At 37.8% G+C, this 72089-nt stretch overlaps 1 protein-coding gene across 1 annotated transcript; it reads left to right on the forward strand.

Annotated features, from left to right (window-relative positions):
- Positions 1 to 20535: 20535 nt before the first annotated feature.
- On the forward strand, positions 20536 to 34123 carry tmem168a (transmembrane protein 168a). Its single transcript, XM_079263350.1, has 6 exons — positions 20536 to 20566; positions 21623 to 22569; positions 22653 to 22928; positions 25705 to 25847; positions 30722 to 30999; positions 33065 to 34123. Exons 2-6 carry the CDS (start codon positions 21736 to 21738, stop codon positions 33613 to 33615), a joined length of 2082 nt encoding a protein of 693 aa, XP_079119476.1. The 5' UTR covers positions 20536 to 20566; positions 21623 to 21735; the 3' UTR covers positions 33616 to 34123.
- The last annotated feature ends 37966 nt before the right edge of the window (positions 34124 to 72089 follow it).

Consider the following 72089-nt stretch of genomic DNA (forward strand, 5'->3'; position numbering starts at 1 on the left):
TCACATTTGGCAGTCGAATCCAAGCAGAGGGAAAAAAAATGTATTTAAACAGTTACTTTTCCCATTTAATGGTGCCTTTAGGGATACAGATAAAACTAATAAGTCCAAGCAGCTAAGACAGTAACTTCTCCAACTTGTATGTAGGTGTAGGTCTGATGATGTAGGTCTGTAGATAGGACAGCAGTACAATAATATACATAGTTCGTCCAACTTGAGCTTATAAACTAAAGGGTAGGGTATATTTTGTGATTGAACTCTGTGATAAACAGTATTAAATACATAATAAGCACCGTGAAGATGTGTGCATGAAGATGATATCTCTATAATCCAGCACATGGCAACAATTATTTTAATCTCAAGGGCAAAAATGTGATTTAGGTTTATTTATTTTAGATATAATTCTTTGGTATTTATTCTTCTAAATTGACTCAGACTAAGGTTTCTTAAACACCAAACCAAGAGGAGTTAGAGGATCATTGATATTGGCTGTAGAAGAAGAAAGACAGAGGTAGAGACAAAGAATAAGAGAATATGCCTAAGCAGACTTAAAACACATTGGAGAGACTGCATATCCATTCTGGCATGTGACTGCCTAAGTACCAACCAGGAAGAGCCAGAGAGTGTCAGTGGAGAGAAGTATGTCTGAATTTCCCCCCTCCTCGGCCTTAGATAAGTGAATAAATGAATGAATGAATGAATGAATGAATGAATGAACGGCATATTTGCAGAATAAACGGTGCCTTGTTCATAATTCAAAAGCTTTAAAATCAACAAGCAGATGCTTGTTGTTTCACCACATCACAGGATCTGACTATGCAGACTGTGCACTGCACACCTAAGAGACATATATGTTTAAATATGCCCCAGATGTTTTGGACAGCTGGTTTCTTGGCACATAAAAGCTTTAAAAGCCCCTTAGAAAGAAATTAGTGTTGTTATATATTATAATATAGATATTTAAAAAATTGAGACAAGTCAACATCTTCAAGTGGCAACTCAAAAGTTTTAGATCTAATGACAGTCAGATTGCAGTTCCTGTTCCTTGTTCATTGAAACAAGCAGAGCAAATAAACTCTGCTTGTTTATTTGCTCTGACTCTGGCAGACAGATGTTCATCCAAACACCTGACAGAAACTTTCTGAATGTGACAGGCAAAATATAAGACTTGCCACATGGTTGTATGAAACAAACCAATAGCTTGCAATGAAAGTTCATTTGTATTCAATGCTGCTCATCAACAGACACAGACACAGCATCCTCAAGCTCATCAGAACAATCTGCCACTGCTGTTCCCTAATGATACCGAAACACAATGGGGAATAAATTTTCACAACTGCAAGACACACTGCTTGCTAACACAAGGCTGATAATACACAAATTGCTTGACATTGAGGCACTTGCACTCGTGTAAATCTACAAAAACACACACATGCAAAACACATTACAGACCAGGATCTACAATCTCATTAGATTAATTGCTTTCAGTGGAGGAATTAATTTAGGTATCAGTAATGATGACTTCTACTTGGAAAACAAATCAAACAGGTGGCAGGCAGAGAGGAAATTAACACATTTTTACTGCTACCAGCACATTAAGCACTTCCATTTACACATGCAAATCAAATTGTTTTGTTAACGTATTTGAACTTCCAGTATCTGGAAGGATGTTTTGTATATCATGTCAGCACAGATAAGCGCATAACCATTCTTGTAGATTATATATAAAATTAAAGAAGAAAAAATGAGAAAGAAAAATTGTCAGAATTTCCGTCATGTTCTCCACGTGACTTTTACTGATACAGAACATTACTGAGTTTGGTGGACCTGTGTCCTCCAGTGCTCTCTGAGTAGATGCTGTCCAAAGCCATTATTTAGATTTCTGGAAATGAACCATCTGTGGACTGCATTGCCGACGGACAGAAAAGCGGTTTCAAAGCTTTTAAGGAGACTCCACCTTCCCACACTTTCCTCTCTCCTTTCAGAAAAAAAGGGCTGGCCTTGACCTACGAGCTGCTAGCCTCGTAGTTTTTGGTGATGCTGCAATACTGCAGAACTAATAGAATTTCACTATGTCGCCTTAACCTGAATGTTTGGGGTTTTTTTTGTTCTGTTGATCTCCGCCAGAGTTATTTCCTTTCTCTCAGCCCCCAGGGCACAAGTCAGCACAAAAGCAAATAGAATGTCTAAAACTAGATGTGACTGAGATGGTAATCCACTGCAGGCATGGGTGGAAATTGAAAGTCCACTTCCTCCATGCAACCATGTAAATTCTTTTGTTCTTTTGAAGCAGTACGAGTGTACTTTAATTTTGGTATTGATTCAGTACCAAGCAAATGCAATGTAATATCACACCAGGTCTTTACTTTCATATATCTAGCACTGTGCCATAAGCTAAATGAATCATCAATATACTAAATCAAGTCCTCATTAAGACAGTTCTTGGGTCTTTGCATTGACTTCCTGCCTGTTAAAGAATTGACTTTAAAATCCCATTGTTAATTTACAAAGTACTGAATGGTTAAGGGCCAAAATACATTCATGATCTTCTGGTTTGTTATTAATCAACCAGATCTCTCAGGTTGTCAGGGTTGAGTTCACTTTCCATTCTCGGAGTCATAACTAACTGTGGAAAAGCAGCCTTCAGTTTTTACACTCCACAAATGTGGAATGAACTCAGAGAAAATTGCAGGTCTGCTGAAATTCTCAGCTGTTTTAACTCAAGGTTAAAAATCTTTCCATTTGCTGCCTTGCACCAAAACAACCATTCATTTCTCATGTTATAACTTTGATTTCTTGCATTTTATCTCATTCTATTTTATCCAAACATGCGTTGCCTTACATGAATATGTTTATATTTTGAGAACAACTAAATTATCTCTTTTATTATCCCTCTTTAACCTTGTCTTAGATTCCTATTACAGGCTGCTTATTCTCACTAAACTACCAGCGATAGAAAAGGGTTTCTGTCACAGAATTCCAGTGGAATATTTTGTGAAATCTTCACTGGTGCTCAGCCTTGGTAACAAGGTAGGGAGCTTTAGGAAAAGGAGGATGCTTGGAGAAGAGCTGCTGTTCCTCTTTATCAAATGGAGACTGCTGATATGGCTCGATGATCTGATAAGGCGGCCTCCTCATTGCCTCCTTTTGGAGGTTTTTCAGGCATGTCCAACTGAAAGGATATGCCAGGGCAGACCCTGAACACACTGGAGAGATTATAAATCCCCTCTGGCCTGGGAACGCCTCAGGTTCTCCCAGGTGGAGCTGAAGAGTGTTGCTGGAGAAATAGATGTCTGGGTTTTCGTTTTGGACTTTTTGTCCCTGCAACAAGACCTCAATGGACAGACGGATGGATGGATGGATGGATAGATGGATGGATGGACGGACGGATGGATGGATGGATGGATGGACGGATGGACGGTTGGATTGAAATTCTGCTGAATAAATTGTATTTACCACAACTGAAAGCCTTAAAAACCAAAACTTGTTACAATTAACATGTAGCCTGTCTCTATAATGTAATTTGGTATTGGGAGGATGTGTGTATTTCACATATTTCAGAGCAGTCTACATTATTTCTTTAAAAACAAATAAACAAACAAAAAAACCAAACAGAAAAAGCAGTGCATGTTCTGGGGGAAAACTACCAGGTCATTTTATTGTTAACTGACATTTTTGTTGATCCAAAAATGGAAAGTTCTGTTCTTCCACAGTGTAACATACATAGAACAAATACCCCACTAAACATTAAAAGAAATTGTTTGGACCTAATTGAAATATTTACCTGCAATAGCATTAGGGGATCATATATAAACATAGCCAAGATCTGTTATTATCCAGCACCATTATTCCCATTGAAACACATGGATTCTACTTCTTGGGTTCTTCTTCCAGAACACAAAACTTTACATATTTTAGATTGTGAAGAATCTGACATGGAAAAGGTCCAAGCTGACAGTCCACACCTTAAGCAAAGAAAAAATAAACTTTTACACAAAGTAATTTTAAATAAGATACTTATTTTCTTGCAAATAATTTTGTTTGAGCAAAATAATTGGACACTTGCAACAGCTCAGTGAGTGGAAACGCTGTTTACTTCAGTGGTAGCTTCTTTTTGACAGCTTGTTTCTGCACCTATGCCTGCAGTCTATAATTTTATCTGATTTATGCATTATGTCACCTGGTGTTCAGTGCAAAGAAATGCATTTCTTTTCGGATGGATGAAAACCTAACTATTGTGATGGGGAAGGTTTAATTTTGTTTTCCCGCCCTATTTTAAGGAATATGTGATTACTTTAAAAATAGAGTATAATTTCATAGGAGAAGCAAGTTCTAAGTTTTCATTGGTTCATTTTTGGTTGGTCTTTTTTCCTTTCTTTTGAAGAGCTCTTGTTCTAGTTTAGTTAACAATCTAGTTAATCTTGCTTCCTATTTTGTGTTTCATAGCTTGTCTTCTTGTGTGTCTCCCATCTCACAAATTGGATATCACCTGTATTTTTCGTCCAGTTTCTGTTTTCATTTAGTTGCTTTTTATCAGTTCAAGTTATACTACGTACAAGTTGATTTTGTGTTTGTGCTGCCGCGGCATACCTTTCACTTTGCTTTAAGATAATGTTTATTTTTATCCTCACCTGCTGCCTCTGGGTCCAACACATTCACCACTCCCCCGACAAGATGGACTATGACTCAGTATGGTGTTTGCTGCTTGATGCACTAATTAACCGCTAACAAAAAGTAAAATTATATTTTAAAAAAACTAATAAATAAATGCACTTGAAACCACATTTTTGTAAAAGGTACACAGTGTAGTCATTCAGCCTATTTCATTCCCCACAAATATAATTTTTATTTGACTATGATGAAAAAAATCCCAAGCTCTCTCCTTTGTGTTTAGCTGTTTTCATTTGGCTCTGAGGTCCTCCCAATGCTTATCACAGTCAACAGACAGAAAAAAAAAGTGACACATGCTGTTGTCTCAACCCACGCTCACCACTCCTACCCTTTCTCTCTTTCCATTCCTTACCCCCCCCCTCTCTTGAGCACTCTTCTATTGTCACGGACGTTTCCAGTACAAACAAGCGGGTATCCACCAATTAGTGTTGTCAGCCTGTGCCCTCTGTGAACCCTTCTGTTTGCTAGAAAATATCAGCTCTTAATGTGCTACATGAAAGGGCTGCTTTACAGGAGCTGTGTGAAGCCCAAAGCTAAATGCAGCATTGATGGAAGGATTTCAGGCTGTCAAAGCTAAGAGGTCTGGTTTACAAACTCAGGGATTCATTAGTTAGTTTGCCTGCTACAGTCTGCTCTAGTGCATTACGGCAGAGTGCTTGCCCCAAGCTAAACTTAATGCAGCCTTTTGCGGTCTAAAGCATGTAGAAGACTTTTAGAGCCAGATTTGCTAAAGGTTTGCTGATACTAAAATGTGTGCAAACTCACTGTGCATGCAAATAAAAGTGCAAACTGATTTACTAATAGCACGCTCTGAGGGTTTCATCTTTCAAAGGTGCAAAGTAGTGCGTCTCCATCCAGTATACGTCGGCCACAATGAATATGCAATATGGGGAATTCACAAGCTATTCTGTGTGTGTTGGATTGAGAAAATGGAACTACACCCTATTGCAGTTTTTCTCAGTCATGTTGGTGCATTTCTCACAAAAGAAGTAACATTTGCACTAAACAGTACAAACTGCAGAACCAAATGAACAACCTGCGAAGAATGTCAGTTGTTCATTCCTCAAACACAAGTATAGTTGAGTTGAGTTGAGTTTATTTCAGTCAGTCAACCAGTCAATATCATAACTTAGACATAAATAAAAACATGAAACAATGACTGAAAAGGGATTTGGCTAAAGTGAAACATTTATTAAAGCCAAACCCTATTACAACTTTGTGACAACTTAAAGCAGGAAGCTTGTAGCTATTTTGGCAAGAACAAAATAGTTTGAAAGTGTTTTACAAAGTAAATTTCCAGTCGTCATACATGCTTTTCTTCCATTAATTCCACTCAATTGACTTAACTGAAGAAATGAAATAAAACAAAACAAAAAAATTCTATGTTGTTAAATTCTAAGACTGTATATTTGATTATTCTTTTATATTTGAACATGGTTTTAAATACTTTAACTGATGTGAAGCTTTTCAATGTATTGTCCAGGCTATTCCATACATCAGTACAGTAAAGTTACATGTTACTGTTTTTGTAGAGTAACTGGATGCATGATACAGAATGCATTTGATTCATATTTGTGACGGCCCCACCATTCTTCTGACTTTGTTTAATTGTTTGTCTCTCTGATTATTTGCAGGTGCCGTCATATTCAGTGGCATGAGCCACACCATGGCCCGGTGTGCTCTGCCACAAGTTAAAAGCTCCACCAAGCCTGGGCTCAGTGTGTCTTCCGGGCTTGGGCTGGGAGACCCTGACTGTGTGCAGGCGTGGCACTTGGTTTTACTTTTGCTTTGGTTTAGGTTGCTTTGGTTGGTTTTGTTTATGTTAAGTGTCTATTTTACTTATGTTTCTCAAATAAAGTTTATTTTTGTAACACCCATTCTGGGCCTGCCTCCCTTCTTGGATATGACCTTTGAGCTGGGCTGTAACATGTTTTACTTCATATACTCTTTGTCATATTATAGTAATTTACTGACAGTACTATGTTGAACAACAACAACACACACACACATATCAGGCATTTCAACAAGCCTAAAGTATTAACCCTGTATCACAACTATAAACAGCATACTACATGCATTTTACTGTAACTACAAATGTAACAGAACATACTATACAAATCACTCCTGTATAAAAAAAAAAAAAATGTATATATCTTTATGTACAATATCTGAAATTAGTTTTGATCAGCCATGATGTTCCTCTCAGTGCTGTACTGATACTACAAATGAAGCTGTCATGAAAATTTGACGCATGAGCTGAAGATTTGGAGAAATTACTGTCTAAGAGCAAAGTTCACCATATCATCCACCAATGCATGGCAAAGCTTTATCATCCAAAGACGAAGCCATTTGTGAACATTTGCCTTTTTCTTTGGAGGATGGAAGGAGAAGTTACGTATGAACATGATCTAGAAAGCACTGCTGTCCTCTCTGGGCTAAAGGGCTGAAGAAATATTATTCTGCAGATTGCATGCATCAAAATTCGATGATGAAAAATATCCTCAGTTCTGAAGTGTTTATGGACTGCCATTGTGAGTGGGTAAACATGGTCCTAGCCAATATTTTTTTTAAACTGTTGTTGCCGTCAGTATTTTCTATAATACAATGAAATGTCTCGCTTTAAGCATTTGTTGTTTATGTCTTCTTTTCTCTTAGAATAAATAAGGCCAGAAATTTTCTGATGAAAGAATTGATTGATGTTGAATATGTGTGTGCTCAATAAATTCTTTTTTGTACGACCATGAAAGTGTGGTGTGTGACAAAAATGAATTTATCAAATCTTTCTGTCATCCACCTGAATAAAAATGGAATTAATGGAATTAAAGGCTGGTTAGAATCCCGATCAGATTGCTTCCATCTCACACATCAAGAAGACAAACTAGCTGTCTCCCAACCCTTCACTTCTTTCTGAGAAACAGATTTTTAAAATACTGATGCTTTTTTGTTTTGTTTGACACTGATAACTCAGACTGATGTTCTTATCCTAAAACATGGACATTAAATGCACTCATGTAGGTCTATCTTTTTACTGGCTTCCACCCAAACATGTTGATTGACGACTTCTGAGCCAGATCCTGCATTGTCGCTGACATGAAGTATTGCCTCATGTATGTGGCCTGAGTTGTTTATGACTACGCCAGCTCGTCCATCTGCACTGAAGCAACTGTTTATCACAGTTTGCATGCACACAGAACAGAAAGGAAGTGGTTAATCATGTCATAGTGGAAGGTACAAACTGCAAGAAACATACAAGAGCATCATAAAAATCTTAAAGGTGTTGGTACTAAAAGCTATTTACTTATGATAGCTTGGGGGATTCCAAGGCAAAGTGTACATTTTTAAGCTGTAAGAGTGAGCTGATCGGGTAGGTAAACAATCTGAGGCATTTTGAGGTCATTAAAATGCATTTGGTACCATAATAATCTGGTGACATTGTAGAGGGCAGCAGCTCTGTAAAACAAAAAAAAAGACAGGAAAAATGAGAATCATTAGCAGCTGTCAATTCAAATTTAGAAAAGCCATCCATCCATTTTCAGCTCATCCAGGGTCAGATTGTAGATGTATCATGCTGAAAAGTTTGGAATAATGAGCTATGTCTTTGTCTACCTGCATATCCTTCCTACTTACTAATGCTCAACCTTAAAAATAAAACCCTAGGTATGAAAGTCTATACTGATGCAAGAAATAATAAAGTGTTTTATGTGTCCATATTGGTTCCTATACCAGCAATAAGAATAGAGACGAGGAAAAGTCATTAGCTTTTTATTACAGTGAAAAAAATTCTGACACACGTAGCATATGGAGAAAAATCTATTCTAACATTCCAATCAACGCATACCATGGTTTCCACTTCTTACATTGTAATGTATCATCAGGAAACCCAACATCCACCATGTTTCCATGTGCTTCTGCGGGGCACTGCATTTAATCATATCTCAAGCCCCGAGTTTGAAATTAAGGGTTAAAATTGCCATCAACCCAGGCGCCCTGCTCCACAGAATCTAAATCATCCAATTTCACTATCGCAGCACAGAAAGCGTACCGTTTGACTGCCTCGGACACTTCGGCAGTAACTGGGGCACTGCAAGCGCAGAAAAGTGTATTTCTCCAAGCCATCTGTGGGTGAGTCATGACTGGAGTACATTACAGATTGATATGTTATTATCAAACACTGGGCCTTGTAGCTGTGGAAAAAAAAGGAAAAAAAGAAAAGAGGGATGGAAGGATGGAGAGGGAGACAATGAGTTTAAGCTTGGATGATGGTGGAGAAGGTGAAGGAAGATCATAAAAAAAAAGGCAAAGAAAGAGAGAGGAGAACATGCTGCTTGGTTGAATGTTGCGATGCTGTAACAGCTCAGGTTGTGGTGTCAAACGCAAGTAATAGGGTGTTTTATTCATTTATTTATTGTTTTACATTAGTTTCAGTGTCTTTCAACAGCACACAAACTTTTCAAAGGTTTAAACAATTTCTCATAAAGAGGCTTCAGCTTTTGCAGCCAGTGAGCCAGGGCCAGTTGATAATTGGGGATAAAAACTTACTGTATCACATTCTGTTGCTGTCCTGTTTATTTAGGACTTTTTGTTTCTCTTGGGATTTGGTAATCAATAGAAAGAAAAAAAACTGGTTGGAATATAACAGCAGACATGGAAAAGTCTAAGTCCTAAAGCAATCATGGGATGGGTATCATGACCTAAGTTTGATTTATTTGTGTATTATTAAAATACATTATTTCTTTAATTTGCTCCACTAAGCCAGGGACCAGCTCTGGACCTCACAACCACGGTCCTTTATGCTTTATTTATTTCCAGCTTCAACAAACCTGATTGAAATGTACAGGTCACTAACAAACTTGGGCTAAATTTGACAACAGGCTGTGAAAAAATATTAATCGAGCAGACCGGAGAAGAGAAACAACTAAATTCTGCAGCATGGCAGTCAAGCCCTGCTAATGCACAACCCTGCTCTGAGCACAACCTTTGATTTATTGTGCTTTATTGGAACCTGCATTCTATTTTGTGTTGAGCATCACCGACCATTAAAAGTGTGTTTAAACCACCTGTTTAAACCTTAACCAAGGTTTTTTTTCCCCTATATTTTAACACTTAACCAACTGAGAGTGAAGATAAAATGAATATTTATAGATAGTATGATGTCGAATGGAGCTACTATAGTTCTCTGGTATGACAGTGTCTTCCAAACTCTTCCACCCAGGTGTGAGTAGGTGTTTGCATTTTACATTATTGAGCAATGTTGCAAATGTAACCATTAGCATTTTTATAGTTTTCAAAGGTGACATGTAATGGTTTTGATGTTTTTTTTTTAAATGTAAACCGAGTAAATTTACAATTTGCAATGATGTGTAATGCAAGTACTGTAAATAATGACAAATGGAGCCCAAGAAGTATTGCAAAAATCCCCTTAGGGCTTTCTCTCCTGCATAATATAAAAATACCTTGTCATTGGTATTTCATTACATGTCTTGGTGTTCTTGTCTATTGTTTTCTGGAAACAAATCAATAGTTTGTTTTCACAAACTTCAGTTACACTGCAAGGTATATTCACATACCTACATCCATGCCGTGATACCATTTATCTGTAAAAGTCAACTCCAAGTTAAGGTTTTGTTTAAAGACAAATCATTATCTTTTAAAGGGAATAATCAGAATTTAGCTTAAAATACATTTATACATACATAAAAAATAAAAAAAAATCTGAAAAGTTGCTACGTTGACAAGGAGATTCAGCAATTTCTGTAGTAAATTCCCGGATAACAGACTGATTTTATTCCACTGCTCTCTATTCATCAGTGTCATCTGCCAATGAAGCAGCATAGTCGAGTTCTACTGTGTGGCCCTTTTTTTTGGCTAGTGTGAGGGAGTTGCAAACTTGTGTGTCCTGCTGTTGCTGGTTCATTACACGGAATGGTACCCCCCACATAAAAAACTGAGAAAACATCGCCTGACTAAACAAATTTCACAACAGAGAACCTGGCAGCAGATGAGCCATGCTGGTAGACACCGCTGCATTGGAAAGGGGAAATAAAAGGGGAGACATTGTTGAATAATAGGTGCGCTTGATTTAACTGCTTCACCTTCTAACCTTTCCAGAAAAGACTTTTCACAATGGGCTGTTAATGCCACCTCTCTTTTTTTTAAAGCCCTCCCAGCAATTTTTATAGACACATATTTCCTTTGTGCCTTTTTTTTTTTTTTTTTTTTTGCCAAACACTCCGACTCAGCAATATAGTAGAATGTAATATTCAAAGTACCTTGAGTATATGAGGTAATACACCCGGCATTCTATTTGAAATGCACTTTCTTATTTGCACACCGGGGTTGGACTTTGTAATAAATCTTCACACAGCTGCAGGGTTTGTCATATATTTTTCTTTCATTTCTTTGCTTTTCATTTCTTTCAGACACCCGCATCCCTATAACTCTGTCTCCCTCAGACCTTTGCAAAATCCTGCTTCTCTTTCAAGTGTTCTCCTAATCTAGTCTAAGAAAAGTGATCTCTGAATTGACACACACACACACACGGACGTGTACAATCTTCACACTCCATCCTCCTCCTTACCTCTTCCTCCGACTCTTTTTTTCATTCCTTCCACCTCTTGTTGTAAGGCTGAGAGCTCACGATGACTAAAACACATGCTTCATCACACATGATCAGAACAACTGTTCCAGGAAGGTTTTCTGATGGAGGGTTGCCGTGGTGACAGCTCGACATGTTAGATTCCCTTTCTCTCCTCTGTGCATCTCTCTGGTGATTGGCATCCCTTTTCTAATGCCACTCAAAGCTCGGAGTAGAGAATGACTCAGGACAATTTTGTGTGTCACTCCAAATGGCTCTGAAAGCACATCTGTGTGTTTTTATAACGTCCCAGTGACTCATAAAAGTCCAGAGAAATGAGGTTTCGCAAAGCTTTTCTTGGGCTGCCTGTTTCACAAACATTGCGTTTGTAACTGCACGAATGTGTTGCAGCTTGACATATATGAGTTTAGGAATTATGACAGTAGCCCTGACAGCTCAACTAGAGCACAAGTACATGTTCTTTCACAAACACAAACGTTGATTTACTGCCATAAAATTGCAGGAGGAACTTGAAAAACTTAGTAAAATCTTGCCACTTCTTCACAAAATATTCATGGCTTTCTGCAAATGATAGCTGTCTAGTAAGTGAGTCTCATAATGTGGTAATTTCGCTGTTGTGACACATGAGCTCTCTTGTGAAATTATCACACTCGGTAGCTCTTTGCCAAGCCTAATTACCTCATTTAGCATTCCTTCTGAATCTCCATGATGTAAAGGCCGCCTATAAGCATTTTGGTCCACAAAAAGTGGAGAATTATGCACCATATGCATGTGATAGAATTCTTAGACTCAGCAAAGCCAACTGAATTCCCTTTGAAAAAGTCAACTGGCATTAATCTTGTTGCTAAAAGTAACTGCTTGCTGGCTTGTCAGCTGCAAGGTTGAAGCAAAGCATATGTTTGGAGTACCGAGCCCTTTAAAAGCTAATTTTCTGTAATACTAATGTCAGGCGAATTCTAATGGAAAAGCCAGTGTTTGTACATTAATCAACCATTTAGAATTTTTTATGTTTATACTTGTATGCGTCCTAAAAATTCAGCAAATGTCAACGCAGATGATGACAATATTGGGAAAGGTTATTCATTTGTCAAGACTGGTTATGATTTAGCTAAATAGGTTATTGGCTGATTTAAATTTGTGGTTTTGATATTGCAGCACTATGATCTTTCTTTTCGGATCAGTCATCTGCCTTACTATGAAAAAATGGAAAATGTGAACAATATGGAGAAATGAAGCAGCTGCACATCAGTAGAAGGCTTTCACTGGTTTAGTTGGATTGGGTGGTCCATACCTACAGCAGATATGATCTTTGTTTTTGGTTACACAGGATACACAGCTGCTGGTTTTAGCCTGTGTTTGTGCATACAGTGCCGGTTTCCTTCTGTAGTTCATGTCTTTAAATATAATCGCACAGCAAAGATCAGTTTAAGGGAAAAAAAACAATCTGTCTCACTGAATAAAGAATTCTGATTTAATATGTAATCATAGTTTGGCCTTACTTCACAAGTGTGTGAAGAGGAGAGCATCATCAGACAGCACAACAGTTGACTGGGCAGCCTCTGGGCTTGTGGCTTCTTTACTGTGTGGTCTTTGGGCTCTGAGCTGTATTTGACAGTTGGGAGAGAAACATGTTATATCTGCATACTTACATAGTACTGTGAGACATATCCACGAAGGGACGATTTGGACCTTTGGTGACCAATGACACCTTGCCCAAAGACATTTGGAATAAAATATACACAGTGTGACTGCAGTTATATCTACAAACCAACCAGTAAGGATACAGTGTGAGAATAAATAGAACAAAACCATCTGCTGCATAGTGTGTAGAACATTTTAATAAAAGGTTTTTTTGGGTGGTTTTTTTTTTTTTTTTGCCTTTTACAATTTCTGTCTGTGCAGTATTTTAGGATAAATACAAATTAAATGGGTCATTAATATCAGAAGTTGCACGAGTTGTGTATATAAGATGTATCTATCTATCTATCTATCTATCTATCTATCTATCTATCTATCTATCTATCTATCTTTCTATCTATCTATATATGTATATAAGTAATATGTATTTATATATATCTATATCTATATCTATATCTATATATATATATACTTGCATTACTTGCATTACACATATATTTGAGTAAATTCATTTTCTTCTTGAAATCCTATTGTATATTCTGTTGTTCAGTGTTCTTAAAGTGGTGAATTTACTATTTGGGAGAGTTTTAAATGCTTAGAAGTTGCCTTGGGTTTCTTTGTGACCTTGTAGATTTTTAAATATGTTGCTCTTTTACTGTTCTTTATTGATCAACCAAGTCTGGGTAAAATATTCTTTAATTTCTTCTTTTTAAATTCAATCTTTTCACCTCTGAACTAAAATGAAGCATCAGTACTATTTTCTTTAGTCCTTAGAGATTTCATCTCCCTACTATGTGAATGGAGTTGATGAAAAGAAAAAAATAACATAATTTGGTTCAAAAACAAAGCAACAAGACTGATTAAATGAAAAACGGTTAATAACTCATTTGATCTTTTTTTTTTATAGACTGTATCAGTTAGACCACTATATCAGTTAAAAGAAGCCCCTTGAGGCTTTTATACTATGTTACTACAAATGATAATATATGAAGCCACACTGACTCAGTCACTTGTTCTCAAATCTCAAATGAGGTGTGTATTCACATAGACACCAATGTAACTTTTACTTAGTAATAATCCATTAAAGTAAATGTATTTTAGAAGCCATTTTCACACCAATCAGCCATCTTTATAGACAAGGGTTCTGGGCAGTTATCACTGCTCTAATGATGCATGAAAGTGCTTAACTCACTTGACTTTGTGTGAGCATTTGAGCATTGTGTGAGTTATATCAAAGATGGAGAAGGAGAGAGAGCGTGAGAGCAAATTATGTGAAATGTTAAAAGCAAGTGGGAGGGGGAGTGACACAAAAATGGCATGAGTGACACGATGAAGGATAGAGAATATGATAGGAAAAGACAGCGAGATGATGACGTGTGAAGCAAGTATCCTCTGTGAAGCTGCACTCTGAGCGATGAATCACCCCCAAGAGCACAGAAGGTGTCCTAATACCCATGATTTCACATGGTGTGGATGACAAATTCACTGCATCACATTCAAAACCAACAATGTGTTCTGTCTTAAGCAGTAAATATTCATTCTTTGGTCGCTTGCTTGGACATTATGTGTTCCACTGCTGTGGTCATGTTCACTGACAGTCCTGAAAATGACACCCGCCTCTTCACACCGTGGCGAATCCTCCATGTCTGCTGACACTCGTCAATCTTGTGTCTCTGAACTTGAGTCACTCATTGCTCAGTTATCACGCTTCAGATAATTAGGCAAGATGCATTTGCTGTAAAGTTTAGTTGGGGAAAATGAGAACAACCACAAAAGAATGTGGCTTTTGACCTGTTGACCCATTAAAATGTCCATTGTTTATTTCACATCAAAATAGTGATTGAAAAAAAATGATCAGCAATATTTGCAGCTCTACTACAGACAAGGCATCAGGAACACATCATAATAAAACGGAGGTTAATGGCTGCATTGTACATTGTATAAACAGGCACATCTAATTGATCATTAATCTGATAAATATGCAGCAAAGTGGACAAAGAACTATGCCATACTGTCATATTCATGTACTAGATTTTAGAAAATAAGTGTGACATAAAAAAAAGCATGCTCACCATGGTTTATTAATGAGACAGTTTATGGGAATGAGACATCTAAGAAAATCACTTGAACATTAAAACAGTCATTATTAATGCCTAGCTGTGTATTTTCTTTGCTACCTTTTGATGTTTGCATTTTTAAACATAATGTGCTTTTGAAATTAATGCAAAACAAAATGAGAAACCAAAGTAGTGAAAGGCAGCAAGAGTGCTTAACATTGACTAAAACTGCCACACCGAATGCAAAATAAACAGAGGTTGGATAAATAGAAGCCAATGTACGACCTTATCCACAATCCCAGCAATCTTGTTTGTTTGTTTGTTTGTTGTTGATAGGACTGGTAGACCTATGTATAAGGTAGGTCTTAAGTGCATTTATAAAAGAAGAAACAAAAGACAAAAGAAAAGCTGAGGCATAATAACAAAGTGATTTCCGCTTCCCAGAAGCAGGCAAAGTGTTTTCCTGCCAATTTGTTTTGGAGATAAATGTGTTGTGTGTAGCATGTTACTGTAGAGTGCAATTACTGCTAATTCACTCCCTGGTTTATTTTTCTCTTCCCATACAGGTGGTATAATAATGGTACCAAAGCAAATCCTTTTTTTTTTTAATTTGAAGCAGCACAGTTGGTTAAATGCAGGTGTTAGCATGCTAATGTGTCAGGATGATAATTCAAACAAATACCTGATGACCTGATCAGTGACTAAATATACTGCTCTGTTTAAATGTTTCTAAATTTAATTTATCTTTTTAGTATTTAAACCAAAAATGTAAAATGGCTTCATGTTAAATCTGTTTCAACCTTCTCTGTTGTAAAGATTTCTGTTCGCCTTTAATCTAAATTACACAGTTGAAGCACACACTTTCAGAGTATTATAGTTTTATGTGAATATATGTCCTCCTCTTTGGACAATTGAGTTTCAGTAAAATGTGTAAAATTCAAATTTATAACCAATAAAAAAAAAAAACATCCTTTGAGAGATGCAAGATGGCTATTCTTTCACCTGTATCGACTGGCTTTTATTTAAAAATGTGTTTTCTTTGGGATGTCTACCACATGAAAGCAAACAACATTACTGCACTGTGATGACTCTCTCTGTTAGGTTGGAGGAATCAGCAGGTTTTTGGCCGGCAGAGTGGCAAACAGATGCTGATTTGTTAAACCTGAGAAAGCACAGCAAGACTCTTTAATGCTGCCCCTTTCCTTCCCGTATTTTCCTCTACAAACCTGGTGTGGGTATAAAGACAAAAGGAAATAAAGTGACCACATTTTTGTCCCTGACGCATTTGTTGAGGACACGGCTGCAACTGGACTAAGCTCACACTTGACAAACTCCTGACAAATACAGGCCAATTACAAGACAAGCGCATTAGAGCTCAGTGATGGAGATAGAAATCAAATTCCTCATTTGTGAAACAGTGTGTGTGTTTAATGAACAATGCCATTATCATCAACTCAGTCAATCATGGTATGAAAACCATTTTGTGGAGGTGCAATGTAGACTTTTAAAGGCATGCACAACATTTCTCACAATGGCACAAACAGATTAATTATTTGAAGCATAATTTTCCCCCTGTTGGTGCAATTAATGAATCAGACTTTTCATCGTCACAGCTCAGTGGGACTGAACAGGTCGGGTTATTAAAAAGCCATTGCCGCTTCACTGGGTGATCTCAGGCAAGGCCTAAATTAGATTGGTAATGTATGATTGCTCTCCGTCGGCAGTTATATTCAGAGTTTATGTTCACAGAGAAGCCGAAGATCTCTGCACTTTCTAGGTAAAAGCTAATATCTAGCTGAGAAATGTCAATAGACCTACTTTTGTTCTTTTTTTTTTAAAATATCATCCCTTATAAAATCCCTTATTAAAGAACCCTTTTACATTTGAAATCTCATTTCATCTGTTCAGTCACACATATTGTGACTGGGACATGAAGGACATCTTCTTTGCATGTTTCATCTTTGGTGCTGGACTCATTTCTGTGATGTTGACAGGCAGGTTTGAAGTAATCCCAGAGAAATGACACAGTGTCTAAGCAGATGAGATATTGTCCTTCTCCTGTTAAAATGGCTTGCTTTTCCAGCAGAAATGACTGTGAGTGGTGAATTTAGCTTGCTTGCAGCATTAATCAGGACAGTTGGATTTATTTTTATGTCCTCTCTTTTCAGTCTTAGTCTCACAAGGAAAAATACAACATGCTCATATGTGTATCGCTAACAGGAATTAAGAAGTAGAGCGTAGAGATTGCTATTCAATAAGATTTAATCAAAGAGGCAATTTCTCAAGTCCAAAAGCTCAACTGAAACATTTGCATTATTATCCCACAAACCATCAGAAATAGAATAGTTGGGGTTTCCAAACCTTTCTCCGACATGCACTTTACATGCAACACACCATCACACTGATTTGTCTGTTGCCCAAACTCTGGTTGAACAGGCCTGTCCTGATAGCTGTGAGGCCCATAGGTGTGTTTCTTGCAGCGCTTCATTATGAAGACCTGAATAATTCTATGATGCCAGTGAAGCAGCACACCTCGTGTTGCTAATTCTGAGATCAGTCTTTTATGTAAAATTAGCTGTGCGTCAGTTTCTTACGACCAGGCTGTTATGCTGAAATGAAAGACAGAAAAAGGTAGTCTGTAATTAAATGCCAACTTCTAAGACATTTGCACAATGATCCTCACAGAGCCTGATAGATAAAATCCCCAGAGAGCCAGCAAGTTGATTTTTTTTTTCTCCCTCAGCCCTACAAGCTTTTGAAGCCTCAGATCAGAGCTCAGATTTTCACTCAGATATCTCTGTACTTGAATGATGAATGATTTTCAAGCAATGCTAATGTTGACGACCTACCTTTTTATGCAAAATTTTAAAAAGTAAATAAATCAAATCACCTGAAAAAGGACATCCCATTTCAGGTCAAAGACAAATGCTATTTCAAAACATTTCAAATCAAATCCCTTTATCCTCAAATAAGTAAAATTATCAATATGGTAAAAGCAAACAGCTTTTAAGTTCTGATTTCTCTTCAAAATACTCTTATTTATTAATATGCATATGGTCCATCCCGGCTTCAGTGTGTATGTGCCAGAGACTTGTGCAGTTGTGCACATGAAGGTGATGTTGAGGTGTGTTTGACATGAGAATGAAAGTGTCCTCTACATTATTTAGATGAATCTTTCTCCTTTAGCGTCCTATATCTCTCTGCATTTTATACACCTTCAAGCCTTCTCTTACTGAACTATTTTCATGAATATTATGATTTATTTTTTCTTACCACTTGCACCCATTTTCTAAGGTATTTGATTCTCTGTTATGCAGCGTATGCTAAGTGCCTCAACAGAAGGCAACTCAGCTTTTTTAATTAGTTTTTTAGGATTGGGGGGTTGAAAATGTTTCTTGTTCTAGGCATGGAACCAAGGAGGAATATTTAATTCCTCTTGACTATCCATCATGTTAAATGCTATAAAATGCAATTGATTCTTAAACAATTTTACATTTGAAATCTCTAAGGCTGAATTGTATGTGTTTTATTCATGATCTAACCTTTGTGTTTAAGGTGATTTTATTTTCCAGTTTACCATAGATAGCTTCTTTTGTTTTTGTATTAACTTCCCCCTAAACCTTTCAATCTTATATGTCTAAAATGCAGATGGAACTGAGATCAGAGACCTGGTACAATGCATATTTTCATCTGCAATCAGTGCTGCTGAACATGGTCCCTGTTAAATAAACTAAATAAACAAACAACAAACAATAAAATGGGAATATTTCAATCCTTAAAAAAACTGTTCTCCATATTGTAAATCCATTGGGATCCTTGATTTGTTTTTCTTTTCCTTTTGGGTAGGCTATTGTATCTTTAAAACCCAACCTCCATCATTCATTAGAGAGCTTGGTGATGTTCCCCTTCCCGTTGGCTCATTATACCTGCACATGTTCAAATTTTAGATTTTTTTTGTCTGACAGGATTCTTCAATTATGCATGAACATAGGGTTTTAATTAAATAAATGTAGTGACTCCTTCATCACTTAGTATTTATCAAGAAATAGGAGGAATTAGTTGAAGCTCTCATCATTTCCTGGTCATTATCTAATTAATCTTTCTGTTTGTGGCTGATTTATTTACTTGCAAGCATCTCATTGCACAATGTATTGTTTAAGTCCTCAAAGGACTTTAAATTGCACATGTATACCTGGTCTTCCGGTGTGCATGCTTGTCTTTAGTTGCACCACCAGCACACCTCTCAGGCCTGTCATTCTTGGCATCTCCAGTAATCTGTTTTCAATCTTAAAAAGGCTGTTGGTGAATCTACAATGTTATAAAATGGATTTGATTAACCTCAAATTGGTTTCCTTTCTCAGACATCAGTAGAATAGTTTTTCTAATATACTAATTAGCATTGTCCAATGCAGTGGAGGCAGCAGCTATAGTTGAGTGTATATGGGTGTGCTCTGTCTGCTGTCATGTTTAAATGGATGATGTGAGAACGAAGCAAGAAATTGCAACATCCAAGTGATGCTGTACACTATATCTATGTCTGATTTCAATTTGGTGGCAGACTAGTATATATTCTTCAAGCTCTGTTGGCATCATTTAGAGATAATCCACAATTCAAATTGGATTTCTATTTAATTTTTTTAGGTCAGCTGAATTTTAAAAATGCTTGAGTAGATCAACATTTAGCTGCCTGTATCTTATGCACAGCCATAAATATTTAGAAAATAGAGCTATGTGTGTATTTTGAGGGCGCTTAAGCAGTCTCTGTTCCCAGTTGTGCCTTCTGTCAACTTTTGATCAAAGCCAGAACATACGCATCCACACATACACACTGTTCCACATAAGCATTGAATAAAGCACACACATATGTGTTATGTTGCTTCAGAATTTCCTGAGGGTATTGAGTAAGCTTGCATCGTGATGTTCCACTGATCAGTCTATGACACTGCATCAGAAGAATAACCTAAATAAATCTTAAAACTGGCTTCTCATTCTTGTTGCAGCAAATAACATTTTATCCTAGAATTTGGTCTTCTTATGTTTTATTGTACAATTCAGTGGAAACATACAAACAAGTTACATGAAAGAGGCAAGTAAAATGTTGTGTGCCTAAGTTTTCTCATTTTTCTTAGACAGACGGATAGATAGATAGATAGATAGATAGATAGATAGACAGACAGATAGATAGATAGATAGATAGATAGATAGATAGATAGATAGATAGATAGATAGATAGATAGATAGATAGATAGATAGATAGATAGAAAGATAGATAGATAGATAGATAGATAGATAGATAGATAGATAGATAGATAGATAGATAGATAGATAGATAGATAGATAGATGCCTAATTAAAAATCCAGTAAATGGCTAAACTTGTAATATGTCTTGATTTTCTTTATTTAAAACGTGTAAATTCTCTGCAGCCATTAGCCTCTCTGGTAGGCTGTTCCAGCTCTCATGGCTAATCATAACAGGAAAAATGGATTTGGGATTCCTCTTCTCATGTTCAAACTGCACTCTGGAAAGCGAAAACTTTGACTATTTTGTCCCTCGCGACTTGCTGTTGTATGGAATCCGGAAGCCCAGCAGCTGACAGCCAAACAACATGTAAGCAACATTTGACGATTAAAATTTTGCATTAAATCATACTTTAAATTGACATTTACAGCGTTCGATTTAACGGTGTTGCAACGAGTGCTGTTTTATTTATTTTGTCAGTGAATGTCTGCCAAACCGAAGAGTTAGCAGGGAGGGCTAATAAAGTTAGCAAACTTCTAAACATTACTGCCACATCGTCATAAACAGACTGCAGAGCTGCAGCATTATGTTTTATTTCTAACTTGTTTTGTGTGTCTTGACTGCTGTACTACTTGTTACTGTGCAGCACGTACAGAAAAGTACACTTAATACTCTTAATAACCAAAGTTATGTCGTATTTAGACCGAGGATCCGAAACGAAAAATAAAGTTGGCATTTAACAAAATAATGAAACTCAAAATTATAAGCGTGACGTAAAGATAGTGTGTGTCTTCCAGATGTGAATAAGTAAATGTATGGCAAAACAACAGCACTGAAAGAAATTGATAACTTTGCTTCATTATAACTAGTGGGGCTTTGACGACATGCTTTAGTTTCGATTCGATTCCAATTTTTTGGATGTACGATTTAAATTGTGATTCTGACAATTCTCAGATATTGCTGATTTAGATTTAAAAACGAAAAAAAAAAAGTATGAAACTTTTTTTTGCTCGTCATTTTTCTTCATTTCAATGAGGAAAAAAAAAACGCATAAGTCAGATCATCATTCTGCTGCTATGCCTAAGAAGACTAGTAAAAAGGTCAATAAAAACAATAAAAATGACAACAATTTTATAGTGGATTAATTTTATTTATTTCAATAAAAAAAAAAAATCACATTTTTAACCAAATAAAAAAATCTCTTAAAATTGTGAAGAAAAAAATCCCGATTTCCGATTTTTCAATTAGATTTTCCCACCCCTAATAACTAGTTGTATTACATCGTGTTTTGCTGTAGCAGAATAGATTTCGGACGAACCAGATGCTTTTATGTCAGAACAGAGTAATGTATTAAAATATTAACATTTCAAGCAGTTTCCCTTTTCTTGATAACCCAAGTAACTATGCTCTCTGAATTGTTCACAGGGGTTGACTTTTAAAGATCATCTAGAGGCACAGTCCTCCATTTTCAAGCTCTCGAGAGGATGAGTGAAGTAAAGTGAAAGGCTTCCACTTTATTTGGATAAGTTCAATCAGCCATGGAGCGAGGCGAGGAGGAAGAGGAGCTGTCAGCCAAAGGACAAAAAGGGGTGGACATGTTTACATCTGTGTGCTGCCTGGGCTACCTGTCCAGCATTAATCTTCTTGTGGCAATATGCGTTGGCATGTATGTCCGCTGGGAGGTGACAGATGAGCCAATGATTCTGGTCATCTTCATCTTAGGACTCTTCGTCCTGGGAATTGCAAGTATTCTCCATTATTACTTTGCTATAGAGAAAGCCAGCCTAAGCTTATTCCATTTGTGGTGTGGCTTTCTGCTTGGACTGCTCTGCTTCCTCAACAACCCCAGTTTAAGTTCAAATGTCAAAGAACTGGTCACAAACTATCTCTTAGTAGCCAGTGTGATCATGAAAGCAGTATGGGCCATAACGGAGCGCATATGCACCTCCATCCACCACAAACCCATCTTGCTGATATCAACTGAATGGTTGGAGCTCCTGGGATTTGGAATTGCCAGTACAGCTATGCTTTTCAATAAGTCAGTAGCCATAATAGGGTTAGTTGTGGGATTGGGGGCTCTAATCGTCGACTTGAGGATGAAATCCCTCCTCGCTTTACCCAACCTGATCAGTTTTGCCTTGATTACCTCACTTGCATTTTTCCAGGCCTTAAACATCCCGGCCAACCCATGTGCCTTAGGTTGCTATCTCGGCAGGCTGCTGTGTGAGCCTGTGCTGGATGTGTATTTTAGTGGGCTGGGGCCCAGCGAGCGCTGGATGCCAGTCCTTTCTTTAGGCAAGGTGTGGAGAAGGTTATCCCTGTTTCCTCTGTGTTTGACTGAGCTGGCATACTTCGTCCTTGCTGCCTTGAAGGTACTGACAAAATTCTACATACAAGAAATTTGTTTGTAAAAAATGTTAAAAATTTTTAGTAATTTTTCTCATGTTTCGCACAGCTTGGCCACTTGGAGTTGTGGTATCTGGTCATCCCAGGATTCTGCCTGTTTGGTCTGTTCTGGGCCATCTGCCACATCATTTTACTGATTACAATTTGGGGCTTCCATACCAAGTTGAGTGAGTGCCAGAAGGCTTGGCGAGCTCATCAGTCAAGTAGCCGGAGTTTGGACCAAGTCATGGCTTCCCGTGGCATCCGACACTTCTGCCTCATTTCAGAGCGTCTGTCATTCTTTAGTCTCCTCTCCACAGTAATACTGGGGGCCGTGTCCTGGCAGGTAGGATATATTACATAATTCTGCTGCCTTAACTGATGGTAGAATTATTCACATCACTCAAACTTATTTACATTTTAAGAGCAACTTAGGATCTGAGGAATCTCATTCATTGTCCAGTGCATGCTGTGAACATCATCACATTTCTCATAGCCTTGCAAGCATTATTACTGTCTTGTCTTGTTCCAGAGAAACCTCTTGGCCGCAATTAGTGAGTCAAGAATGTCCAGGAACACCTCATAAATCCCTTGGAGGGTCAAAATCGAAATGATCTTCTTCAGCTTTAGCACATCAGTGTCATGGCAGTGCCTCCATTAATGCATGTTTCATGTACAGATTAAACTCTGTAGAGAGATGCTAGTAGCTGTGTGCCTTTTAGTGTTTGCTACCAAATCTAAAGCACTTCTGCTCTCAAGTGAAACAAATTTAATTAGCACTTTAATATCCCCATCTTCCTGCATAAAGAGCAGCGATAACTTATTTAGCCTTATTAGGCATTTACCTTGTAAGAGTCTCATGGGCTTGAGCCCTAATTTAAGATGTGCACATTGTTGATGCCAAATGCAAATTTGCCCAAGGCAGAAGGAGCTGTGTGGTTTTTGGTCTTTTTTTTTTTTTTAAGCAATTTTTTATTTTTTGCCAGTGCTGTTGAAATTTAGTAAATGTAATATACTGTAACTATATCTAATAGACGTGCACAAAAAACAAAAGCAGTGTTGGCACACGTGGATGCTGTGACTTCAATCCTTTGTTCAATCAAGTAATTAGAGAAGCATTTATTCAATACAGTGCAAATGTTAAGGTGTGTGGCCATACGCTGGATTCACTGCTTTTATATATATATATATGTGTGTGTTTATATATGTGTATATTTTACTTGGAAGACTTAAAAGGTTTGCCTCTTCATGTGTGTTATTTTTTATTCTTTAAGCAATATGTCTACCTTTAGTTTTTAAAGTCGGTGTGGAAATGCATTTGAAAGTATGGATTGATTAAACAGCTTAATATTGATTTTTTTTTTTTTTTTTTTTTTTTTTTTTTTTGTGAGATTGCACCGAAGTGGCTCCTCTGTTTAGAAGTCAGCTTCTAAATACATTACTGTTAAGTGCAGAGATACTCACGAGCAGAGCTTTGTACTGACTATAGCAAATCATCTCTTAGCCTTTGAAAACCACCAGTGGATTACATTTTATGATAAAAGGTACTCTTAAACTGTGTTGATTTTATCTTCTTTTAGCGGCATTCTTCAGGTACTTGGAGAGTAAAGCATTGTATATTTGAGAGGAAATAACTTAGTTTAAGTTGCGTAAACATTTACACCTGCTTTAACTTTAGCTGAAAAGGATGTCATGCAATTCATTTACAATAATGAATTTACAAATTAGTATTTTTAGGTACAGTGCTGGGTTTTTATTGTGAGGTGGCTTGTTGGAGTGGCATAAAAGTGGTTTTGCATCAGAAGTAAGACTGTTCCTTATGGTGATATTTTGAGGATGAGCACTAATCTGACAACATGGGATCATCCAGGTACATTTCCTAATAACATGTTAAAGCTTATCACACTCATTAGAAAACTAGGACTTTTCCGGAGACATTGTGGTAGCTAATCTGATGATGGTTTAATATGTAAACATGAAAAAATAAAATGTTCCAAAGCAAGCCAGTTCTTGAATAGAAGATTTCACTTGACCAAAAACCTACCAGTTTTAGTCATGTGTATAAATTGTACTGAGGAGGTGTTGGTCACTATGAAAACACATGGAAATAAGGTATTTGTCTTAAAAATAACCTTAACAGTTAATGATGCTGCTGGGGAAAAAAAAAAAAAAACAGTTTAATATATGCTTAAAATTTTCAAAATATGTAGTCAACATTAAAGTAAATCAGGCCGTCATGAAGTCTCAGTTGAGACATATCTGAGTTTAGACTTGATTGTATTTTTCAGTTCTCGCCCCTTAGGAGAGAATTTCAGTCTATTATCAGTGACTGAATATCCTATTCGTCTCACAACTACAGATGTGGTGCGTGCCCACAATTCAATTTTTTACTTTTTAAAACCCTCAAGTTTAATCGCCCATGAACAGAAAATCCTCTCATTATATCCTAAAATAGTATTTGTTTAAACGTCCGTGAGGGGCTGGCTTGCACAGTGAGACCATCTTGGACTAAATAAATGTCCGTTTACATAAATATTTCTTTTCTTCAGTACACAAGTACTTCCCTAGTTTAGCCTTTTTATGTGTGCAGGACACTAATCATATAAGAGAGGGGTATTTGGATCTATAGTCAACAACAGGTCCAATAGGGCTAAATGAGGACTTTGACTTGTTTTTCACGTGACTTTATTGATTTTCGATGGTGCTTCTTTTTTTTACAGCCAAATCGCTTAAATTGTGAGGGTTAGCGAGTACTATTGCGGGCATAGATACATTTGATGTCACTGTGCTGTTGCCTTGAAGTCTGTATTTCGGTTTTCCATTGTGTGTGGATGCTTCTTTGTAACTGAAAAATGAGCATTCAGTTTTATATTTTTTTTACTTTTGTGCAGACTCAGATATTTTTTTGCTATTATAATTCATGTCTGTCTTCTGGCTAACACAACATTGGTTCTTCATTTAGTTAGATCTTGTCATGTTTTGTCCTGCGATAATAGCACACTGTCAATCTCACGATGCGTAGCTGTCTCACCAAGCGCTAACATCAATTAAGTTAGGCAGATTGTCTCGGAACGAGTTGTAAGGGTAAGTGAACGTGACCGTGATTGTTTGGATCTTTGCAGCCCTCCAACGGTCTCTTTCTCAGTGCTCTGCTGGTAGTGCTGCCCTTGGAGTCTCTGGCTCTCGGCCTGTTCCACGAGCTCGGCAGCTGCCTGGGAGGCACCTGCGTTGGTTATGCGCTGGTCATCCCCACCTCTTACGCCAGGTACTGCTGTTTTCTCTGCTGAACCTTTTTAAAAAGAGAGATGTGAGACATTTTTAAACTGCTTACTTTCATTTCCTCTCCTTCATTTCACGTTAATTTTGCTTGTAATGAAAAAAGAAAAATGCCAAAATCAATCTGAATCATGAGCTCAAGAAATAGAATAGAAATACAGGAAATATTTCAAAAACTGAAGCAAAAAGTGTGACAAAGACCAGTGGTGATATAATATTAATTGAGTTTTTCCATGTGCTCAGTGGTCATTAAAGTTTAAAATAACATCTCATTGGTGTTTTTCAGGTACCATTTTAAAGAAAGAGCTTCTGTTTAAAGGAGCCCTAAAAATGGCTGCTTTTTAAAAACATACACAATGTGTGTAATGGTTTATTGAAACAAAATCAGACACACACACAGTTAACAAAACTACAAGAATAAACATGGATGACTTTCACCATCACTTCCCTCAGCATGGCGCAGTAAATCTATGGAGAGAGGGACAGTAAAGGGAGGGGTAGACAACCAAGAGGTTCAGAAGAAAACAGATATAGAGGGGGATAAAATGGGACAAAAAAAATATCTTAAATATCTTCTCTTGCCCTCCACAGCAATTTAATTTTCCTTCTATAAAACCTAATAGCCAGTGGCAACGGATGAGATGTCAGGTGTGATGCTTGTGACAGCCTGTCACGTTTTGTTCGACTGTTTCACAGGTGCTTCAGGCTGACTCTGACGGCCATGTGCCTGTGTCGGGAAATATTATCCTTAAAAATGTGTTCTACCAGTCTAGGTTGTCCCTTGACTTTCCAAAACTTTTTTTTTTTTTTGGTAATTTTCATCCTCAACCACTGAGTTAACTTCAAGTAACTATCAGCACCGCCAAGACCCTTTCATGTCCCAAAGTCTTTAATGTATTGGTAAATGGTTTAGTATTTCAGGCTGGAAGCTGTGACCAAATCCATATCAAATTCTCTCCAAAAGATAAATGCAGATGGTGCTACTTGAAAAATCGGACTTTTCTTTTTAATGAACCCATCAGAAAACCAAAAACTGTTTTCTGTTCTTATAATTTGAAACAAATTCGTCATTACTTCAAAACCGTCAGGGATACCAGCAGCTCTCACCTATTCTTTTCTGTAAGTAAAGCTTCTATGTACATATTTTTTGATTTTGGGATTTCAAAATACAGCGACTCTTCTTTAGTATTGAATAATTCATCACTTGAAACCACAGGAACTTTTAAGTCATGGCCACAGGTTACATGAGGTAGCTGGAGTCTTTGTTGCAAAGAAGTAGCGACCGCTTATTCTCCCCATACACACGAAGATGGATGTAAATTAGCTTGTTCAGAACTGATGAATCAAGTTGTTTTGTTTGTTTTTTTGTTTTTTTTAAATGAGGACATGTTGATTGTATGTGTCACTGTTAATGTTTCTGAGGGTAAAAAATGTGACACATAAACTGAAACTGTACTTTACAAAGTACGTTCCTCGTGACGATAACAAATGTAGAGAAGATGAAAGTCAGATAGGAGGGAAAACATTGTGTAAAGTTTTTTCGTGTGTGTGTTATTGTGATGAGGAAAGGATGTGGTAAACCATATCTGTGGTCTGGTCCTGCTTGCTAGTCAGTCGTCACCACACAGTAGTCATCTACAGGCATCTGACACCAAACAGTTTAGAGATCATTTCTTTTGTGTTCCAATATCTGTTACTGAATTCCAGTAACACTTGAATATAATTATTTCAGGTGAAAAAAATTCAATTTTTCGCCTTCAAATGAGGTCAAATTGAGCATTTACTCTATACAGTTCTCCATTTAATTTGGGTATGACCTAGGTAGGTATTTTAAGATCATTTTACTGTTGAGGAGTAAGTTTAAACACCGGAACAATTGATCAGTTTTGCATGGTTACAACTACGGGTGGGAAAATCGAATCAAAAAATTGAAAATTGGAATTTTTTTGCTTCACAATTTTAAAAGATTTTTTTTGTTAAAAAAAGGAGCAAATAAATAAAATTAATCCACTATAAAATGTAGGGGTAGGAAAATCGAATCAAAAAATTGAAAATTGGGATTTTTTTTTGCTTCACAATTTTAAAATCGATTTTTTTTTTTTTTTTTTTTTTTTTTTTTTTTTGTTAAAAAATCATTTTTTTTCAAACAAATAAAAAATAATCCATTATAAAAAATTTGTCATTTTTATTGTTTTTATTGATCTTTACTTGTCTTCTGGGGCATCATAGCGGAAAAATGATGACCTGGCTACTGTTTCGTTTTTTGGAAATCAAGAAATATTGCCAGCAAAAAAATACTTTTTATATATTTATTTTGTTTTTAATGTACAAAAATCAGCAATATCAAAGAATTGTGAGAATCGCAATTTAAATCGAATCGGCATCCAAAAAATCGGAATTGAATCGAATCGGGACAAAAGCGTATCGTCACAGCCTTAATAAAATGTTTGTAATTTCGATTGTTTTTATTGATATTTTTACTTGTCTTACTGGGCATTATAGCAGCAGAATGATGGTCTGGCTACTGCGTTGTTTTTTCCTCATTGAAATCAAGAAAAATGACAAGTATAAAAAAAAGTTTTATACATTTTTTTTTGTTTTTAATCTACAAAAATTAGCAATATTGAAGAATTGTGAGAATCGCAATCTAAATCGAATTGGCGCCCAAAAAAATCGGAATCGAATCGGGACAAAGGCATATTGTCACAGCCCTAGTTACAACTGTAGGTACAATAATTGACTAAATTATGATTATTTCAACAGTGTCTGTAAGTGATTGTTTATTTTAGATTTTTATCACAATAACTTGCTCTTCTCCTGTTATAAGTTGCACTTCTTCCCTTCCAGTTCGACTAATCATATGCAGCAGCAACATGCAGTATTTATAGATGTGAAAATGAACAGAAGTACATTTGGCTGATGTCAAAGTCATTCTTGGCATCAACATCATCACTTCCCCCCCTCACTTAACACGAACCCAAATGGATAAATAGGCGTATATCTACGCATAAACAGGGCGTTAATGTTTGGGCCCTTTAGGGATTTTTCCAACGTTTCTTCCGCAGCATACCAAGTTGTTCAGCTGCTGCAGTTTGCTGTAACTGCTGCTGCCTCCAACTGTGTGCTGCAAGTCAAGCAAGCTTTTTAATTTCAAGATTTCCACACAGTTAGGAATGAAATGTAACCATGAGATACACAATAATGTTTCCTCACCTCAACAAAAGCACCTCAGTTGTCTTGAAATCTTGAATTTTTGAAGAATTTTCGCAACCATACATATTTCTGACCACTTCAGCTGATGGATTACACATTCGGAAAGCATGCCAGTCTCACTAGTGTTTAAATTTTCCTTTAATATTCAATGCAGGTCCCACTGGAGCTGTGGATGCTCAGTATGCGAAGCTGTTTCTGCTGGATCCATGGGGAGGAAAGAGAGCCTGATTTGAATCCAGCAATGTTTAATCAGCTGGTTGATGGCTATGGGTCATGTTATCATGATGACAGCACCCCCACCCCCCCATCCTCAGGGACATCAGAGGGGTTGGGAAAGCAGACTCTAGCTGGGTAAAACAGGTACAGGGAAGAAACGGTGAGGGAATCACAAGGAGAGAACTGAGGTTGTAAACACTCAGAAAAAGGTGGCGGTGAAAGCAAGAAGGGACAGGGAGCAAAGGAACTGGTGGGATTGTGAAAGAGAGGGAGGGAGAGAACGAAGCTCTGGGAGGGCTTTGGAGCAAAGGGCTAGACTTTTTTTTTTTTTTTTTCTTTTAAGGATGAAAGAGATGGTGTCACAGGGAAAGATGTGGTCAGAATCTCAAACTAGAAGAGTTCGCTCCCCTGGGTGCCAGAAGATCTGAAAAGATTAAACAGATTTTAGAAAGTGGCGGGCTCACCAAGTCAAGCACAGGTTGAAAACATGTCATTTTAAGACCGAGCGTAAAGCAGCTTTATGACAGGATCGTGTGGAACGTCTGTGTCATTACTTCAAATTGTAAAGCGCTTCAAAGAGCAAGGAAAGATTTGAAAATGTAAAGCGACTTCAGAGAAGTGGCATCAACATCTTGAACTGAAAGTCTCACTTTACAGACCTGAGAATACTTTTTGTTTTTCTTTTTTTGACGTCTGCGTTAGTTAAACGCTCTGAATATCCTTGCGAGTGTTGGAGGTGACAGAAGGGGCACGAGGTGTAATATGGTGGTAGATGCATGCTGATGTCTGGAAGTGTGAAGTATGACTTTGCCATCCAGTTGGCCATGAATTACATCAAACCCAGAGATAAAAGAAAATATATGGCTCCACCAAAAAGCTGAGAGCCTTGACTTGCTGTGTGTGTCACATCATGCTCTTGTTGCTGTCGAGCAGGGCTGTGTGCCACATGCATCCATACTTTCTTATAAAACCTATTCATCCTCAACTATCATTGACCTCAGTTCTTGTCATTCTCCCATCTATATTGCTTGCTTTTTTTTTTCTTTTTCCATTTTCTTACCTCTTGATTCTGTGCTCATCCCTGAGGCTAATGCCATTTCCTACAGCAGTGATATGATACCACCCCCCCCCCCCCCCCCCTCTCTGTCCTCCTCCTTCCTTCACCTATTCCCCATCTTCTCTTATCCTTTCCGATCTGTCTCCTCTATCATCAGTATTGGAGACAGCTTCTCTACCATAGTATGTCAATCTATCATCCTCTCAATGAAAAGAGGGGAAAAAAGCCCTCATAGATCTATTGTTTAGTTGTGCCTCTTGTCTCTCTTCCACCCCTGCTTCTGACAAGCTACCAAACTTAAGTCTTCCGTTGACTTGATAAAGAAGATAAATAGCCAAGTTTTTTCTCACTGCTTCTCATTTTCCTTTCCTGCCCAGCGCTACAGGCCAGCCGACCCTCCTACCACCCGAGCATGTGCAGGAGCTAAATCTACGCTCGACAGGCATGCTGAACAACATGCAGCGCCTCTTCTCCCATCACATGATCCAGACGTTCGGCTGCGACTACTCCACTAGCGGCGTCACCCTGGAAGCTGCGTTGAACAAGCTGCGCAACTTTCTAGAGCTTCGAACAGCAGACGGGCCACGTCATGACACATATCTGATTTTCTACAGTGGACACACACACAAAGGCTCAGGGGCCTGGGCTCTAGCTGGTGAGAGCCACACACATTTTTTTTTATTTTTTTTTTTTATCTTGTCTGCTATATCTTCTTCTTTACCCTCTTCAAAAGTGGCCAATCCTTATTGTATTTGACTGTTTTTCATTTGTTACATCGCCATGTAAACTAAGCACAAAACCTAATGGCATCCTTGTTTGGATGATTATTCTTTGATCTAACAAATCTGTGTTCTTTTATACATAATTGGAAAGCCAAATTAGTCACATTCACTATGAGGTATAACTTGTAAGGACTGCACATTTGTGTAGTAGGCAACACAACAAAACATGTTAGATAAGTCCAGCTCGGTGTATACAGGTGTGCCAGGCACCTGGCTGACACCGATAGACATTTCAGAATGAGATCCTGGAGCCAACAGAGATCCCATATCTGGGATCCCATATCTGGAACATGACTCCCCTATATAGCTAGTGTCATCAGAGTGCCTCCAGAATTTGGGAGTGAATGAAGTGATCTCGCCATGAGTCCAGACATCAACCCAGTTGAACTATTGCAAAATCTGTTTAATCGTGCCATTTGCACCAGTGATCAACACAACCCTTCACCAACTCCTAGTTAGAGGGATGAAATGCCATCCCACGGCGAAATGTGACCACCATGAGGAGGAGGTGCCAAGCTGTTGTAGCTGCATACGGATCTTGTACATGCTACCAAGATCCCTGACAGTGTAAATAAAGTGTAAAGATGGCTAGTATTAGTTTTCCCTCATTAATGAGGGGGAGTGTTATCATCCAATCTACCATTTTAAAGAAAAAAAAAAAAACTAACAATACCAGCAAGAGAAAATTGCAGGGGATTTTGGCACTTTTTGGGGGGCATTACCCACATATTTAGCTATGATGTTCAAAACACAGAATCCTACCAAGTTCTATCCCATAAAGGTGACTAGTCAGACTTTCCAGTGTTGCATATTATAACACGGTCTGGTAACATTGAGGGGAGATGTAATTAACAAACAGAAATGACCTTACTTTTTGCAGTAAGTTTGGTTACCATCTCTTCAGTACATTAGAAGTTATAATACATCCTGTAATGACACATGTTACTAAGATACAAGGACAATTAACACTATTGTTTGCTCATATATGATAAGACAGTCATGCAGAACTGTCTTTAACCATTTTCTGCCAGCATTAAAGTTGGCATTTATGACATTTTATTATTGAATTTAGGAAAAATTAGGTCCTCAGTACAATTAGAAAGCAGTGTGTTCATGACTGAAATGTTCAGCAACTACTCAGGTCAAACTGAAAACCACTACAAAGGATGAGAAATGGGTTGCCAGGAAAATGTCTGAACTCTTAACTACACACAGTGGATAAATCTGGTTGCCTTGTTAAACTACTGAGAAAATGTTTTTTTCTTTTTTTGTCGGTACTTCAGCAAATTGTTTATATGAAACATTTTTGCATATAAACTTGAATGGTTGAATCTGTTGAAAACAGATGAAACATTTCCCATCCATTTTTCTTGAAATTTCCTTTGTTTTTGTACAGCTTGTACCTTTTTTTTTTTTTTTAAATTTTTTAAACACTCAGTTCAAACGCCTGTTTGTCCCCTCTCTCTGACGTCTTCACATCTGTTTTCAGTTACTGTGGTCTGAGTCGTCTTTTTTTTTTTCGCCTTTTGCCAAATTGGAAATTGATTCATTGTGGAGCAAATAAAAAGCCAGGCTAACTTCCAGTGCTGTACGAGCCAAACACTGCATTTACGCAACTAAATTGTGCTTCTGAGTTGGTTCCATGCTGTCTGTACAGGCCCAAATGTTGCTTGTCTCAACATTCATTTAAATAAAAAGACACAATTGGAGTGGTGCTCCTAAAATCTCTCAACTTCTACTAGGATGTAGCAAATCTTTTATTTAAACTTATGCTGCTATCTTGCATTTGATTGAGACAGTTGCTATTAATATCTTTCATATGTAATTATTTCCATCTCTTTCATTTTTACAGTCAATCAGCCTGATTTGCGTAGATCAGACATGAGAGTTAAGATTGCTCCAAATGACTTACAAAGGTTTGATCTTCTTTCGCTGCAGGAGGCGAGAGTCTCCACTTTCTCCAGTTGCTGGAGATCTGGAAGGAAAAGAACGCCGGCCATTGTTCTCGTCTCATTGTGGTCCTGGACACGGAGAACTCTCCCCCGTGGGTCAAAGAAGTGCGCAAGGTGGAGGGTATCTATGTGGCAGTACAGGGGGCTGAGCTAGCAGCCTCTGGGCTGGATCCAGAATCCGGAGACACCCCGTTGCTTGGCGACTTTACATCAGAGTGGGTCGAGTTCAACTGCAACCCAAACAGTGACACCCAGTGGTCTGAAAACGGAAGGACTGTGACAGCGATGTACGGCGTGTCCAAACGTTGGAGCGATTACACGCTCCACCTTCCTACTGGAAGTGACATAGCCAAGCACTGGAAGACCCACTTTCCCAAGGTTACATATCCATTGGTGCATCTGTCCAACTGGTGCTGTGGCCTCAACCTGTTCTGGTTGTGCAGCGTGTGTCTGCGCTGCTTCCGCAGGTGTAAACTAGCTTGGTTCCCTCCAGCGGTTTTGGACACTGGGCAGGGCATTAAACTAGTACACTCATAGATGTTTGCTGGGTACAAGGTGGGTTTATTTAAACAGAAGCAACAAACTTATAAATGGACACAGAGGAAAAAAAGTTAAACTCTGGCCTGAAGGACCTTTGGCTCTTTGGCTTAATTTTCTTTTTGCATTTAACAGCCTCAGATGTGCCAACTATACTGTACTGGGACATAGTACTGGGTTATGTATCAAACAAAATGGGTATTTGAAAAAGACGACTTACTCTTACTTGGGGGCAGCCTTTTTTTTTTTTTTTTTATTATTGTAATTTTGTTTATTATGGCTACTCACCATATTTACTTTGTTATTGATGGCAAGCCAATAAAAAACAAAAAAACAAAAAAAACAATAACTTCAAATTAACTTTTTGGGGAAACATTCTGTGGCTTTTTTTTCCTATTAATTGCATGGTGCCTTAAAGAGGGATTTTGCAACCTTATTGTTGATATTAACTTTAATCGTTGTCCTGAAGCCTTTCTACAGCATGTTAAAAATGACTGCTGTGGGTCATTTTCCGCTCTGTTTCGTATGAAGTAAAATTGTGTTTATATTGATATGTTATTCCACATGTGCCTGATGTTAGAACAAAACTTGAACAATAAACTGATCAAACAACACTGTCTGGTGTCATTGAGAAATGTGGATGAAAGCTACATAAGTATAAAGGCGATATCCATTTCATTAAATCCAAATAAAGAAAACAGTAGATCAGCTAAGATCTCTTATAGCAACTGGCCTCCCACTAAACAGGAACCCCGCTCTGTGGAAGTGTCAGCATTTCTTGGCTCAGATTTGGACTATGAGCTGCAGAGAAGCGAGAATGGGTCAAGAGAAACTGAAGCAATACCTGACATCTTGTCTGAGGGATTTGCTTACTGAGCGTTCCCCTTTATTTGTCCCAGTGATCTGGTAGATGTGTTCAAGGCACTGCTGGGATATTTCACTTGTTCAAAGAGCTGAGGCTTGGTTCATGTCTGAAAGCTTCTTGCATAGAGTAAGGTTTGATGAGACCTTAAGAAAAAAAGAAGAAAACATGTTGCTGTTCACACAACAAGGAAAGCAAGGGGGAGCGTGCCATAAACCGCAATAACCATAAATTGTTGATCTTGAGTGCAGTTTTAAAGCATTACTACAAGCTTATTGGTGGAAAAACATCAATAGCACGCCGCTTTGTGTGGGTGCATTCTTACCATTGCTGTAGCCTGTAAGCTGCAGTGAAAAGGTTAGGTCAGGCATTCATGTATGGAGCAGGAATCATTTCTAAGTATATTAGATTACGAGGCCAGATTCATCTCCTAAACTGGATTAGGCAATAAAACAGCCAGCCACCTCTAAGGCCTGTGTGGATAAGCTGAGTCAGACCACACAACAGCAAGCACTCTCAAATACAGACACCAATTCTTTACTCCAGTTAAGCCTAATGTCTGAGTTATCAGAACAGTGCCGGCCATGAGGTGCAGTTATGTATGCCCGATGCTTTGCCCTAAATGTATTTGAGGGAATAGGGGCATTTATAAGACTGATCTTCACAGAAAGATTCATTTAAAAGCTTTTTCTGGTTATCCTGCTTCCTTGGAAAGCACAGCAGTGATTTTGTGGTTTTTAATGATACTATTATGAGGCTTTTAAATACACATATGTCCAACTATTTTTTATTTAATCCATTGTTTCTGTTCATTGTTATCTTAACATCTGCAGGGAAATCCCGATTTGACAGGAACCATCAGCTTTCTATGATTTGAAAGCTAAAAATGAGCTCAGATGGCAAAGTCCCTTTATCACTTACAGCTTAGTATACCTATCCATTTTTTATATACTGACAGATCACACACAACAGCAAGCCTACTTCTTTGTGCCCTAAAGAGATTCTGAAAAATGAAGAAAAAAAAAAAATATATATATATATATATATATATATATATATATATATATATCACTGATAGATCCATCTCGATCTTAAATTGATTCATCACCTGTTGTTGGTGATGAATTGTGTTCATGAAGGATTGGCAGATAAGAAACCATTCTTAAAAATAAGAATGATGAGGTGCACCAAATGGCACCATAAAACTAGTCCAGAACAGGACTGGACTGGTTTGATGACATGACTGTCGTAAAAAGTTATGACTGGTTTTTGAGTGACAGACCGTCCCCAATAATGTGGTATCATCTTGAAATAAAAAAATAAAATGGGTCAAGATTGTATAATTTAAAAACTCTGTTTTAGGGTGAAATATTGTATTTCCAGTTATATTTGCTCATGTTTGTCATGCTCAACAGATTTCTGCACTCATTTATTTTCTGACAATATGTAACAAAATTAAAAGGATACATATTTGAAAAAATGAAATATCTACTCATCTGTTTCTGGAGTAAAAAATGGTAATGGAAAAACAGATTGCAGTTTCAGCAACAGCACTTTTTTTTTTTTTTTCGCCTTGCTTTCCAGGACTCCAGCTTGCTGTGACTCGCAGTATGTCCGACATTGAAATGTCAAAGCCATTATCTCAAATTACAAGGGCGTTTAGTGTCCATTTAACTGCACGGCACTCCCAACCATGTAGAGAGCTCACCCAAATCTCCCTGCTCTCGGGGAGCTCTCTCAATGTTGCACTTTCTCTGACAACCATATGGTCATTTTAATATCATAGTTTCTCACAGATGCCACATTATTTGGCAGGAAGGTACCTGGCAGCTGGCTTTGGGTTCATGTTTACAAATCAATCTTCTTATCTAACTTGGCAGGGAACTGAATAAGCATTTTGAACACTACTAAGGGATTATTTTAACATGTCTGGAGCAGATTATGAGGCTTTTCCACAGAAGATTTTTACTGCTTCAACAGGCAAAAAAAATGTTTTGATCCTTGGAACGCTCACAGTCTCAAGGATGTCAACTAAAATATGTAAATTTTCTCAATCAAGACAGAGATAAGAAAAGATTATTGATGAAACATGAAGTGAGGTTACTTTGGGAAAGGATTTACAAGCTGCTGGAAAGGTAGGTAGGACCTTGTCTCAGTTACGCCTCCTTTTAAAGTGAAGGTCAAAATCATGAAAGGATAAAGGAGTTAAGGGTATTTTGTGTGGGCAGACATCCAGATCTCATTTTTCCATTATATTGAACCTATTTTCACATAAACCCCCTTTACACTGTTTGAACAGGAAAGCAGTGCAGATAAATGCTGAATGTAAATTTATGCAGCACACAGTGGAATCAGGCTGAGATCAAAAGCCCCTATGAAATCTGGTGAGACTATTTTCAGGTATGCCATCAGAAAGATTGCTAGTTTTGAACTCTTCCTAAGTCAAACTGAGTTGCTGGCTCATAAAAGCAGGCAAATATACTTAGTATGAGCCAGATGATGCTGATATGCCGGATTCAATTAAAAGCGTAAATCGGAGGCTAACAAGACTGTCAGCAATCTGTGTAGGATCGGAGGTTCGGTAATTAGCTGCGTTGTCACAGTTGGCTTGAGACGGGACAGGACGAGGCTGAGCAGGGCTAGTGAAACAGATGAGTTTTCTATTCTTGGCTCACATCTGGGAGTCCAGATGTCTTTTTAAGTCAGCCAAGGTTTCACCCTGCAGGATAATCCCTACTCACAGTCATCTGTGAGAAAGCATGGGAAAGTTCATACTTGCTTAGATATATCTGTAAGGGACTTAATGTGTACGTCTTCTTCATGTGAGATTCAGTGGTTCTGAAGAAGGACTTTTTGTTTTTGCTAAATATAAACTTGTTGATGATGAGAATGGAAAATTATTTGACATTTTTATTTCACCCAGAGTCTCAACTTGATCATCACAGTAATGATAAAGAACTGTTTGTAAAGGACTTTTCTTTACATAATGAAAATGAAATAATTAGGGATCTACCTTTATTTGTGAACATTTTTGGCATTTTTATGTATGCAATAATATCATTGACTCAGAATTTACCTGGAAAAGTTTAAAAGAGATTTAAAACAAGCCCACAGCTAGCTGCTGCCTGATGGTCTCTTGCTGTACAGGCCTGTTCCTTATCGGGTACTGAGTGAAAATGTTGAGTTGGATTTGAACACTTCTGTTCTTCTAGTTGTGTTCTTTATTCCTTCATGCTAGATTATAAAAGCTGTGACTCCATGAGAGTCATTGATGTCTGGGTTTATAACAACTACCATGACAGCACAAAGAGGGGTGTGCTATATGCTAAGATAAAGAGCATTTCAAAGCTGATGTGCATGAAGTCCTGGAATGTTTTATACATTTTTTGTCAAGGTTTTCTGAGTTATATCTTTCTAGGAAAGTTATTTTCTTGCCATATTGCTTTTGTTAAGCTTCTGCTTTGTTTTTGGTGTTTCCCTGGTGTGTGACGTCTGGCTTCACCTTCATGTTTGTGATTGCCTGCTCTGTCTTGATTGTTGCCACCTGTGTCCCGTCGGCCCCTGTTTGTGTTTATTTATAGTCTTTTTCTGCTCTGTTCTTTGTTCGAGCCCTCCTGTGCTTTCCTGCTTTGTTTTCAGGTGCAGCTATTCTGTAAGTCAAGTTTTAGTTTACTTTGTTGTAAGTTTGCCTTAGCTGTGGATTACCACTCCTTGTTGTTAAGGATGGAGGTTTTTGCTACAGTAAATATTGATAATCATCAATTGATAGGACTCACTCACTGTCCTACACATTGATACAGAACTTGTATTATGAAATCTGATGATGTGACACCTTCCCAGAGGGTTGTGCAATCAGTGGTGATCCTAGCTTGTATTACGTCTTGCGCAAACACGCCCTTTGCACCCTTTGAGAGGTAGATGGCTCTTCCTCTTGTGTGCCTGCTCCTCATTCTGACTCGTGGCAGAATTTCTCCAGAATATTTTAAAATTGCCCCTGACTTTACATCCCCATACAATACGTAGGTCTGATCCACTGAACATGCATCAGTTAAAGTAAATAAGCTATTATACATATTTTATTTACTGCCACGATGCACAACGCAGTTAACAAAACATTCCAAATTATTCATAAAATCATGTCACAGAGCATAGCTTACAAAATGTTACTGTACATTAGATATTAGCAATTCTATCAAGATACTCTTTTTTTATTATTTAAAAAGAGTTTACATGTAAACAACCAGTTCATAGTAGAACTAATAAAATAATGACAATATTTTTGGTCACACAATGCTTTCATCTGGGCATAAAAAGGGACATTGCTAATACACTTTTGACCACTATTAGCAAAATGTGAATAAACACATGAATTCACATCAGGCTGCATCTGTGTCAATGCATGTACAAGATTCAGCATAGTGAACACCTTTATCTTTTCTTCTCTTCTTCTTCTTTCCTCCTCTTCCTGACCTTGGCCCCTAGTGGCTTGTTTGAATTTTTATTTGCCATCCTTCACTCAGCACTTGACTCACAGACAACCGGGTGGCTCTGACATGGTCTGCGAGTTTCTTCTGCTTCTGCATTGATGATGTATCTTTTACATGTTGCAACGAGAAAAACCTGAATGGTCCAATTAGTTTATTTATAACTGTTGGAAAAGGAAAATTAGTCTGATTGTATGTGTATAAAACCAAAACTTTAATGAAATATTATTTATTAGGAAGCATTTTGTGACTAGACATTAATTATATTGTAGTCTGCTGTTTAAGACCCCCGTCTCCCTTGCACTTCTGCCAACTGCTGCTGTCTGTGAAGCAACTTTCTCTGCATTAGCACATAAGATGTGTCCCCCCCACAGAAAAGGCAGCATGTATCTCCATAATTTGACATGGAAATGTCCAGAAGTTAAACATTATCTGTTGCTCTGCTGCGCTGCACACACTGCAGCCCACTGGCAATTGCCGCCCTGGGCTGCCCATGTCGCTTGTGTCAAAAATCACCACTGGGCATAATTAGACCTTTTTGTGCTTCAAAATGTAATCACTGAGGAAAAGCCAACTTTAAAGGCTCTTTATGCAAACAATGACCAAATACCATTGCCTAGTATGTGCTGAAATAACACAAGATAGTGTGTTTGTGTTACTTTTAAGTTTTCTTAACTATATCCTCTGGTTCATGGAAAGAACAGCTATTACTTGAATTATTTTACTTGTCAAATGATAAAATATGACATTTTGGGACTGATGAAAGAAACAATCAGCATGATTTAGCTAAATTTATGTGATATAGTTACATGTGATTTTAAAATGGAATGAGTCCATCAACAGCCTTTCTATAGGTATAGATCAGTAGTTACAGACTGATGTGCACAGGGACTGTCCTGTGCAATGCTTGAACATCTTCATCAAATCCTTTATTGAGCGCAATCTGAAGTCAGACAGAATTAATGCCAGCAGTGTTCCCTCCAATGTGTCCCTGTAGACTCCCATCGTGCCTTGAAATGGTCTCTCCAGCTAAGGCACTGCTGATGTATGACTCACTCACCTAAGCCTGCTCCTCCAATCTTCAGCCTGTCTGCCTGCCAGTAAATGGGGTCTGGAGCCACACTCGGATTCTCTTTTCAACCATAACATAACAACGTACTCAGGCTCCGACTCGAGACATACCTGTTTACTGCCTGTAGCAAGTAGTCAGCTGGCTTTAAGTGTAGCTCAAGCATTATGAAAGGTTGGGTTGAAGGGGGATTAAGGGATGGGTGCTTCACAAGATGACAGACTTACAAGAGGTTTTTGTGCTTTCCTGCATGTTTATCGCGGGTTGTTTGCCTCTCTACTCGTAGAAAACCGCCTCTGTTGTCGAGGTACCGAGAACCTTGAGTGTGTGTAGCTTTTGGCACATACACTTTAAAACCATTCAGCATGAGATGCATGCAGAATTTATACCATGACCTTTCCCCAGAGGCAGAAAAAGTGCTGAAAAAGATTTGTGTGGGACTTTCTTGGAATAGCGAGGGAATCTTCTAAGAAGGGCCAATGCCAATTTGGAATCAAGGGATTTATTTTTTTCTAACATTTTTTCTTATGTTTACATTTGTTCCTGACATTTTGGTCATGTAATTGTGTGCAAGTCACAATAAAGTATGAACACATTTGTCTTCTCCTTTCTCTCTGTCTAAGACAGATAAATCCTGTGAGGTTTCGGAAGAGCTTGTTTGATTGCAGTCAAGGAATGATGACCTGAAATAGTGACCGTTACTTGTCTTGCTTCACTACTTAAAACTAAAAAAAAAACTTTAAAATTATTGAAATCATTGAAGAGTATATCATTAAAGGAGGGAAACTGGATAAGCATGGGGAGGACAGTGTGAGGGAGTGTTTCATAAAAAGCAGAGGGAACAAAATCACATTAGTCCCACATTTTTACTTGAAATATTTTTCTTTTAGTCAGATTTATTCCTGCTTCCATTCATTGTCATTTTCTGCCCATAACATGCACAGAATACGAACATACATACTGCTAAATGCACTCAGTGTTAGCCCACACAGATGGTAATGCCAGGGTTTGCTGTGGGAATTAAAAGCAGGATGAAGCCCTCGTGTAGTTAAACTGCTGTGATCAGAGCATCATGCTGTTGGGCAATTGGGCAACGGCATGGAATAGTCTAATTTAGAAGCAGATGACTGCATGGCTCTGAACAGAGGGGAAAATGGAAAAAAAGCAGGGATGCGCTCATATAGGTGTAAGCATAAAAAGGTTTCAAAACAATAGTTGAAAATGGATGAGCCCATACAGGAAATACAGAAAAAAGGAGGCGGGGGGGGTAACCTTTTGAGGACTGCTGTCATCTCTGTACAAAGTGGCAGCATCCCAGACTCAGTTGTTTCAGACGGAGTGCAGCTGCTTAAAAGGAGTAAATCACAGAGAAAGAAAATGGGAATGAGGACAGATGCGTGAAGCCAAAAGGATATAATGTCTTTTTTGACTCTAAAGAAGGAACTTGCAACATCTCACTGAACTAAACAGAGTAGTACCTTATTAATGCATCATTTTAATCTTAGTGGTTATTGCTGATGGTAAGAATAACCTACCGTTCTTTAGTCTCTGCAGAAGAAACTTTGATATTGTGTGAAATGTGGTTTTACCATATAGGTTCAGTCGCAAGAGCAACATTGTTTTATATAAAACAAAACCAACCATTTTTTTAATCAATATTCTAACTTACTATGAGGTAGTGGTCATGTTTACATGCATGTGTACAGCAATATTCATATATTAACCTTTTAATGTGATCATTTTCTGATCACTTTGATACGCCTGTATACACCTTAATTCAATTATTATATCCTACTGGAGTTTCTCAGGACGTCTTGCGACCCTCATGCTGTCATACAATTTTCGCTTTTACCTCCAGAGTTGCCAGGTCTGTTTATTACAAGCAACTTATAACATCTATACATTTATTTTTAAGAACACACTTGCTTGATTTGGTCTTGCCTTCAAGTTGCCTATTCTTGTCAGACATTTTGGCAACACTGGTTTTGGAGTCAACAAACATTTTTGAGGTGACAGTGAAGTGCAAGTTGGCTTGCATTTTGTGCATTGACTTCTATAAATACTATCAAAGTTGTGGAGGGGTGCAAATATCATAATTGCAACACTAGAACGAGGGGTGGATGGAATATTTCATCTGCCAATAATGTACACATCAGCCTGACTATTTAGGTCAAAATGACTCTCCTGTGTTATGCACTGCCTTTGATACTGCTGCGCCAACACAGGATACATCAGGCAAATACTCCTAAACATTAGATATCTGATGGAAATAATAACAAACATTGTTCATTCAAAAAAAACAAAAAAAACATTATAAGCTCCCAAACTATTTACATGCCAAAGTAATTATTGAACCAAAGGGAAGAAAATATCTCAGAATGTAAGTATATCATAAAGAGTAATTATAATGTCTAAAATTTTCCTTTTTTTTTTTTATTGGATTTTAAATATTTTCAATATTCTGATTACAGAGCGATTAACTTTCATGGAAATGAGAGTCGGATGAGAGAAATACGAAACTGTTTAATGGACTTCTTTAAGCAACAAAGCAAATAATAAGAACGTCGGCAACATCAAATGTTTCAGGAATATGAAAAGATACACTTTCTTCTAAACTGAACACTTTCATCTTTTTTAAACCAAAAATCTGTTTGCATGTACGTTTTTTTTTTTTTACCATATAATCTATGACAACAGCAGAATCATCTCCAGCTGTTATATTATTCAGCCTTGTCATTGTCTCTGCATAAAAGTGGTTTGGACTCTGTGGAGTGAAAGTGTCTTCTGTATTAATGGCCCTATTGTTGATCATGAATGAGGCATGAGGACACCCTGCCTGTTTGATCACCTGAAGAGCTCATTGCATTTTAATGCATGAAATGTGCTATATGGAATAAGTTTGTCTGAATAATTTAATAATTTCTCATTCTAAACACAGAACATAATTAAAGCCTGACTGAGGCAGCTCCAGTGGCAGCGTTTTAATGATGCCTTCAAGGACACAGTCATGTTCGATATGTTATGTGAACAGACAAATTTTGATTTTTTTTTTTTTTTTTTTTAATTATCATTATTTGATGGGTCTCATTGGTGTGTTTTTCTCTTTGGCCATTAATCTTCAGCTGGATTTTCTCTTCTCTTTCCCATTATGAGTACGACTACTACTGCTGTTTCAGTTGAGCAGTTTTAACGCCTGGCCGTTGATCATATTTGGTTTAAGTACCTCAGAGTGGTCCACAGGGGCATTTGGAAGCATGACCGGATGCAAATTCAATAAATTGACTGAAACAGCAAATGCGAATGATGTGGAATACTCTCTACGCTGTGGATCTATGCAGTCGTGACCTTCAGATATAATCTGTCTTACTAGCAGGAAAAAGGAGACAGAAATCATATTAGTATTGGGTTACCAGTGAGGAGAACCACATGGAAGCTGTAAACTACATTAAAATGTGTTTCCTTGTAACTGTGTAGTATTAAAGAAGGGAAAAGACTAAATATTTTAAGTCTGTGTATTCACCTTTCATTTCTACATCTTGTTTTAGCTGGATTGTAAGCGAGGACCCATCATCTTGGTAAAAAATGGGTTCTCATTTATTCATTATGATTAGTTTTGCACCTAGATCTTTAAATGTGCTGTAGTTTATTCAAAACAGGGGACAACTTTCTCCTTGATTGTGATCCTACTGAAAACATGATTTAAATTTGTGTCTTCTGAGTTGTCAAATTCCAAGCAAAGTCAGTGTGCAGCTGAAAAACTCTGACAAACAGTCATTTTTGAGCATGATCTGTCTATATATGTTCCAGCCACAATCAGATACAGAATATGATTGTTAGATGCCATCACAAAGATTAGCGCAGGATGTTTCATTTAGGCAAATCTGGTCTTTTACCTTTTGGTGGTACTAACCAATAATACTACCAACCAATATCTAGGAAGGTAATAAAGACTACACAGTTCCTTTCAATTTGGTTCAGCAGACACAGTGTGCTGACAAAAGGAAAAAGCAAATTGTAAAATGCACCAAGTGCAAAGAAAATTTACAGCAGACCAGAAAGTTAAGTTAGCAAAAGTTGCAAAGAGACAGAGCATTGAAAAATGCTATTTATTAGCAGGTGATGATGCTAATCAAACCTTTTCGGGAAAAAAAAAACAGTTTTCAACAGTTCTATTTGGAAGGAGGCAATGCTTCACGATACTATTATGTTATGAGACTATTGTCACACATACAAGTTCTTTTGTGAACATGAACTTGCTCTTCACAGCCCTGAGTCCATGCAATTTTTGTGCAGTGCAGAAATCTATGCATGAGGAGATGGCTTTCTCTCTCCCCGTGTTTCTTTATGCAGACTTTTACATCTTTTTTTACTCCACAGATCCATGAGGAAGTGTGTCTAAATGTGCAGCAGTCGGTATTTCTGTTTAATGCGTAAGGTAAGAGACTTGGATGTGAGAAAAAAAAAAAAGTAATGTAACTCACATGACAAATGCAGTTTATCCTTCCAGCATGGTCAGTTTTCGTGGCACCATTTTTGACTTACTATGAACACGGTACATATTTATTACGTATAACTTGCATTTAATGGCTTCTAAGGAAACATCTGCCACTTTATCTTATGTTTTTTTTTATAATCAATGGAGGATAAATGAAAGTCAGGCCCTGACCTGCAGAGAGAAGTAGCTGCCAGGCTGCTGCATGTTTTCTTTATTTACTCGTCAATGATGTTTACCGGTGGCTGAGAGATTGGAGTTGCAACATCAGGGACTGACTTTTATTACCCGTGGGTCCTTTTGTATTCTTGGCTGTCCACTGCGAAAAAGCTATTTATTGATTGTTTCCAAGGAGGGAAGGGGGATTCGGAGTCATGCACTGACGCTGAAAAGACATAGCTGTGTTGGCAATCTCTGCAGATCAGCTTTTTCAAGACGGGTGTTAACAATGCAGGAAATCACTTCAATGATCAACGATTTCCCCCTCTTTTGTCCGATCTTATGCAATTATATGCCATCCCAAAACCCCCCCACCCACCCCCCCACCACCACGTCCCAACGCACACACACCCTCTGCATATGTTGTTGATGCATCCACGCATCAGCCACAAATGTAGTCTACATAAATATATATTCAAATATATTATATGGATGCTAATGTGTGTTTACAGCCATGTACAAATGCTATGCTTATGTGTCTGCACTTTAGATGGGTTCATGGGCTTGTGCTGCATTACAGAGAATTAACTGACTGGATAACTTAAGCTCTCTCTGTGTTAATTAAAACAGCTTGCACTCAAAGTGATCGTGCAGCCATGGCAAGACTCTAATTAATTTCTGAATGGGTGCTTTTTTTGGACACAAGGCTGTTCTCAGAACCACCAATGTCAAAGCACCCTGTGTAGCTTGACTAAGGTACTATTCCTAAAAGTGATTAATTAATGTCGGGCTGAACACAAATGAATTCTTAGCTCAGTCAATACCACTGCAGGCTCACTGTTTATTGTCTTTTTGCTAAGAAAAAGAAAAAAAAAAGACACTTTGCTAATGACTGAAGTTATAACAAAAGACAGGAAACACCAAATATTTTTCTAAAGCATTTGCAGTGGCACTATGTAGAAGCCTGTGAAAAAGCCTTGCGCTGTGAGTTAACTAATCAGGAGTTATATCACATTCCTATATAATAAGGTGAGCAGGAAAGATGTTGCCAACAGGACGTCCTTGCCAGCAGCTGTATTATCAGTCAATAATGAATTTAGATGACCCATGCGATGCAGAACAAATGGCTTCCCTCTCTGAATACAAAGGCAAACATTTGTATGCATGGTTACCATCAGCGTGCATGCTTCGAGGTGGCGTACGTGTGTGTTTTCACGCACCTGTACACCACGGCGACATGTGGCAGTGAATCTAAGGAAACACCTGACCCAGAAAGTAATACAAGGAATGTGAGGTATTACCCCGTCAAGCTCTCCACCGCACCATTCATTTCCATCAAGACATGTAATAATGCTCGTACTCTAGACTAAAATTGCTTTCTGCCTTTCGGGTCAGTACGACTGGGCCGCGGGATGGGGGAGGGTGTTGTTTCTGCGTAAGCGTTTTCAGCTGCTATTTACGTGTATGTGTGGCTGGTAGAAGCCTGTGGTCAGCCACCATGCTATGGTCATATTAGCAGGGTGATTTATTTGTGCAGAAAGAGCAGGCAGTCCCCGTGATGCAGCTCTACGACAGCATGATGGAACGGCCTCCAGGCACTGTATTTCCTCATTCCTCCTCTTTCACGTTTCTCCTTCTCACCTTTTCCTACACACAAAGCACTTAATTTATTAGTGCTGCGATGTTATGAATAATGCACGCTGTCATGGTTTTTTTTTTTTTTTTCTCTCTTCACAAGGTGCTTTCATTATCTAGGAACAGCATGACATAGCCAAATATTTATCCCCCCTCTCAGTCTGAGCAGCAAGCAGTTGTGTTTAGATCTGAGCGAGACAAATGAACCTTTTACACCCTCGGATGACACAGTGCTGCAGATTTTAACAAGAGCTCGTACAGATCCGCTGACAACTATGATGACATATCTTAAGCATAAGGGGGGAAAAATAAAAAAAACAAAGATACACCCTGACCAGTCTGGATACAAACATGTATGGTGCATGATTTGTTGTGGAGTAACTGATAGCTTTCATTTGAAATCATGCTGATTACTGCTTTTACAAGCTCATCAGGCGCTCAGAGTTCTTCTTGAGAAATCACAACCAATCATGGGTTCTGAAAAGGGTTCTTAGAAATGTTAAAGAGGCTGAAAAGTGTCCGGGAGCTATTGAAACTTTGAGCTATTCTTCCTCCAAGTCTAAAGTTGAGGCGAGACTACAACGATTCCTCAAAACGATCTTGCTGATGGAAGGAATGGTCTCGCAGCTCGTCGTCACACCCATATAGTGCTTTTTAATGGCAGCTGTGGGCGAACATTAAAACGGGTGATTAAGCAGAAACAGAATGTCCTCCCTTCTGAATTATATATTGAAAAGCTAAATGCTAGGTCAGCTCTTATAACAGCATCGTCATCAACATCTATTTTAAATTTACAACAAAATAGACCTTAGTTGGCACTTCACCCATCCAGAGGTGAACACAAACCAAAAAACTCACTGACCCAAGGATTGTATAGGATTAGGTTGGCTTTGTGAGGAAAACCTTGCTCTGCATTAGGTTTTTATTTATTTATTTATTTATAGCATTTATATTCTAGACATGTAAATTATGTTTATGGCCAGAAAGTTTGAGGGGAAAGTGGGGGCATCTTATATTTGACCCTCTTCTTGTTGTGAACAATAAACACAAACACCAAAAAGCTATGAAATATTCCAGTTTCCAGATAAGCTCTGTACAAACATACAAGCTGACATGTTTAAGTATACTTGGCTGCAGGCTGTTAAACAAAGCAACAGTCAGAGTGTCACATTTAATCTTCCGTTCTGATTAAACTGAGTCAGCCATCAAAATTGAGCATGTTGGGGTTCAGTGTAGATTTCTTTGGTTTAAACTTGGGTTTGTGGGTACTTTAACAACCCAGTTTTAAATATGAAACACCTCCCCTGGATATTCAAGATTCCAGTCATTTTTAGTCCAACCAACTATGAGCAATGCTGCAACATGAATTATTGACAGAAGTGGTTTGTCATTATTTTATTTCACTCCTGTACTCTTATTATTCTGCCAAACCTAAGTCTTAATGACTGTCCATCTTGACCAGACCAAGCATAACTTCTTTATGTTAAAAATAATCAGGGGAACTTTAAAATACATGCCAAAGCAGGAGATGCTAACAAAAAACAGAAGCTATGGTTTAAGGCTTGCATCCAATCACAATTCACTTGTAACACCAACCAATTTCAGGAATGATGGTGAAAGTAGCCCTATTTTGCAGGGTTAAGCTAATTACCTTGCCTTTGGCATTTTTGCCATGCTTGTTACCAGAATGTTTCTAATACTTCCTGCAAGTTGTATGGAATGCCGTTGGTGAGCATGCCACAACTGCTTGCCCTCATTGCTGATGTTACTGGTAACACGATACTTGCAGCAGTGACAAATGTCATGCGGTTTTTCTCTCTAGTAAGCTGATTTGCCAAAGCTGGTTGTATTTCATAATTGAGCACAAGATGAACATTGGCACTGGTATCCTTGTAAATCATGTGTTACTAAATGTCTTGTTAGCAAGATTACCAATGGTGCAATCTTGGTTCATTATTGTTGGTGCCCAAATAAAGAGCAGAGGTGCACTTTTTTATTTTAAACCCGGGGTTGAGACTCTCACATGGAACATTTTGGAAAATGTTTGATTTCAATGCCCAAAAAAAAAACCTCAGTTTGTATGTAGAGAAAAGGCACAAACACATGAAAATAATTATTAAAGAAAAAAATGTGTAGTTATCAAAGTACCTGTGAATGTGTATATATGGCTCCATGTGAGCAGTGGACAGAACACAACACACACAGATAGTTTTAGTTGGCCTATTAAACCTTAAAACGTGTAACAGTTTGGAGCTACGGTGACAGAAATCATGGGACATTAATGAAAAAAATACGTCTATGCCTATGTCCTCCAAGTAAAATAATAAACAGAACAGGAATGATGAGATTAATCGAGAAAAAAACATCCGTACTGGCTTTAAGCATAAACATTCAGGTCACACTAAAACTGGAAATGAAAGTGTGACTTTAGCCTGTCAGTTTACACTTTCCCACACAATCCTGAAGAGGTCTAATCAGGCAGAGTAAGTGAGAACACCTGTGTGGGTGGCTCATAGCCTTGGAAAAAAAAAAATCTGAAAAGCTTGGTCATAGTTTCATCTGATTCATCCTCTTCTGTGCATTACTAATATTTCCTGTGGCTCTGAAACGAGCTATTCCTCACCTGCCCACAAACTGTAATCATCCCCCGTTGTGTCACATGTTGCACACCTGCTCCCTATTACTCATCAGCTCCGACATATAAATTTGCCAAGAAAGAAGGGCTGTGAACACAGTTTGACTGGCCTACATTTTCATGTCACTGCTGGCTGCTGTTATAGTTTCTTACTTAATAACAATGAATGATCTGCAGTGCGAGTAACAGGCAGAGGGCTTTATGTTCACTTGAACTGTTGTTACAGAAAACTTGGATTGTCAAACTCCTGGTTGTTCAATGAGAAAACTGCAACGCCAAGACAAACTGGACTCTCACATTTGATGGTGTTTGACAGCTGCTTTGTTTTCTACTGAGTATGTTTGATAGTTTTTTTTTATATATATATAACACAAAAAGAAACCGATTGTGGAAAGCAGATGGATCTAAGAACAAATTTATTGTTCTCTTTATGGTAGACTATCTGTCTCAGCTATAGTTTGTGCCTTCCAACGCACTCATTGCCAAAATTTAAACAGAAAAAAAATCTATAAATATATTGAGACTCTGTTGAGAGAGGACAATTTTTATTAGCAGTGGAATAGTTTTCACTGTGTTGGTTACAGACCTAAAGCTGTCCTGGGCCATAGGGAGCGGATTGCCTATTTGTTGCATCACTGATTTAGCAGTCACAGAGGTGGGGGGACTGGAAGCAAGACCCTGGAGGAAGCCAACATCCAAACTTTTGGGGAACAGTTATTGGATTTTTACAAAGTGCCTCTGGATACTGAAGACAAATAAAAAAAGACAAACATCCAGGTGGAAATCATGTCCAGCTTTAAGAAGAACTAAAAATGGAAACTGATATTTATTCATACCTTATCTCAGTAGGTATGTTATCCAAGATGTATGCGAAACCTTTCAAGATGCAGTGTAAATTCAAAGAGACGAAGACATGGATCGCGACTCGATGTGAATCTGAAAACAGATGAGCTGCTAATGCCTGAGGGGCTTTGGCCGCAGGTATAGGCAGCTCACCTCTTTGGCAACCAGCCAGCTTTCATCCAGGCTGCAGCTGCAGAAAATCTAATACCGATGACTTCATCACTTTTGCCTTGTGACCTTTCTGGCATCTCTTTCTCTTTTCTTTTTACTTCCCTCCTCTACCTCCATTTTCCTGAACACACAGACTCCAATTATGCATCTTTCCAGAGTGTCTGCAGCTCTTTAAATGTTCACCTTCCCAGCTATTCTCACTCCCTCCTGTTCTAACCACCACTCACCTCCATCGTCCCCCTTCCAAGGGCATTATTGAGAGTGAGGTTGAACATGGCTTCAAGGTTAAGTGCTAGCACGTGTGCTGCCAAAAACTCTGCTGAGTTGTGGCAGCAGACACCACTGTGACTGCACTCATTTGGCCACCTCACTGATAAGATCTCATCCCAAAACCGAAGGCTTGCAGGCAAGCGTAAGCACGGGCAATCAATAGGTTTCAGTATGGCCCAGCAGGCGACTGTAAATGAAACTCAATTTTATTTTGCAAGATTGTGCATTTATTAGATTAACCGATATTGATGGCCGCATTGGCAGGCCGCTCTGATGCACAGGGCTAAAGCTGTAATTCAGCTTCAGTTAGATCATTCTACTTTTTTTTTTTTTCCAAGGAGACTATTGCTATGAATTCAAGCTGTATTTAGATGAAGCAAAAGACATTTTTTTCACTGGCCAATTATTCTAGGAAATAATTTGTTCATACAAAATTGTCTCAATTTCTTCCACTTGGTGCATTTTAGAAGTCATAATGTGTAAGCAAACACCAATTAACAAAATATACTCTTTATAAATGGAGCACATCCAGGCATTTCGCATTTCGAGTAGTGGGAAAGTTTAAAAAAAAAAAAAAAAAAAGTCTAACGTTTTCCATTTCACCATTTTAAGCTGTGTAGCATGTGTTAGATACAACCAGTTCCTTATTTTTTCTTCTATGAGGAAGAATTTCTGGTGAATTGCAATTTTTAGTGCTGCAAAATCCCAAACCTTTGCTTGATTTCCGTGACTCTGGCAACACTTGAGAAAGGATTGTGTCTCCAAGAGGCTTTGTTGGGTTCTGAACAGGTCAGTCACCCAAAGTCCATGTAAAATTCATTGAACTGGTTGAGCAGATTAAGGCTTTGAAGATTAGCAACAAAGAGATGTGTTTAAACTGGAAAGAGAGCCAACTGGAAAACACAGGGGGAAAAAAGCACGATAAAGTCATTGCATCTTAAATTGATGTATTTTATTCACAAAGTATCAGACAAACACTCATGACATTGCTTAGAAGCAAACAGTCATTGCAGATTTAGTGGCTTCTCTCTCCAATTTGCTCCTTCCTTCCAAAAATCTATGTGTAGTTGTTCAGATCTTCCTTGCACCTACAAATGAATTTTTTCTTGGTTTCTTTTCCCACCATTCCTTTTTAGTTGGTTTTTTTTTTCCTTCACCTACACATACACACTTTCCCATTTCCACCCCAGGGATGGAGTTAGGTGGTTTCAAGGTGTTTTAGAGCAAATCATCCATGTTTACTGGCCCCGCTGTGCAAGGTCTGTGGTTATACTTACAGGTCTGGAGGCTGTTGCTCACCTCAGGGAGGTAACTATGGAGATTTAATGGAATCATTAAAGAGGGACGGAGTAGCTTGCACAGAAATATAGAAGCCTCTGACAAGGGGGGCAAGTAGACACATAACCTGGTTCAATAATCTTTATTCATCACTTCAAATTTGCATTCTAGCCATTTCAAGGGAGAACAGCATCTGAGAAGTATCTTCAACTCCAGAACGAGGTCTGAATGAAATGTTGTGTAAAAATGTTGTCATCTTCTTTTCCTGCCATGCTTTGTATCCTTGAGCTACAAGCATCCCCCAGCAGCCATCCGTCTTTGGCTGAGATATGTTAAGATGCTTGTCACTGATGTTCTCACTTAACTAAGAACAACCTTGAGACCAACATGCCTGCTGATGTGATGCTCCGAATAAAGGCTACACAGTCAACTGAGGACACAAAGACACGAGTTATGACTTCCACGTGCGGGAGGGTGGGGAAGCGAAGGTGGAAATGAGTTACGGACTTGAACTCCTTTCATGTCCCTGCTCATTCTCATCTCCAAATTACCTACTCTGCTTTTTTGCACATAACCGTAAATCACAGCACACAAATGGATGATTTTGCCATTTCCTAAAGAGCAGAGAAGACACTGTGGTGAATAACAAATAACAAGTGGGATCAAAGAGAGCCAAAAGACTAATTAGAAGCATTAGTAATAAGGTGTGGGGCCTCAGGTTCATGACCACCCATCCAGAGGTTAATAGATGAAAGGAAACACGTCCCATTGGCATTGAAACCCATTGTCTCTGAATATGCAATCAGACTTCTTATCCATTAGCTCTACCTCTTTGACAAAGTAGAACCGTACAATCTGAGTTGTGTTTACTAGCTCCAACATCCTCTACTCTTCAAGGCGGACTGCAGGGGATGCAGTCAGCAAACAACTTCCTTTTGATGCACAGCTGTTTGCTCAAGACACCAAACCTGCTTTTTACTTGCTCCAACCTGTTGTCATAGAAACTCGGTCAGGCTGCGAGGAGCACAGGTTCTTATGGGATGAGGTTACATTCCATGACAGAGTGACAGAAGCAATGAGACAGCTGAGGAATATGATTTAGTTGTGTTTTCTGACCTGAAAAGGCACATCAACTGATAACTGGCTAACGTTGGCATTAAACATGCAGTATTTGAATAAATTGCATAAATTCCTGTTGGCATAGTATATATTACAAGGTTTAACCTCTTTCACCAAAACTATTTTTTATTAAAACAGAGAACTTTCTAGTTAAATCCAAGTACCGGTAAATTACTTTCCATTTTCTGCAGTAGCTTGTTTACTTTCATTTATCTTTTTAGGATATTGCTAAGTAGCCGCCACTTGCTTCCTCCTGTACAAGCCTGTAACTACAGCAACTCAAGGGAATGACACCACACTGTATCCCACAGGCTGTGTTGGACATCAGCCCCACACAGCAGGACAGAAAATGAACCAGATGTCTTGCAGACAGGTGGAATCTCATCTTCTTTTGTTGGTAAGCTGTTGCAATCAGTGTTGGAGCTTCAATGTGAGACAGAACAGCTGGTAAATGGAGTTTTTGTAAAGAAGGAAGCTGTGCCTATTTTTGTAACTCAAATTGTAACTGAAACTGTGCCACTTTTGTTCAAATTTTTGCCTCTGAGTGGTAATCCATAGCCGACTGGTAACTTGATACTACTGCAGAGTTTCAAGTGTAGAACAAAATGACCACTAAATGCTTAAGAAATGCACTGAAAAAGCAAATGTTCCAAAAGCTGATGACTACTCAGTCACCAAACACATTTTCTACCATGAGATCAAGACTTCTGCATATTAAAATTCCAGATATTTTGCTTGACATTGAAAGGGCAAAATCCATTTTTTTTGTACAGGTTCTAAAACCAACCCAACTGAAGTCTAATGATCCTCAAACTAACTTATCCTACCAAGTTATTCCACATAGAATACCGCTTTAAATAACATTTCCTTTTGAATAACTATCATATTTCTGTCAGACGTTTAATGGGAAGAGGATTTCTTCTAACGGATGTGGTGTCGCAGACTGAGAAACCCACTGAGCTAGAAACATATAGACATTAGACATTTTCACTGAACATTTGGTTTAAGGCTGGCGTTAATGTCAGTGTTACTTACATTAGACATACCTAGAAAGCAGATGTCTGTTTCAAAATACAAAATTATGGATTTTACAAGAGTTTTAAAGATCAGATTTGTGTTTTTCAACAAATGAAGGATGATGTGACAGTTTTCACACCATTCCAGGACTCTCATGATGTGAGATGTTAGAGCAGCTCTTTAGTCTCAGACTACAGTATTGGTAGCATTGGCTGGTTTAAAAACTTCTTCACATAAAAATATAAAATCTTAATAAAAAAGGAATCCATTTTAGGTAAATGCAATGGATCCTGCATATACTGATGAATTGAGCATGGTTTAAAAGATCTGCATTGTAAGATAGTGCCCTGCAGTGAATTATTTTAATTAAGTCTTTATAAAAGGTTCAGATTTATTTAGTTACAAAATATCTCCAACAGGTGTTTCTTGTGCATTTTTTACTTGTTTTCCTATAAAGTTTGTGTCCTTCCTGCTTAATCGAGACATATGCAGGCTTGACACGTTGAAAAGCTTGCTAAAATAAAACTGGTCTGTAATAAACTAGAGTGATATGGACAAGATAGTTTTTCTGAATATTACTGTGCTGGCTTTTATGTATTTTTATCAAAACAGAAAGAAAGGAATCAACCAAACTAATAATTGGAAATTATTATATTTCAGGTATTATGAGGTTTCTAACTCACACTGGAAGCTTTTGCATCAATAAACCCACCTCTGCAAAGTAAGGGATCATCACCGTGGTAACTCTGTACCAGTGGACAGTCTTGGATTTTTTCCACATTTTAAAAATAATTTAAAAAACAAAAGCATGTAATTTCAAAATGCTCAGTTCAACTTTTCCCTTGGCCTCAGTGTGACTGACTGATAAGACCCAGATGCAAAATTTAAAAAGCTCCACTGAAATAAAACTTCTGTCAATGCTCTGCTGGATTGTTTTTTCTTTACCCTACATATTTCTGTTCTGGACAAGCTCACTGTGCCACAAGTGAAAATTAAAATGTGGTCTGATGCAGAGCAAGAACTCTTTTTGGCTCAGTCATTAGTTCATCACGCACTCGGTCCAATCACATTGATGCTGCTGCTGCAGTGGTTCATGCATTTGGTTTAAGTGTCCTATGAATTTCCTCTGTTATTATTTGTGATGTTAAATGTTTCACTATATTTTAAAGATGAGCTGCACAGAATTATTTATTTGATGAAACTCTGCTAAAGTAAAGCAAAAATGCAGCACATTTAAGTACTTGCTGTATTCATTTGGGCGGATTTTGTAGGCACATGCAATTTTGAGAGACTTCTCAAGCTTTAAAAGTAAGACAATTTCTATTCTGCATCTTGAATAGATACAGAGATACTATTAACCCTAGGACTGACTGTTGTAACAGCTATGGGCTTCTTGTTATCAGTCTGGAGTCCTAAAAAAGCACAGCCTGTTAACACAACTTTAAATCTGTCTTCATGGTCAAACATTTTGCTGAAGTTCAAACCAAACATATGGAAGAAAGGGGTTTCAAATGTTTATGTTGTGGTTGTTGGTGACAGACGGGCTGGTTTGAGGAAAATCTAAGGTTATGAAAGAATTGATCCAACCTGCCTTATATTAAGGATTCAGGTTGGTGGGAGCAGTTTAACAGTGAAGAAGATATTTTCTTATAGCCTATAGTAGCAATAGAGCATGGTGAAAACACCACAGCCTTCTGCTGACCATGTCCATCCATGTATGGACAACAATATAACATCTTCTCATGACTAATTCCAACATAATGGCCTCCACTGTCATCTTATCACAATCCACCAGAGGACCTTTGCTATTTTGGTGGTTAAATCGAAAAACAGAATATTCTGATCATGGATGAAAAGCTGGCAAATCTGCAGTAACTGTGTGTATCTTGTCAATATAGATCAATATTTCTGAGGAATGTTTACAACACCCTCCTAAATCCATAACAAAAGGGAAATAAAGTATTTCCAAAGAAAAACAAATAATGGGTCCAAAGCTGTACTCGAAAGGTGGCCAGTGAGCATATTTTAAAAAGGTATAACTATAAAAACTACTTTAAAAGCTAATAGAATGAGGAATCCTTTTTTGTTAAAGAGGAAAACATTTATGCCAAAACTTATATTACCTTGTTTGAGTGCTGCATGCAGACAATAACAAAGGAAGAATTTGACTTTAGGATTTCAGTTATCAGCCAGGTGGAAAGTAATCTGAAACATGTTACTATAGTATTTTTTATTTTTATTTTTTTTAATGGAAAAGCAATCTTAAAACAATGATGTAATCTAGGAAAATGTAGTTGCTTTGTGCACTATCACAACTGAAGGTGGTCAGAAGACAGACATGTGTAAGTATTTTCAAAATAAAGGAGTCATTAATAATTTTGAGCAGTTTACTTGCTGGTTTAAAGTAATCCAGGACTTTTATGAAGACACAGTTTGTATACCCAATGCCTGTTTCTCATGCATAGTTCTCAGTTATCCTGTGTCTTATTTCAGTTGCCTTCTGACAGAGTTATTGCTCATTGAGGAGTGAACAAAAGGGAATTCTTTAAATTGTCTTGTAGACACAAGTGGGTTTGACAGAATGATAATTAATGACATAATATAAGCATTTTTTATTCCCAGCCTTTTCTCTGACATACACACATGCATCAGAGGCAATGCAGGGTTTAGTGTTTTCAACCTTTGGGTAATATTTTGCCCAAGTACACTTGATTATGTGGACTGTGGAAGTCAGGGATCAAACCACTGCCATCCATTTGGCAGATGTCTGCTCTGTTTCCAGAGCCAGAATAAACCCATAATTTTTATTCCGGAAATGACCACAGGTCAGTATCACATCGCCAAGTTAATAATGTGACTTGACTATTTGCTTTTTTTTTTTTTTTTAAGTGCATCTGCATTATGATACAAAGGGGTTAAATATTTCAGAACCATTCAATAGAAATAAATAACCTATCCGACATTTTCCTCACACTGCACTATTAAGCATCAAGTCAGAAAATGAACATATAATCCCAGGAAACGGCAATCATTAAACTTTTCTTGAAAAATTTCAAGAAATAATTTCAAAAGAATTTTTCTTTTTATTTTGCTTCCATGTAGAGTTGGCATGTTTCCTGAACAGTTTCTGGCTCTGGCATGACCATGTGTATCAACAGATTCAATCTGGTTGCAAATGAAACCATGACAAAATGAACACATGCTGAGCTCTGATGATGGGGACTTCCTCTGACATAGTTTGGGAAACATATGTCCGCTTGATTTTAGCAATGCGGGGCTTATGTCCCCTGCGTAAACTGAAACAACCCAAATGGAAACAACTTACATGGTGAATGGATTAACAGAATAACAAGGAAAATGAAAAACTGATTGTACCAGAACATTGCTGGGCAATAATGACAACCAAATACATAAAAAAAAAACAAAAAAAAAACGTGGAACTTTATCTTATACACCTGAGGCTTCAAGAATTAAGACTGTACAGCTTTCACTCTGAAAGAGGGTGGATCTGTACCATAGACTGTAAATAAAGAGATGGACGGAGCCTCCGTGACGTCACCTATAGGTTTCTGAAGAGCTGAATTGAAGCTCGGTGGGCCGTTCCTATCATCGCCAACTTGGCAGAGGCATGAGCACCGTCTCACCCGGAAAATACAAATATGGGCAAAGAGGTGGAGCTGATAGGGGGGGCTGTGAGCGTCATGGCGGATGATTGACATCGAGCGAACTCCGACCTTTCTGTCGCTAAGAGTTAACCGAGCTCACCCAGAGATAACGGGAGCTAACCAGCTAACGGAGGTTAGCGAGCTAAAGTCTAAAGTCACGCCCCTAAATATACCAAACTTTGAGATTGAATTACTTTTAAACGGGCGAGTTAGGAAAAAAAAAATCACTCCCCCCACAGTTGTCATGAAGGTAAACCTGACCTATAAACCACAAATGGATTTTTGAACCAGGCTGTAAACATGTTTATTTCTGCCGTGAAGTTGGCCTTTTTAACATGGGAGTCCATGGGGATTTGCTCTGTTTTGTAGCCCCTAGTGGATGAAGGGGGGACTGCAGTTTTCTGCACTTCCGCATAGGCTTCACTTTTAACTGCCGGAGGTTGCCACTTGATCTGTACTCATTTTTCAGTTTCATCAATAAAACAATTTTACATGTTCATTTAAAACCATTTTTCCTACAGCAGTAAATGGATTTTGACATGTCTGACCCTGTTATAAGATTCCTAATGAGACTTTGTAGACCTGAACATTCCCACACCATGTTCAGTTTTATAAAATCAGCATTTCACATTTGTACAGTATATCTATATAGCCCCTGGTCTATGATTCACACAAATCAACTGATTGAATTCACACAATGCCATATTAGCTTTACTGGCTATGTGAATAATGAAGTGATATTCAGCATATAGCCCAATGTAGACCAGAGTATTTTTTGATATTGGTAGCTGGAAACTTTGCGTTGCTTTTGGCGCAGAGATCTCAAATTGCCTCGAACACCTTTCGGTGAGGCAAAAAATAGTCCAAGCACACCGTTATAACTTTTTACAAGTTACTTATTATAAGTTACTTTACTTCATTTGGATATACTCCTGCTGTTAGCTATAAAGTGAGAAATTAAAGCTCATGGAGTGATAAAAATTATAGATGCTTTCTTATTTTACTTGCAAAGACACCGTAATACTTCTTTGAGTGAATATTTGAGCTTCATTCACCAAGTTTTTCTTGCAATCTTGTTTACTGACATATTCTTGCACTTCAAAGCGTGAAGTGCAATGAGTTAGATGAGTGAAAGGGAATTTGCATTTGATAAGTGGACTTACCTTTCTTAAATGAGGAAGATCATCTCTCAGGTATCAGTTTGGGAAGTAATGCTAACGATCTGCCCCTAGGGATAAGTGATGAAGATGAGCTTATGAGCCAGTGAGGCAAAATAAAGGCAACAAAAACTGAACCCACTGACAAAAAAAAAAAAAGGTAATTTCATCAGTCGAGACTCATTGCTTTTGAAAACATTCCTTTAGTCATTTCAGTGTGATAGTAATAATGACAGAGTTCTGTTTACCCAAATCTTGAAAATCTGCTCATTATAAATGTGCCATTCTTAGGACCTCATCGTTGTGTTGAGTTAAAAAGTCAATGAGGATATATTCCAGTTTGAAGGAAAAGTCTGAAAAGTCAAAGTAAGAAACAAAACTGACAGCAAAGTAGATTTTCCATTTCTCTTGATCCAGTGGACACTGGTACACATAATGTGGCGTTCGGTCTGTCCATCCCGCACATCATTTTACAGACCAGAGCAATGGCATTTTGTCAAAAAGTAGCTTGAAAAAAAAAAAAGAAATAAAATGCATGTCTAAAATTAAAATGAGACTGCCAGACATTACTATTAACATTAATAATTCTTTCTTAGTGATGACAAGAACTCATCCTGTGACATGGAAAAGACAGTAGAAAACATCTGACTATTTCAAGACCTCTGCTGAGGTCTGACTGACCATGTAGTATAACACTATGAGGGACCTGACCAAATTATTATGCTTCAATCTGCGAGAAGATGCAAAATAGTATAACAATTTTAAACTACAAAACTTGTTTTGTGTAGATCGCATGGCTTTTATTACCTTTGTATCAGTTTCCAACACACTCTTGCTGTGTGAAATGCTCACATTACTTTCCCTGCATCTGTGCAGAATGTGTCCTCTGTGCACACATTTTTAGTTTGACTGTACAGCTGTTTAGTGTGAAACAAGGTTATGTGGTCCATCTGCAGACAGTGTCGTGTCTCAGGCTGTAAATCTACATGTTCATGTAATGCAACATAACAAGGGCATCGAGGAGACTATTAAAGTTACCCTTGGTAGCAGCTGTAACCACAGCAGGAGTGTGACTCAGAGTTTAACAGGAAAATAAAATAGCATTAAAATAGTGACATGTCAGATGAAATACAACACAGCATCAAAGGTATTATATTAATACCAGCGAGTAAACCCAGTAAACATTGGAGCACTCATCATGCATCAGGTCTGAACAGGTTAGGTTGGTCTGCCTAAATGTTCTGAAGAGTGGATCAATATAGTGTGTTATTTATTAAGTGGTGAGCTGAAGTATTATAGTTTTAGCTGAAGAACCTGAAGCACTCGTTCACATTGCAAGAAAGTGTAGCATTAAAGAATTTATTTCGAAATGCTTTTTTTTTTTTTTTTAATTATTTCTTTATCGAGATCAGACTCTATTGAATAATGGAGGAAAATAAGTGTCAAAAGGATAAAATCGTCATGAAAGGGGTTTCCTGTGAGTCATTTGCCTCTCACAGTGATTAGGATGTTACTGCTAACAACAAACTAGTAACACTGCAGAATTAACTAGATACAAAGCAAATTGTTAAGGCCTCACCAACTCAATAAAGGCCCATTTATTAGGAGTGAGATAATCAAAAATTGAAAAGCGGGCTCTTTTGCTTCACAATTCTAAAATAGATTGTTTGGTTAAAAAACAATTTTTTTCTTTTTCAAATGAATAAAAATTATCGATTGCAGTGGTGTAGCGATCCCTGAACAAAGTGGGTATAGTTTAAATTTTTTGCTCTTTTTTTGTAAACAGAAAAAAAGTAGCTCGGAAAAACAATATTTCTGAAAAATTAAAAACTCATTGTCACATAATTTCTGCTGTTCGGTCTCGGGGAGGAAGAGTTATGAAATGACTACACTAACACTGGCACACAGACTAGTGAGAGACAGGTTCATCGACATTTATACATATATCTTTATTATGCCTATGTTCAGGCTAAAGTTAATGCAGTTGATGGCTAACTGCACCAGTGTAGGATAGCTAACCTTAGCTAAGCAGCTGGACAAGGTAGATACATGTGTAGGTGACTTTGTAACTGTAAAAGCAGAATCACAGGGGGTTTCGAAGTGGGTATACTCAATGCTGACAGAAAAAGTGGGTATACTCCGTATACCTGCGTATACCCTGGACTACACCACTGCTTTCAGGCAACAGCAAACTTAGGGGCAATAGAAGAGCTCATCATACAAAGAGTAAAAAAAAAAAAAGGAGGCAGCGCAGTAAATAGTGATTGTTGTGGGGTCTGATAAAAACATTGCAGTTTTTTTATTCCTCTTTATTCTGTTCATAGATCATACATCAGTTATACTGCTCAATAACGAACCTACAAAGCTGACAAATTTATCCATATCTGTCTATAGCATAGAATATCAAATTTAAGCATTAGCTAAACATATAATTTATTTTAGCAAAATAAATCAGCCAAGCTTGTATGCTGGGACTCAAACCAGAAGACCACCTGCCTTAGTTTTCATCAGCCTCCTGGTATCATAGCTCCACCCTTCCAGAGCTCTCTTCTGGATTTCAGTGTAGTTCCCCTTGAGGTACATATGTGCCTGCTGCCAGATATTTTTATTATTCTTCTTTTTTTTTTTTTTTTTTTTTTTGTAATCATCATCAGTCTTGATATGGCCATGCTGGACCTGGCAGGGGAAGAGGGAAAAAAAAGTTGAAGGAAGAGAAAGAGAGAGAGAGAGAAAAGTCATGTATAAGCTGCTTTTTCATTCATTTTTACAGAAAATAGGGGGAAAAAAATTGATCCTAAATTTTGAGGAAAGCTTGACTAAAGCTTTGTATCATTGACAGTAATAATGTGAACTTTGGGTTGTGAATGTGACCGCAAACTCTAAATTTAGTATGAAAGAGTTAGTTTATCATGCTTTGTGTTAACTAATGTATGTGTAGCTGGAATGGTGTGAACTTTTATAACAGGGCTCGTTGTGCAGGATTTTGTGAATGCCTTCTAAATTAAATTGACAAAGTGGGAAATAACCATAGAGCTTAGAAACTGCATATACAATACATGAATATGTTGATCTGCCATCAGGGTCACAAGAATTGTGTTCTTTTGTGTGCTATATTAGTGAGATCTTAAATTCTATTCTTTTCTTCTTCTTTTTTTTTTACTTCCAAAAATGCAAATGAATGAAAAATAAATTTAGTGAATGACAATGAAAAGAACTTATTTTAGACTATTTAAAGGGAAATTTAAAAAAAAAAAAAAAAAAAAAAGGAGGCAAAAGAAAGAGTTTTGTTACAACAGAAACTAGAGCAAGCAGAAATTCAGTTTTTAACATAAAGATTATATAATTTCCCCCCCTGAGATATGGCAAAAATCCAGCCATGTTAAAACCAAAGATTAGCTCCAAATATAAATTGTGTGGACTGAACTAAGACTAAAACTACAACTGATTCAGCAAAGCTTGACAAATGTGATATTCAGCAGGTCAGAGGGTAGATTTCCACTCACTGTATGTAATCATTTGTTTTTAAAAATCCATTCCCTATGTTTTGCATAATTGCACCTCTAAACTCCCACTACTGTGACGAAGGCACTAGGAGTCAGTATGTGGTTTGTCCTGTCTGAGTTACCATCATACAAGAGCGGAAAAGCCTCATTTAAAACAAAGTTGAACCGTAAAAGTCACACACTGGAATCTTGTTGGTTAAGGTAGTGTTTTTGTTTGGTTGGTTTTAGTACATCACAGCCATCACATGATTATTGGGGAGGCAGCAGTCATAATAACGTGTACATTTTTGCAGATATTGTCAATAAGCAACATTAGGAGTAGGCGGGGCAGTGATGGAATAAGTCACAGATTTTTAAAAAAAAACAATAATCACACCTGGGTTTGACTTTCTTGTTATTCAGCGGATCATCAAAAAAATAAGAATAGAATTAGAAACATCATTTTTTCTCCCATAAGGTTCAATAATTAAAGGGCTTTTAGGCTTCAGCCCAGTCAACATGACTGGTCCCAGAATGAACTAATGAAAATTACCAAAGGAAATTTCAGAGGATTTCACAAGAGCCACATTTGTATTTTGGACAGTTTCTGCTTGTGGCAGTAAGCCATGAAGCTCTCACGAAAAAAAAAACAGCCACATTTATTATTTATTACCATCGCCTGCTTCTTATGGGAATGCAAGTGAGCAAAACTATAAAAAGAAGGACTAAAATAAATAAAAACATTGAATCCATTTATGTTTTTGTGATGGAAAACATGGGGGAGTGTGTATGCATCCAGGGATTTTAACAGCCTGAATTCTGGTCAAGAAATGATGTATTTAATTAGCAAATATAGTGACCTTGTGTTCATAAAGGAGCAACATGAAGACAGCTCAGAGACATTGTTGGCTGGGTCTGCCAAAAATCAGCAGACAGAAAAATCTTAAAGAATGGGGAATGTCAGTGACCTCTGCTTCTATGAAAGCCCTTTCACCGCATCTAATAGCACGAGTCAACAGTTGTGTTTGGTCTTGCAGTGCTGCAAAATAACACCGCTGTCAGCAGCGATCAGGCGAATCTATGAAGACAAAAAAACTGTAACAGCTGGATTGCGGGTTCACTCTTTCTGCAAAGACTGTGCTATTTTTCACAGCACAACACTTCCAATTAGCCATCAAAACAACACATTTGGACTGCCACAGACATTGTTAGTACTGCATTCTGATTAGTGATTCAGAGGTGTTGAGAGAGAGGAGTCTGTGGCATGTAATGCTTGGTTAATCCTGCCTGCAACTATAGCCTATACAAGCAGTGTCTTGTTATGTGTCAACAATAATTAATTTGTTTAGAATTTTATTATGCATTAGTGGTTCTTGAAGATAAACAGGCCCTTTAAACATGGAAAAGCAGTATTTTATGCACAAAATACATAAAAAGCCTCTCTATGGAAGACACTAGTTCAGTTTAAATTACATTTAGTGTTTAACCTGGATCCATTTCTTTAGCCCGCTAGTGATAGGTCCCATTTTCCAATGCAGATTTATGGGACCTTTTTTGACAACCATATGTTGTTACGGCCCAAGGTCTGTCATCTATCTCATCACCACTTATCTCATCATTACCTGGGAGGTTGGCTACACCTGGTTTTCTCCCTGGCGCTGCCCTTAGACTGATGTGCTGGTTGCTGATTGGTCGCTCACACTCCTACCTACCTGTAATTGGCCGGACCTCCAATGAGAACCAAAATAAAGGCTGTCAATATTCTTCAATTGGGGTAGCTGTGATTGAGTCGGGTCTCGGTGGTACAGTTTGCCACTCATTCACTGCCAATGAATGAGTTTTGACTGTTTGGTGTTGGTGGTTTGAACTACTGTGTTCAGTGAACCTTTTTGTTTTTGGTTTATGCTTTTGTTGTTGGGTTTGTTTTGGCTTTTGGGTTAGCTTTTTGACTAACGCCTCCTGATTCCCTTTAAGGACTAGTGGGTCCTAAATAAAGCCTTTATCTTTGTATATTTCTTGGTATTAATGTTGCCACCTCTTGTTCCCCTGGACAAACAAGGGTCGCAACAATATTGGGACTTTTTTTGCACTTTTAGGGTCATTTTGCAGGCATTGTATTTGTCACAAGAAGTATTGCCATTGCATCTGACTACAATTCAATCTCAGGGAAGCTTTCTGAAAAATAGAAAAAAATCAAGTGTTTTATTGTTTGTTTTTTAATTGCTGCATAATACTTTTTGCCCTAAACCATTTTTTTCTTTATACTTAACTAGATATTTTAGTGTCTAATATTAGTTTGTAATATGAGGACCATAATAAAGCAGCAACTGAACTCTAAAACTGCATTTTTATACACTGGTGGTTGGAATCAATTCACTGGGCAAGTACAGGATGATGTCAATTCTATTTGTTTCCACTTGAGTATTGATTCAGGTTACACAAGTTGACAAATATCAATATACACAAAGAAAATTAATGAAATGAACCATATATGAAAGATGCAATCAGTGATTTATGTGTTGCTCTGCATATCAGATATTATTTCACTGTGTTAAACAATCACACATTTTTCTTATTTTCCTTTCTTTATAACCATATGCATGTGGATTTATCGGAACATCAGATCAGTAAACTTAGCATGCTTAAACATGCAGTTCCTTCTGCACATCATGGCTCTGACACAGAAACTGAGAGTATAAGTATTTGAACCCTACTTGCAAACACCAGAAAAGGTGAACATGAAGGTGCAGTAAATGCATGATGGCTGATAGTGCTGACGGAAAGAAAGGCAGCTACCCAATAAATAATAATGGTGCATTCACCGACCCTTGTAAAGATAGATGATGGAATGCATTTTACTCCTGAATGGCAGGTAAAAGGGGACAGATACACACTGAATGGTTAACAAACAATAATTACCTTCTTCCTAGATTGAGCTCTGCCACTCATCCTTTACCAATGTAGGTGATGGAGAAGGATCAGAAATAATAGAGAATGTGTATCACACAGTCGTATGGCACCCAGGCAGGAAACCATTAAGAGTAATTTTGGTGATTGCAGTGAAAACACATCCTTCCAGTGATGCTGAATTCATGCTTTTAATCATATTTTGTGCAACAATGATCAGTTAGGAAATGAATAAAAGTCATGTGCATGCCAGTTGTACTCTGAACAGGAAATGTTCTGCCAAATGCTTTTTAATCCTAAAGTTTGTGTTTATTTTATCCATGTTTTCACCTGCAAGTGGATTTTCTGTTTGGTAAGACTTGGTAGCAGACAGGAGATTTTAAATGTGTGCTATTTTACAAATGTATCAAAGAGAAGAGCCTCAGTAGACATAAAATGCTTTTACGTCAGTTGAGGACAAAGCCTATGAAGGAAGTTGGTAAGAGACAGAAATTGATATAGACCCTTGATTTCAGAGTCTCTCACTGCAACCTGCAAGAAAGTTGGCACATTTGTGTAAATTTATGTAAAATCTCGACAACAGAAACATGAAGCCAGCACATCTGCAGCAGCATTTTTACCACAAAGCACTCCTAACATGTTAGCGAGCCACCTGCCACCTAGGTAGCTTTTTTATAGGTGGAAATTTGCTGAATTCAGGTCATCACATGCAACAAGTCTCCACCAGCTCATCAAAAGCCCTGAAGGCTTCTTCTGTGGTATTTTTGATCATGGCTAACCATTCACCATTGGTAAAATCCTCTTTCTGTCTGCTGCTGTTGTACTGGCCAGAGATTATGTTGGACAAAACCACAGCAGGAAAACTGAAATCTGGCCTTTTGTCTAATGGCATAGATAAAAAAGCAAGTTGTTCAACAGCTTGTTGGAAAACTAAAAGACTCATTTTTGCCCGAGCTGGTAAAATCCATCCATCCATCCATTCATTCATTTTCCATAATAGTCCACTTTACAGTCACAGGGGAAGCTGGAGCCTATTCCAGTAAACAGCAGTCGATAGGCAAAGTACACCTCAGAAAGATCACCAGCTCACACAGGAATCCACAGATATGAGTGGAAATGTTGCTGCTACGTCAGCAGTGATTATATTTTTGAAAATTAGCTCTCCTGCAAAAGTTTGCAGAAGAAAACTAACATGAAAGGACATCTTCAATGTTGTTAACACACTTTTCCACAACAATCCTGTGCAGTTTTAGTGGTGACGAAAGGCTTACTATTCATTTAGTCATGAAATAATGATATTTAACATATTTGAAATATATCCTTTTAAAACATAAATTTTGAAAAGTCTTGCACTGATGACATAATGTTGTTTACCTCTGTAGCTAATCCCACCCCCTTTTTTTGCCTATATTGTATTGTATACCTGCGATGGACTGGCGAGCTGTCCAGGGTGTACCCTGCCTGTCGCCCAAAGCCGGCTGGGATAGGCTCCAGCTTCCCCGCGACCCTGAATTGGATTAAGCGGTTTGGAAAATGAATGAATGAATGAATGTATTGTATACTTGCTGAGGAAAAATCACATGCTGCTACTTGGTTTGGAGGGTTTCATAAGCATGAAAATGCATGCATGGTTAGCGCAGCTGCAAAATGAAGCAAAAGAATCAGACTGCAAAACACAAGAAAGGGGGACTCACTTTCTTCTCTGTAAAGAAGCCATTAATCTATACTAATCTATAATAATAATGTTATTGTTAAGTTTAAACGGGTTATTTAACCTGTAGCATCAAAACTATACAAGAGGAACCTCTGGCTTTTATGTTTCCATGACATGCATAATAATGGTTTTGCTTCCTAACTTTATACAAATCAATAAATAAAGGGATGCATTGTTAATAAAAAAAATTTAAAAAAAAGAAGTCATAACTTGATCCCCACTTCTGTCTAGAGTTTTTAAGATATTTTTTTTCATAATGGCAGTCTACTGAAGAAAATTTTCCTGCTGACATTGATTGTGAATACATTGGCGGCAAGCATGAGGTTCTGATGACATCTGATATGTAACTTTTGGTGATTCAAGCAGTTCAAAGAAAAATGTGCACAAAAAAGATTTTGCTGCTTGTAGCTGGGTTAAAATAAAATTACTGTTTCAAGCACTAAGAAGGGAAAACAAGGAGGGAAAAAATCCTTCCATTTCCAGGTACATGTACATGCTTTGTCATAAGTATAAAGCTTGCTTAGATAGGAGAAAAATGTATGCATTCCCCAATTTTTCACCAAATCAAGTATGATAATTTTGGGGAACTACATAAAATGCAGAATGAAGTGATTTAAAACAGAAATCCAGGTTGATTTTTTCTTGATTTATTAAATTTTAAAACAAAACTCTTCAGTTCCAGCTTGTAAATGGCAGATTTTATCATTGCAAACACAGCTGGGTTTATTGTGGTGAAATTGTGGAGATGCATATTAATGTCAGGTGGGATCTTATGAATCTTTTTTCTTTTAATATATCTACAGTTGATGTGCTGTATCATGGCCACATTTGGCACATAAAACCACAAACATGCAGTTATTACTTTAGTGCTTGTGAGGGGAAATAAGTCAAATATATTGACTCAGGAAATGTTCTTAGGTGTAGTTCTTCCTCATATCTTTAACCTTAGGAAATCAAATTTTCTTTTAGCTTCGGTATCACATTATTTTTACATATATGACTAAATTTTTGTACCTTTTCTACAGGAAACAAACATGTTAAGCTTGTCATTAAAAAAAAAAGAAACAGACTAAAGGATTGCGTAAGGAAAAAGACAATGAAAGTCAGTGTCTGAGGTTACGTAAGCATTTTTATGATATGTCCCTCCATCCCTTTGTATTCTTCAAACGGTTGGATGTAAGCAACTACACCATCTCTGATCATTGAGATGGACTGTGTGTGTGAGTGTGTGTTTGTGTGTATGTGTCTCTGTGTATTTGTGTGTAAGAGAGCGATAGAGAGAGAGTGAGCTGCATTCATCCTTGCTCTCAGCGACCTTGTTTAATTCAGCACATTCACTGAGGCACTGTCACACACACACACACACACACAGCCGTGCACAGCTAGAGGCATGAAGGAACCAAACACACACTCATGCACACACATGCTTACAGTCATGCATCAAACACGCACAAGCACACACCCTCAGGCTGAGGACATATTTTGTCATTGGTGCTTATCAGCAGATACATACCACAGACAACTAAAGTGCCTGTGTGGGCTGCTAGCACACAGAGGATTTTTATTTTAGCCTATGATTGTGTTCACATGGAGGGTGTATAATATTACAACTGGATACAACATCGTTCCATATTTGGGCAAGAATAAATCAAAGTATTGCTCTGATCATTTCAAATTAGACTCATAATTCACGAAGCAATGTGGACCGATCTGTAAAAACAACTCAAACTCTGACTTTTAGCCCAACACATGTTTTTCATTCACCTTACACGACTGTGTCTGGTAAAATTAGTAAGTAGATAAATGAATATATGAGACAAGGGTGAGCAGTGGGTATCAATAATGAGTGTAATGAGAGATCCAGCGGTTGGTGAAGGAGCAGATGAGAAAACATATTGAAAAGCCTCCCTTTATTGAACCAGCCAATCCAACTGGTGAGTTCCTGCAGTGATGAGCAGAGGGGACCAATCAACTCGCTCATTCTGAGCCTTGGCAACAGCCTCCCTGGCAAAGCAAAACAGTCGTGTGATGTGTGAGAATGTGTGGATGTGGATTGAGGGAGAGGAGGGGTAGGGGTTGTCCTAACATTCATGGGAATGAAAAGTGTGTATTTGTGCAACAATTGCGCGGCTCATAAAATCTCCTATGAAAATAGTCTCCTCCAACATGTAGATTTTTGAGGGGGAAGCTGCTTGTCGCACAAACCACCACAACTGCTCTGATCTGCTGTGTACACTGAAGACTAATGCTGAGCTACTTTCATACCATGAGTGACAGATTAATTGATGACTTCATGAATTCATTATTACAGTCTCCGATAAAGGAGCAAGACACACAACTCGAATACACACACTTACATATACATGTAAGTGTGTCGGCATGAATAGAACCAAATAGAAAAATTCACCCATGCTGGATCAGACAGAAACTGATTATGGCAGAAATTATGTAAACATACTGTTTTGCCAAAAATGTGACCATGGCTAACAGGAAATTTAGCTTTTGTGAACAGACTAACTGAGATCTGTGTCTGTAACCTAGATTTCCTTTATCGTTTCTTGTTTTTGCAGCCTAGATTTTATTCAGTGTGTTTGGATTATTTAACTCCACTTTTCATTTGGCCCCAGCAACAGTAAAAGAGCTGCTTTGTGGAGTCAATAAGTTGAAAGATACAGTGTAAGCACTGTGCCTATGTTCAAAGCAGACAGAGATGCTGTGAGACAGGTACTGCAGGCCATAACACAAACATAAAACAAAAAAAACAAAAAAAAGAAAAGCCAGCACAGCTAGTCCATTTCTAACACCAGTGAGTGTCTGTGATGGATAAAACAAAGAGCTTTCGCTGCAGTTACAGCAGTTTCATGTTTACTTTAGTTCTTCACAAGGAGGTTCTTTGACCTCTTATTTTGATTTAATTTCATCCTCATTATGAAATGTGAGACATATTTACATCTTGAACATGAACACAATAAGATGTCTGACATCCTTCACTTGACTTTGGCAACAATAGCAAACACAATAGCAGCTATTTATTAGCTAATTGCACAAATCTGCTGTGTTCAAGGTTTTTTAAACCTGACAAGCACTTAAAGGTCTGAATAAAACCATTAGTTGGTTTTTTTTTTGTTTTTTTTTTTATCCCTTACAGCTTTTCTTTTAAGCTATTGGATGTGCTTCCAGTTGTTTTCATACTGGAAAGCACAAGACCTTCACCTCAAGCTTACAACATATGGACACTAATTCATTTTAACTTGAAAGCAATCCTCTGGTATAATATTTCATTTGATTAATTAAAAGTAATGACAAGGTAACAATAAAGTAACATAAAATTGTATAACTTTCATTGTGTTTTACTGAAAATATATATCTCTTCTTGTCCTTTGACATGTATACCTGCTGTATTACCAGATAGCTCTGGTTCCCTAAGACAGACTTTGGCTTGTGATGATTCTTTTTCTAGAAATTTTTCCCACCTTTATTTTAATAGTGGTGTCATTTTCAGTCTTCTTTTATCGTACAGGGTATACAACAAACTCAAACTGCTTTATATTTGAATGGACAAACCATTTGCAGCTGTCATCACCATTATGCATCCTGCAGCCTATTCAGAAGTCTTGCACAGTTTTATCACTTCATCTCTGTTTTCCAATTTTGTTTATATTTTTGTAACTATGTACCACCCTGGAATAATTTTGCTTTTCAAAAAGAGTCGAAACATTTAGTTGGTTTGTTTTCTTTTTTCGTTTGTATCTTTGAGTCTGAGAGCCTCCGTTTATGTTGTCATTCTACGTGATCAACACTTATTACACCAAACAGGTATTACTTACAATTGTGTCTAATGCATTCATTCATTCGTTCATTCATTCATTTTCCGAACCGCTTATTCCAATTCAGGGTCGCGGGGAAGCTGGAGCCTATCCCAGCCGGCTTTGGGCGACAGGCAGGGTACACCCTGGACAGCTCGCCAGTCCATCGCAGGGTCTAATGCATTCTTTTTATTTTATTTTTTATTTTAAACTCCACTAATAGATACAGTTGGTTGTGTAGGTGTAACCTACCCTCCCCATTTTCTGGACAGCTGGATGCATGTTGGTTCACTACAGAGAAAAAATGTCATGGTTTATGATTATTGAATTAAAGAGGTTAAATGCACAGTAGCATGCCATTTCTGCAGATGCTCTCTAAATAACAAAAGGCTTAATGTGATTCCATTGCTGAACAGCTCGGATCATGATAGAGTTGTTCTCCTAAGCATTAGCAGCTACATAGGAAAAACCTGCCTGAAGGGACTGAGACAAGATTCATGTTCCTGAATTATCTAATATACATAAATATTATGTTGCATATTGCGGTCGTTCTCATGACATGCTTATATAACTGCTGCATGAAACATTAGCCGCTGTAGCCGATGATGAGTAGCTAATACCCACAGTTCTTAAAGGGGATGTCATGTAACTGACTGGTGACCAAATTAACTGATTAAAATTAATAGATCTCTTTATCTTTTGGAAACAATAAAGATTATTTGCATTGATGACATAATATACTATTCTGTTCAGAAGAACATAATTATGTATTGGCCAGTTTTACATTGGCTATTGTAATCCATAGATCATATGCTAACATTAGCACAACAATGGGAAATATGTATAATTGCAAACCTGGTTAAACCTCCCCAAACCTTTTAAGTCCCTCAAAAACAAACATATTTACTTTTATAATCATCATAAAATATAAGTGTAACAAGTAACAAGTTGTGATTTTACAGGAGGTAGCATCCTGAGAGTGTTAAGCTATGCTAACCGCTAACTGTTTTCTTTATTTACTGGCAAACTCTGGCTCCTAATCAAAGCAAGATGTTAAACTCTGTCCCTATGTCATGTGGTGAAATCACCATGCAGTAATTCTGTCAATGCCTAAGCTTTAGTTTGAGTTCAAAGAGCTGATAATGAGTGAACACAGGAAGGAGAACCCTGCTATCTTGAGGAGCAGCTTGTGACTAAGACCTCTTTAGTATAGCAGCTAAAGCATCTCAGATTCAGACATTGAGTTTGTATTAACTCCATTTGTTCTGTCCTTTTTTTGGGGGGGGGGGACAAAAACATCTCATTTTTCAAGATTATTACAGAAAGGATTACAGAGGATGCAACACAACAGATGGTGGCTTTTCTAAAGTCAATCTCCAAATGTTGGGGACTGATGCTGCAGCACACAGAGACTGTCATTCCCTTAGCTGTGGCCTCTTGCCTTCTCTCAGTGGCATCATCCGGCAAACAGTTGTCATCCCTGATGGGGGTCTGGGCTTGACACTGCCTCACAGAGAAAAACAGAGAGTTTATAAGTGTGTGTGAGACAGAAAAGCAAGGTAGGGCGTGCGGCAGAGGGAGGGAGCAGATCAGCCGTTGGGAGAGGAGGAGGGATGAAGCATAACAGTGTTTGTCTGTGCACGTGCACTTGTACATGACGCAAATTTATGTGTGAGTGTACAGTAGCTATGACTCACACAATGTGGGGG

The sequence above is a fragment of the Telmatherina bonti genome (assembly GCF_933228915.1).
Source record: "Telmatherina bonti genome assembly, chromosome: 23".
Lineage (NCBI taxonomy): Eukaryota > Metazoa > Chordata > Actinopteri > Atheriniformes > Telmatherinidae > Telmatherina > Telmatherina bonti.

Excerpts from the sequence above, each read along its gene's own strand:
- tmem168a (XM_079263350.1), top strand. The coding sequence starts at position 21,736 with ATGGAGCGAGGCGAGGAGGAAGAGGAGCTGTCAGCCAAAGGACAAAAA. Across the intron at positions 22,570-22,652 it reads TCGTCCTTGCTGCCTTGAAG|CTTGGCCACTTGGAGTTGTG; the intron begins GTACTGACAAAA and ends TGTTTCGCACAG. Across the intron at positions 31,000-33,064 it reads AGGGGCCTGGGCTCTAGCTG|GAGGCGAGAGTCTCCACTTT; the intron begins GTGAGAGCCACA and ends CTTTCGCTGCAG.